The 70,095-nt window shown below is 45.8% G+C and overlaps 11 protein-coding genes across 11 annotated transcripts; 2 read left to right on the plus strand and 9 right to left on the minus strand.

Moving 5' to 3' along the window:
- Positions 1–9,412: 9,412 nt before the first annotated feature.
- PtA15_7A8 (uncharacterized protein) lies at positions 9,413–10,355 on the minus strand (the record flags this gene model as incomplete). Its single annotated transcript, XM_053171485.1, has 3 exons — positions 9,413–9,543; positions 9,694–9,809; positions 9,877–10,355. 3 exons carry the CDS (start codon positions 10,353–10,355, stop codon positions 9,413–9,415), a joined length of 726 nt encoding a protein of 241 aa, XP_053021837.1.
- A 1,327-nt stretch (positions 10,356–11,682) lies between these two features.
- Positions 11,683–14,115, minus strand: PtA15_7A9 (uncharacterized protein; the record flags this gene model as incomplete). The annotated part of the gene is made up of 6 exons (XM_053171496.1): positions 11,683–11,733; positions 11,811–12,148; positions 12,237–12,501; positions 12,585–12,686; positions 12,753–12,983; positions 13,051–14,115. 6 exons carry the CDS (start codon positions 14,113–14,115, stop codon positions 11,683–11,685), a joined length of 2,052 nt encoding a protein of 683 aa, XP_053021838.1.
- Positions 14,116–15,576: 1,461 nt separating this feature from the next.
- PtA15_7A10 (uncharacterized protein) lies at positions 15,577–16,859 on the minus strand (the record flags this gene model as incomplete). Its single annotated transcript, XM_053170682.1, has 3 exons — positions 15,577–16,110; positions 16,198–16,266; positions 16,344–16,859. The coding sequence occupies 3 exons, from the start codon at positions 16,857–16,859 to the stop codon at positions 15,577–15,579; spliced, it is 1,119 nt and encodes a 372-aa protein (XP_053021839.1).
- A 1,305-nt stretch (positions 16,860–18,164) lies between these two features.
- On the minus strand, positions 18,165–19,949 carry PtA15_7A11 (uncharacterized protein; the record flags this gene model as incomplete). Its single annotated transcript, XM_053170693.1, has 2 exons — positions 18,165–18,249; positions 18,331–19,949. 2 exons carry the CDS (start codon positions 19,947–19,949, stop codon positions 18,165–18,167), a joined length of 1,704 nt encoding a protein of 567 aa, XP_053021840.1.
- An 11,640-nt stretch (positions 19,950–31,589) lies between these two features.
- Positions 31,590–32,375, minus strand: PtA15_7A12 (uncharacterized protein; the record flags this gene model as incomplete). Its single annotated transcript, XM_053170704.1, has 3 exons — positions 31,590–32,162; positions 32,239–32,276; positions 32,354–32,375. 3 exons carry the CDS (start codon positions 32,373–32,375, stop codon positions 31,590–31,592), a joined length of 633 nt encoding a protein of 210 aa, XP_053021841.1.
- Positions 32,376–33,532: 1,157 nt separating this feature from the next.
- On the plus strand, positions 33,533–35,922 carry PtA15_7A13 (uncharacterized protein; the record flags this gene model as incomplete). Its single annotated transcript, XM_053170715.1, has 6 exons — positions 33,533–34,679; positions 34,840–35,059; positions 35,134–35,393; positions 35,460–35,598; positions 35,675–35,795; positions 35,890–35,922. The coding sequence occupies 6 exons, from the start codon at positions 33,533–33,535 to the stop codon at positions 35,920–35,922; spliced, it is 1,920 nt and encodes a 639-aa protein (XP_053021842.1).
- Positions 35,923–36,505: 583 nt separating this feature from the next.
- PtA15_7A14 (uncharacterized protein) lies at positions 36,506–37,662 on the minus strand (the record flags this gene model as incomplete). The annotated part of the gene is made up of 3 exons (XM_053170726.1): positions 36,506–36,955; positions 37,031–37,418; positions 37,490–37,662. 3 exons carry the CDS (start codon positions 37,660–37,662, stop codon positions 36,506–36,508), a joined length of 1,011 nt encoding a protein of 336 aa, XP_053021843.1.
- Positions 37,663–37,829: 167 nt separating this feature from the next.
- PtA15_7A15 (uncharacterized protein) lies at positions 37,830–40,308 on the plus strand (the record flags this gene model as incomplete). Its single annotated transcript, XM_053170737.1, has 10 exons — positions 37,830–37,969; positions 38,042–38,062; positions 38,147–38,164; positions 38,240–38,709; positions 38,781–38,953; positions 39,028–39,165; positions 39,261–39,579; positions 39,672–39,686; positions 39,801–40,056; positions 40,149–40,308. 10 exons carry the CDS (start codon positions 37,830–37,832, stop codon positions 40,306–40,308), a joined length of 1,710 nt encoding a protein of 569 aa, XP_053021844.1.
- Positions 40,309–51,138: 10,830 nt separating this feature from the next.
- Positions 51,139–52,510, minus strand: PtA15_7A16 (uncharacterized protein; the record flags this gene model as incomplete). Its single annotated transcript, XM_053170748.1, has 4 exons — positions 51,139–51,812; positions 51,883–52,141; positions 52,220–52,288; positions 52,373–52,510. The coding sequence occupies 4 exons, from the start codon at positions 52,508–52,510 to the stop codon at positions 51,139–51,141; spliced, it is 1,140 nt and encodes a 379-aa protein (XP_053021845.1).
- A 356-nt stretch (positions 52,511–52,866) lies between these two features.
- Positions 52,867–53,106, minus strand: PtA15_7A17 (uncharacterized protein; the record flags this gene model as incomplete). The annotated part of the gene is made up of 1 exon (XM_053170759.1): positions 52,867–53,106. The coding sequence occupies one exon, from the start codon at positions 53,104–53,106 to the stop codon at positions 52,867–52,869; it is 240 nt and encodes a 79-aa protein (XP_053021846.1).
- A 1,655-nt stretch (positions 53,107–54,761) lies between these two features.
- Positions 54,762–57,306, minus strand: PtA15_7A18 (uncharacterized protein; the record flags this gene model as incomplete). Its single annotated transcript, XM_053170770.1, has 3 exons — positions 54,762–55,274; positions 55,372–56,550; positions 56,647–57,306. The coding sequence occupies 3 exons, from the start codon at positions 57,304–57,306 to the stop codon at positions 54,762–54,764; spliced, it is 2,352 nt and encodes a 783-aa protein (XP_053021847.1).
- Between the last annotated feature and the right edge of the window lie 12,789 nt (positions 57,307–70,095).

The raw sequence follows: 70,095 nt of genomic DNA on the forward strand, positions 1-70,095 counted from the left end.
CATCAGTTCAGATCACCCAAGTTTAAATTGGTTGAGTGCATCCCAGTTTAACTGAGATAACCTCAACCCGGCCAATTGTGCTGGCAGTGGGTGTTCACACTGCCCTCAGCTATTCCAAACAACACAGATTTCAGTCCTTAAACACATAACACATAGAGACTTTGCTGAGTCCAACTAGCCACCCTACTTAAGGATTGTGTTGAGTGGATGTTGGGTATGGGTATTGATTTATATTTAGCTAATATGTGGATTTCAAAATAAAGTTTTCAGCAGAATTTTTCTGGTTGAGGGGCCGGTTGCTGGAGGCACTGCTTATGTAGTACTTTTTTAAGGTTTATGCAGGTAAGCTGTATATGCAGTCAAACCATCCATGCAAAATCCTCAAAATGAGGCTAAAGTGAACCCCCCTATTGTTTGCTTCACCCACTGCTCTCTCAACTCACCATCTCTAGGTATTTTCTCTCATTTGCCAATGTGCCTCATCCATTAAAGACTTTAGTACTAGATACCCGCCACAGGTACTCCCCAGCAGCCAAGCTTGGTTGGTCAATATAATTTTGTATCTCAATTGAAGGATCATGCTTCATGCACTACCAAAAATTAACATGTGCACTACCAAAAAGTAGTGCAAAAGCTTGGAGCTGTACACAGTTCTCCACTCCAAAACAATAGTTTTTTTGGAGTGCTCAGCTAGCCAATCCAATCTCTTTGGAAATAGCAACCCTCTTGACAACAGTGGGTCAGCTACGCTAACATAGCTGTTAGCGTAGCGTAGCGCAGCGCAAATGCGCTATTTTTTAGCGTAGCGTTAGCGCAATTGCGCGCATCTGCGCTAACGCTACGCGCAAAGGATGCAAAGCTATTTTAGCTTTTAGCGTAGCGTTAGCGCAGATGCGCGCAATTGCGCTAACGCTAAGCACGCAAGGCGCAAAAGAGCGCGCGCTATGCTGCGCTAAAGCGTTTTTTGCGGCAAAAAAGTGCCTTTTTTCCGCTAAAAGCGCCTTAGCGCAACGTAGCGTAGCGTAGCGGCTGTAGCGCAGCGCTAACGCTAAACAAAAATTGGTATGCTGTTAGCGCCGCTGAAAATTAGCAAAGCGTAGCGGCGCTAACAGCGCGCTAACGCTATTCAAAAAAGGTTGGCGCTTTTTGCCGCTACGCTAAACTTTAGGGCTAAAATTGCGTAGTTTAGCGTAGCAGCCCACTGTTGCTCTTGATAACCAGTCTGTACCGTTCATCAAGAGGACTCAACCCTCTCAATGGCTGGTGCAGACCTGTCATTGAGGGGACTCAACACTCTTGATGACCAGTAAAGACTGGTCATCAATAGGATACAAACCTCTCTATGACCGGTACAGATCAGTTGTTGAGATGACTCAACCCTCTAAATGGCCAGTGTGGGACTACTCAAAGGGGGGAATAAAGCTTGGAAGGGAGATGGATAGCAACACTAGTCTTAGTGTAAGCTATGCAAGGATGCTGGTGAGGCTGACTTCCTGACTAATGCCGAGGGGATGAGAGTAACACTAAGAAAAAAGAAGAAAATATAGGTGTGGCTGATTTCTACTTGATCTTAGGAACTAGTACTCACCATGGAAGTTTCCTCAGCACTTGCATGCAAGTGCCATCTCTTAACTCAGTCATAGATTTGGTTGGATCTCACTTAGATTCTGGTTTGAAGGCAAGGTTCATGTCTGCCACAAAATATCCTGAAATGACCTGGAACAATAATTGATGTATTGTGTAATGTATGTGTAAAATGGATGCTATACCTACGCCAAAACAAGGCCATTTTAATGATAAGTTTTACTTGACCCTCAAGCTTGACCAAAGTTCCTCATATTTCAATTATCATGATTTTCAACCTCTTAGGAAACCCATACCCAGTAGGTTTCTCTGAAACAGTTTATTTATTTATTTTCAGGGCACACACCAAAAAGCTGCCAGTTCTTTTTAATTTGTTTCTATTACACATGGTGAAAAATTTGGATGGAGTGTAGTGATACTGTGGGAGGTAGAGCTGGTCCCTAGTACCTGTTGGCGGGTACATGTGGAAGTGCGCAGGTATCCGCCGGGTGCGGGTGCGGTTGTCCAGTCTGGGTCCAAATTCAGGCAGGTACCTGTGCACAAATTTCCATTCTGCACAGCTCTGCTTGCCCCTAGTGCCCATTGGCGGGTACTAGGTACCTGTGGACAGGTACCCATGGAAGTACACAGGTAACTGCCAGCAGGTTCCAGGTACGGTTGCGGGTGTCCATTCTGGGAATTCTGGGTCAAAATTCAGGCAGGTACCCACACCCGCCGCGGGTAACCGGGTGCAAAGTGTCAGCTCTAGTGGGAGGTCTGATTTTGCTCTGGTACTATGGTTTGAATTTGGCGCTGTGGGGCCAGCTGTCACACCACCATGTAACCTGTGCGGGTTCCTATGACACATTGTGTCACACAAACGTACGCGCGCGCGTTTGTGTGACACGTAGACATCACCCAGCCATATCATGCCAAGATGAGTGCCCCGCAATCCCAGGGGCAAATTAGCTGAATCCTTTAAGAATTGTATCTGATTTTCATTCATCAGTACAGAAATCCTGTTGAGGAGCTTTTCTGAATCCATTCACAAACCCTGGGTAATCTGTGACTCCCCTGGGCTTGTCCCAGAATTCTAACTCCCTTGGGACAAAATTTAGCAGCTGAAGAATGTGTCACACAAATTTACACATGTGTGATGGTGTGTCACATTTTTCATCACTGAGCCAAGTGATGCCAGCCTGAGTGAGCCAGGGGCTTAGGTGGACACTTCAAAAACTGTTTATAACATTCAGCCATATGTACAAAAATGATTTTGGTGATATTTTCTGAAGTCATACACAGCAGAGCTGTGTAGAATGGCAATTTGTGCGCAGGTATTTGCCTGAATTTGGACCCAGACTGGACACCCACACCCGCCGGAGGATACCTGCGCACTGCCACAGGTACCTGCCCCTGGGTGCCAAGTACCCGTCAACGGATGATAGGGGCCAGCTTTAGAAATATATGATTCCCATGGTAAATACCTTGTTTCTGCCAAGTATTAGATATTGCTTTGCAAGGTAGTTGAGAATGTGTTCTAAAATAGTTCCAGTAATAACTAGATTCAAGTTTGAGATTGTTTTCAATTGAATTCAACTCCTTTCCAAAGTGGCTTCAGCTCAATTGAGCATAAGTTAAACATAAATTCATCATGAATTCAGCATACATTGAGGCTCAAGTTCCAGGTTATATCTAACAGGTTTCTTAAACAATATTGTGCAATTGCACTTGCACACAAGTGCCACGCAAACTCCCATGGTGACTATGAGCTTAACTACTGTTTGGCTACTGAGGATGAGAGGGTTAGGGCAATAATTGAAGAGGGGGAAGCAATGGAAATGATTCAATAGAAATGGTGATTTCAGAGGTACAATGGGCAATGTTCAATTGCAATGGTTTAGGGGAATAGCAATGATTTCAATAAACAAATGGGTGATAAGGAATTTCTACTGTAATTTCTGCATAGTCTTCACTGGGGAATCTACACAGTTTGTCTTATGTTGAGCGCAAGATGAGCAATCAAGAGGAATTCTGGCTATGGGAAGAAAGACTGCACAAATGGGGAAGATGATGTGAACATAGTAACAACTTGTAATGATGAGCACTACTGAAAGAGTTAAGCACATATCCAATGATGTAATGTGTACAATAGGCATAGTACATGATGAGCAATGTATTTAAAGGGTTTAACATGTCAAAATATATCTGTCAAAGGAATGTACTATAATGATTTAATTAAGTTACTAATGAAATGAGTGTTGTAAATAATGAAGGCTGTAGGTTTTCTGTAAATCTTATATTCTTTATAACTATTGAACCATTGAAGATAAAGGGGTACTATATGTGAGTGACTATAGGTGAAATGAGGCGTAAAATCTGAATATGCAATAATAATGAACTATTTGTGAAGGGTTATGGGGTAATGGGCAATGTAATGATGAAGATATGTAAAGAAAAGATACCAAAATACTACTTGTGGCTTGGGATGGAGCACCACACCAGTACAGAAAAGTCAATGAGAGGGTTGAAAAGACAGTTACATTGTCTCCATGACCGGTGTGTCCCAGTCATCAAGAGGTTTGAGCCCTCTTGATGACCAGCAGGTCTCAGTCATCAATTCTGAGAGGGCTGAGTCCCATCAAGGACTGGTCAGTCCCGGTCATCAAGAGGGGTGAGTCCTCTCATTGACTGGTTGGTGCCAGTCATTGAGGGGGTTGAGTGCTCTTAATTACCATCTGGTACACTTCCAGTCAGAAAGAGGGCAGTTGAGTTCTCTTGATTTCATATTCAGATGACCGGGGTGCCAAGGAACTTAAGGAGTGCAGGATGCTACACTCAAGCAAAGCTGGAGCAGGGTAGACTGCATTTGGAGTGCGCAAAATATCACTCCAGCTTTGTTGGAGTGTAGCATACTGAACTCCAAGATTCTTGGAGTGCATGGAGTGCACAGAATGCACTACTTTTTGTTTGTAGTGCATGTGGTAAATTTTGGTAGTGCATAAAAACTTCCCCAATAAATTATACCAGTCCAAGGGGATGAGAGGATCAAAATTTAATTCTGTCCTCCTTCCTGTTGGATATATTTAACTTTATAGTTCCAAGGGGAGAGACTGTTGAGATGTTGTGTTTCTTTTTCTGTTTTCTTTTCCATATGCTTCCATCCTGTCTTCTGTTTTCTTCTCATGTCACAATCTGTGACATCTCTTCTTGTAGGTAGACTAGGTCAGCCGGGCATACGTGGAAACTCTTCTCTTCATCCTTTCCGCGCACTGTCCGTCTGGCCTAGGTTAGTGCTCTTGTGTTTCTTTTCCATCTTTCTCTCTTCTTTTCCTTGCAATGAACTCATCCTTTCCGCGCACTGTCCGTCTGGCCTAGTTCACTACAACAGAGACCTCTCCTTCCTCTGGGCACATTTGATTTCTTGTTCCTCTAGGAAAGATTGAGTTCTCTTTTCTCTTGGAAAAATCAAGTTATATTGTTTGAAGAGAAATGAGAGAATTCCTGTCAGCCCAATGCTACCAGAGATGGCTGTTTTGAATCCGGATACCTGTTTGTGTTTGGGTATCCGAGACCTTTTTCCCCCATTTCCAAGCATCCGCATCCGCTGGCAGATACCTGATTGGGTGCGCGGATACCCGCAGGGGGTATTTGCCGAAACCTGCAGGGGGTATTTGCGGATACCCGCCCACTGCCAAGCACTAAGACATCATGAAAAATATTTATAACTATTTAAATACTAGCTGTGGTGACAGAAGATCACTCGACTGTCACCACAATATCTACAGTAGACCTCCTTTGCTTGGTCTTGGTCTTGGAACTATTTTGTTGTTCTTCAAGGTATTCATGGAGAGCAAGCGGTTTGATCTTGTTGTTCTTTGAATAGAACAACAAGGCCATACCACAACTTACTGATTTGGGATGAAGATTGTGTCTCCTTGTGGAGACATAGTCCTGGCCAAAGCTGAATGTACGCTTGACATCAACCGTGGTGGCTAAGTGTAAACAGGGGCAAGAAAGAAATAAAAGTTTAACTCATTCAGACTTCAGTAAATCTCACCTGGGCAGCTCATCACGTCGAGGGCCATCTGTAAGAGCCCATGGTGATTATTTTCATTCCTCTTCTGCTTGGTCCACCACACAAGACCGTTTACCGGTTCCTCTTCATCCAAAAACAGGCCACCAGAGAGCCATGCATCTAACGGGTCCAATGAGGTTGATCAATCTCTTGTTGCTGAAAAGAATACACTGGATGAATGTTTTACCAACTTACCAAGACGTTGCTCATTGGTCATATCAGATCCCCATGGTGTGGTGCTTGGGGTTGTTGAGTGTTCATTATCTTGGTTGTTGTTTGTTTCCTCAATTGGCTCATTGTTTTTGTCTTTGGAGCGCTGTTTTCAGGCCGCTTTTGTTTTTTCATGATTCTATTTGAGGATATTTGGTGGCTGTTGGGGATATGCTGTCTGGTGTCTGTTGCTGATATGCCGTTTGAGGATATAGGTGGCTGTCTGGGGATATGGGGTGGATACAGAGGAAATTACCTGTCAGGGGATATGGGGTGGCTCTTGGAGCCCGTTGGAGATTGCGTGCTGCGCAGCCGCGGGTCACAGGAACCTAGATGGGCGGATGTTGGTGGGGAATATCCGGATACCCGCTGGACTCTCCCGGAAATCCAGACATCCACATCCGAATCCGCTATCTGCCAGCGGATACCCGCAGGCATGGAGCGGATAGCAGATACAACAATGAGCCTTTACTATACAGATATTGGTATAGTATTGTTATCGTATTTTTTTTTGGTCCAATAACAATACTGTTATTTCCATTTTCAGTAATGGATTTTTAATACTATATCCAATTACATGAGTATTTTTTCTTTTTGGATAATACTATATCCAAATGAAGGAAGAAACCAAAAAAATCTCAATACTATACTGGCCAGATGTGGCCAGTACCACTACTTTGTATAGATGAAAATCTATCTATTTATTGGGCTTGGGGATTAGAGCACCAAAGCCTTTGCGGCCTCAGCAAAGTCCCCTGAGAAGGAAAAATCCTCACAAAGCCACATAAGGCTGCTGACCAATTGTGAAATAGTTGAAGGGAACAAACCACCAGATCTGGAGCCACACACATCTGCAGCCGCATAGAACAAGAGCTACCCAGTGTTCCTGATAAGCCTGTGCTATTACCACAAGGACCAGGTAAGTGTAATGGCTTGCCTGCACAATCATCAGGAGCCCACATTTCATTGCCTTATGTTTACACCTGGTTAAGTGCATTATCGCGGTAACCAGGGGCAAAAAAAGTTACTATACCTGTATTTTTTGTTTCAGAAAAAAAAACAGAATACTATACGGGCCATGTGGACCAATGGCCAATACTAGTACATTTATTAGTATAGGTTGGTACAACCAGACCTATACTATAACAGAAAGGCCTGGTTATTGTAGAGTATAGTATAGGCCCATTGTTGGCAGATACCCGCGGCGTGTGCAAAGTGGCCATCTCTAAATGCTACAGACGGGTCCAAGTGGGAAGAAGGTCAAGACTGATCCAAGGGAGAGGAGGAGAGATGAAGGACAGACCAGAAGGACACTCTTTTTTTTGCTTGGATCAATTCAGTTGTATCAAACTTTCTATTGAAGCTTTGACTAGATTTCTAAGGAAACAAAAACCAGAACTAACAGCAAGAGTGAATTGTGAGAATGGGAGCACAAAAAAGAGAATAATAAGAGAAACAAACCCTGGGATTATGAGCTGATATGAGAAAAGGCAACCAGGTAGAAGGAGACAGGACTAGAGATGGGAGTGATTTTGAGTTAGTTGAGTGTGAGAGTTGGATGAGATGAGGAAAGAAAAAACTAGGCAACACAGGAGACTGAGAAAAAGTGGACATAAAAGAAAAAAGAGAAACAACAGGAGTTGAACTAGGAAAAGAGGAATAGGTTCAGTGAGTTCAATCAAAGAGAAGATCTGGGTATGTTTTATTCACCATGAACTTGCGGAGAAGCACCTTCAGATTTTATTCTTGAGATGGTTGGCAAAGGAATTGGGGATTGTTGGAAGCAGCAGGATCTTGATCTTGATGCTAAGTTTGATATAACTATGATGAAGAGAATTTTTTGGTCTAGATCCCTGGAGATGTGGAGAAGTAACTTAGTTTTGAGTTGATGATATTGCTTGACAGCACAGCAAGGACATGTGATGAATGTGGCACATGCAGTGCATGACAGGAGTGCACAGCTTGAGTTTTGAAGAGTATTGGGCAAGTTTCAACACCCCCCTCAACTTGGTGAATAAAAGAACAAAAAACATCTTTTGCAAAGTCAATTCAAGGATTTGGTGTTGCTTGCTTTTGTCAGAGTATAAGCCACCATTTCGTTGGACGGTATCAGAGTTACATTAATTTCATTATTATTTTTCAATTCTGTGAGCCACTTCATCTTGATGTCTAGATGCTTTGTCTTCAAGTTTGATCCAAAGTTTTTTAATTTTTCAGCTATTCCTTCATTGTATATGTGAAATGTTGAGGGTTTCAGATTTTCATTCCATAGTTATTCTACTAAAAAATTTATCCATTGATTTTCTTGCACACCATTGGCAAGAGCATTCATCTCAACTTCTGTGGACAACAAGGTAATGTTGCATTGATGTTTGCTGTTCTAGGCAATAGTGTTGGAATTTCACGTCTCTCTCTCTCCCTTCCTTTCCTTTCCTCACCTGTCACTCATTCATTCCCTCCAGATGAATATAGTTCTGGATCAGGTCTGAGAGTTAGATGCAATTTCATTGTGCCTTTCACTTAATTCCAGCAGTGCAGTACCTCCTTCCAGTGTGTGATCCCGGGATCATTGTTGAATCTAGAAAGAATGGAGACTGCAGGAGCTAGATCAGGTCACGTTCTGAATTACAAGTAGTTGAGAATACCAGTGAACAACCGGTAGTTGATATTGAGTTTTTAAAATTCTTCTCTTTCTTAAGGAGTTGCAGCTTTAAGTTGAACTGCAACGGACAAGGGAATGTTCACCGGCTTGCAGTTGGTCAACCCAATCATTCTCAGTCCTTTTTTGGTGAGCTTTTGTTGAGAAAGAGTAATACAATTGTCAGAATTTTTGACATCCATTCCAAGTAGGGTGTCCAGATCATGAACATTTGAGTTGGGAAAGCGGTGCAAGAACAGGCCTTTGAAGATCATTTCTTGGTTTGCAATAATAGATTTTCCTGAGGGGAGGGAGGGCTTCCCTGAGATAACAAGATGATTGATTGCTGGCTTGCTCCAGTCTTTTAATAATGAGACAGAGGAATGAGGTGATGGAGGGTGATGGGGGAGGAAAAACAGTCTTGAAAATCAGGGTCAGACCTGTTTTTGAAAATCAGCCATTTCTGAGGAAAATTGTTTTCTGGATGTCCCAAAAAACAGGTGCTGTGATTTTTTTGCACAAAAAATTGATTTCTGTGGGAAAAACTGTTTTTCAACCAGGTATGGTACAGGCCCTAAGTCCTTCCTAATGAACAAAATTTTAAAATTTTGCCAAGCTGTCCAGTATGCAGGGGTTGCTCATAGATCAGTGCAGCTTACCAATTTTTTTTAGAAAAATCTTTATAAACAGGTTAAAATGTGTCCTAAAGTTTTGCAAATTTCAATCAATTTGTGAATCCCCCTAATAAATGCTTTATTTACTTCAAGTTTACAAAGAAGCATTGGATGTTTGGGTCAAGCAGAAAAATGATATACATATGTGTACAAAAAAGACAGCGGATGTTTATGAAAGCAGAAATCACGCCTATATGTCATAATCTGGGGCCTGTGCTATTAATTGACCTGAATCAAGCATCTACTGATTATCTAAACACATAAATGAAGACCTGGGCCGATTGGTTGCTTCAACTTGCCCGCGGTATCCAGCCGGATAAACTTCGAGAATAGACGGCTGCATAGGATCAGGATGGATTGGCGGAACGCGTTGGAAATAAAATCTTTCCGAAGAATACAACGCATCAATAATGGCATTGCAAATGTTATCGCGCTTGCCATGCATGGATTGCGACAATCAAAATTTGCAGCTTGAGCACTCACACATTGCGAGATTTGGCAGCATTTTCATACTGTTAAAATATTCTACTAACCCTTCTTGACGTGCGCTTCTGACCAATCCCTCGGACGCAGAGGAGAAAAATCCATCCCGGAGCCCGCGAACGTTTTGCTGGATTGGAGGGATGAGACAGTATCATTTGAAAGATGACTGTGATCGATGCATTTTAATAATTGTTAGTATTATTACAAAGCTCATGGTACAGCTCTGTACTCACCTGATGGCAAAGCTACTTGATCGATGTCCAAATGTTTCGTTATAAGCATGACTTGAAGACTTTTTGGGAGTTGAATCAGGCCACATCGTGTAGATAATTGAAATCTCAGGGGACTTCATGGAATCTTTCGAAGATATCGGATCGCCTGAAAGGGTTGATTGAGTGCGATCACTGAACTGTTCGGCGCTGATTGACATGCTTCGTTCAATGATTGACTCGAGTTGTTCTTGAGCCCTGTTCTTCTGGAATCGGACCCGATTCCTAGCAATGAATGATAAATAGGTGTTGCTGTTAGGATTGCCATAATTAATTCTGTATTCTGGCAATCCGTCAAAGGAAACTGGATAGTTTTGAGCGAGATCGGCTGAGAAGGAGTAGGTATTAATCCGCCAGCAAGCCAAGAAAGCAAACGATAACGCGACAACAAGAAAAAAGACATAGAAAGAGAGGAGAACCAGTTCTGCAGGTTTGGTAGTCATTTAAGACTTGGTTAACTGCGAGTTGCAGGCGATTCTTCTGGCTGAAAGGGGTAAGCAATTAGAGAAAGTGATGCCGACCGACTGATGGGACTCCAATACGAGTACATATGTTGTTCTTGTTTCCACACATTTCAGATATTTCTCACTCTCCCTGCGCTCCCTGGAAAGGCGTGGCACAGGGACATGTCCTGTGAGAGCACGAGGTATGTATGCCAGCATTGTTGCGAGGTGGAGATTATTCTTGTGTCCAGAAAATCTTTGCTGGCTATCGCTCGAACCCTTCAGTGTAAACACAGTCGATGTGGAAGGGACAGTGATAATCAAATTGCTAGACTTACATGCAGGGCTTCATAAACCTGACATATTCGTAAAGAATCGCCTTGAGTCGAGCGAAACGTGGTATTTTCCGGAGCGACGGAAAATCGCCTGGCCGTCTTTGCGCTCAAGTCAGAAAGATGTACGGAGCGAGGCAGAAGTTTTCGTGGATGGTGAATTCGGAATTAGATTTGGGACATCATCTGGCACAAACCCAAGTACCGAACTTGCCTCTATCATTGCAGGGCAGGACGGCGCGGCGGGGACCCTTCGAACCACTGTATCGAGAAAGCATGAGACTTGGGTTAAGATGCACAAATTTGCATTGTGACTTCAAAGTTGGAATTATAACTTGTTTATTCTCTCTGCAAAAGCCTCACTAGAACCTTTTTTCGAAGGATGACGTGGTTGAGCGAACAACGGAGTACATAGTTTTGACGAAGATGAGGAAACTAGAGCGCGCGCACAAATGTTCGACTGGTATTAAAGACTATACTATACATATGAAAACATTATAGAGACTACCATGCCTTTAAATATTGAGTCGACGAATCAAAAGCCATATGAAATAAAAGTATGAAACAACGCAAAAAAACACAAACTAAAACTAAAGCGGATTATATAAAAAGTCAAATCGTAACCCAAGATAAAAACTTCTGTACTGCCTGAGTACCATGTGCGAAAATAAGATATTTCCGAGTAGATAGGCGAATAGTAACCTAGTATTTGTGTACACGAGTCGGATGAAAAAGACGCTGCTCGAGTCGAAGAGGAATGCAAAATTGGAAAGTTTGATATCAGAAAAACGAAGGAGATGACTAGTCCGCAGAATATGGACAAAATTTGAACTTGATGATTGTACATATTTTCTACTCAGCGCCATGGCAGGCGTTTTTTACTTTTTTAACTTTTTCAGCTGTGATACATAGTTCGGTTTCCAGTGGAGAAGGATGTGGTTGGAGTATATGGGGTTATAGGTGGTTGTGATAGCCGATCCGTCTCCCTCAGCTTTTTAAAAGGATTCCGATTGGCAGAACCAGTCAAGACAGCTCTCCACGTCATCCTGGAAACAGATCACATGACGTCGGCACGCAATCATAGCAAAACTATCAGAAGATGTGTTGGAATTGAGAAACTTACGCCCGAAACCTGCGTGGTCCGACAAACTTGATCCATCGTATCGTTGATATCCACCCATCTCCAAATCCACGGTCCCTTGGTGTCGTTCAAGTCGGCCGACGGTACACTTGCTGGTTCTTGTCCCTTCGCCGCAAATTTGGCCTCGGGACACGATCCTTGGCCGGGAAATGGGGAAGCTTCACGGGTAAGAACGCCGGGGTCGGATGATACTCTCGCAGTGTCGTTTATCTCATGATACCCATTGTTTTTTTCATGATATCCAGCTTCTACGCCATCTAATGCTATGTACAGTGCAACAACGCATAGAACGGATGGCTCAAAAGCCAAAACCTCTTGCCCTGTTTTCAGTCAATAGTAAGCTCCAGTGTTCAAGAGTGATTGCAAGGTTTGTTGTTGTTGTTGTTGTTGTTGTAGATTTAAGCTTACACATCGTTGCTTTCGCAAGAGTTCTTTCGAACTGATTGACAACCTTCGGCCAGTCCCAACGTACGGCAGTCTTTGGGGGCTGGCCCATTTTGGAGTCGTTGGCGCCACTTACCTTTCCCCTTTGTAACAATAGATACGAAGGAACTTGGCTCAAGAGTCGTAGAGAAGGAATAACGTGGATCAGCTCCTCCAAGAAGGCATGGGGAGAATCGAGCCACAGTCCGCCTGCTACCGGATAGGAAAACAGTATTGCGCGTTCGGCGATCTGCGTTTCAACGAATGCAGTACCATAAGTAAGGTGCCCGGCTATGGTGATTCGGAAGAAGTGAATGGGGATGCACAACTTACGATCAGATCTTCCGGCGTGATTCGGAAAGTCCTGAAATCTGTGGTTTTGCAAAAGCTCATCAGTTGCAAGGTGAATAATGGCTTGCAAAAATCAAAGTACCACTGAAGAGAAGTGGAGATAGATTAATAAGTATTCTACGGACGATGAGTTCCAGAAGTCAATGTTACCTTGATTGTTAATGTGAGACAAGCCATAGCCGTAGCTGCAATCAACTTCAACTTCTTTTTTGCCTCCCTGTCTGCGGACAAGTCACGTGTTGTTTTTGGTTCCGAGGTCGATACCCCCTCGGCTTTTGGTACTTTGGGAGATCGGGAGCCCCAGTAGAGAGAAAATAGCAGACTCGCATGATATCGCACTTGGGGTGTAATATGAGGATTCGAAGTCAACGTGGTATCGACCTTTGATCAACCAACCAAGTCATGGTTCAGCACAGTTGTTCGCAGATTGAAAGGTTATATGACTTACGTTGTGAATCCATTTGATTCCTAACAGTCGCTCAGACTCCGTGAGCGCACATCTGACTTTGCCAACAGTCGGGATCTTTCTCGACGGAAGGGTTTCGTCTGATTGGCTACCGATGTTATGGGCTTCAAGATCATTCTCACCGAAATGCTCGCGGTTCTCGTTACTTTGGCTGAGCTTAGATCCAGTCTCGGTGGGCTCAAAATCGACTCTCCGTTGTTTGAGAATCATGGTCTCCAACCTCAGCAACGTCAGCCGCACCTGGGTAGATTCTGAGGAACGAGCCGAGTTTTCAACTTCAAGCTTTTCAGGGCTGCCGTCCTCACTTGAGCGCGCGGGCAGGATGATACCCACGTTGAAGAAAGTCGAGCGTAAAATCGTTGGTTCGCTGACCGGAGAGTCTTGCGGGGAGGTATGAGTTTCGCTTGGAGAGCAGTCGGATCTTCGAGAAGAGCCCAGGGTGGGTGCTAGACTAAACAACTTCTCACTGATTCCCTCCCCACTTGGTTTGAGGTGATCTCGCCCAGCGTTTTCGCGCATGGCAATTTTCACCGAAGGGGGCTGGCTGCTCTGGAGCATATCAGACAGCGTCTGCAAGTTTTGAGAGCTTAACTGGCTCGTTCCAACCAGTACAGAAGATGTTTCAACGGAGTGGGTTTGGCTGAAGACGGAGGTTTTACATGAGTCGCTCGGCGGCCGGCCAGAGGATTCAGAGGGATCGTCGACATCAGAAGGATCGTCGACAGGCTGAAGGGATTTGATCTTGCTTTCACTTCCTGATCTGAAACGTCGAACATTGGGTTTGATGGGTGGAGATAAATTGACGGGGGTCGAGATATTGACGCTGATAGGCCGCAGAACTCTCCCGGAGAGAGGTTTGCTGACTAGTGCGGAGGTAAGGTTGGATCGTTGCTTTGGAGCAGAAGCTGTTGCTAGCCCAGTAGCATTTTCGTTTTGGTAGAGCTCGTTGCGAGGGACCTTGGTGCGGGTACGCGCTGATTTCTGGAGGCCTTCTTGCTTTCTGTTTCCGCCGGTCGGGCCAATGGGATCATTGGTTCGGGGCAGCATGGTCGAATGTGGAGGCGATTATGTCTTAGCTCAAGAAAATCTCCAATCTCTTGGATGAGGCTATGAGATATCCGTTCGGCGTGATACAAGGGGAATTGGATCAGAGCATGTGGAGATATCAGGGTGTCATGAGTTTCGAGGGAGCATCAGGATTAAAAGGGTCCAAGTGGCAGCTGGTGAGCAAACAGCGAGCATGATTGACAGGATGGCCGTGGGGGATGAGCCCGCCGCTTGACCGACTGGAGCACTTGCAATTATGGGCAGTAGGGGTTATGCCAAGGCACGATGGGCTCAAGCAAAAGGCCCCTCGCCATGGCCGATAGTGCTCTGAATCGGCGGGTGCTAAGGGTTTTTCGATCTAGCAATGCCACAGAGCAATTACGGGGATACATCATGTGCGGATTGGCCAACTGTTAGCGGCCTGGGTTACCGTGCAGTTATCGGCAGGGCAGCTGTAGCTTTGAGAGGGAAGTGCCGACTTGTCCTTGCTGGGACTCGGGAGGCTGGCGATGGTCCGGGATGAGATTGGTTGGGAACGATGGTCGGCCCTCCGAGCCACCGTCCTGGCATTTTCGTATCAAAACAATTGGCGGGTGACCACGTCCCCCAGTGGGCGTCCGATGGGGGCATGCAGCGGATAGCGAAGCAGTGAGCTTGCGGAGAAGGACAGGCAGTGGCTGGGGATTAGCTGAATGGACTCGGCGGCTGCTCATGCCGTCGGCCTCATCGACTCACTGGCCATCGCTGTCGGCTGCCCTGGCGGAGGCCTTTGGTGTATTTTAATCATAATTTTCGAAACCCTTCCATCAAACAAAGCAAGAATCTTGACCCGAATAAATAAAGGAATTGTAAATATTGTTTTAGCTCACAGAGCTTGTAATTAGTCAACGATGTAGGAATTGAACACCTTGCTCTCTTCATTGTTGCGTTCTTTGAAAACACGATCACGTATTCCTGCGAATCCAGTCGACCAGGATCTTTGATGAAGATGTGTGTAAGATCGCAAACTCTACGTAACCTGACGCAGCTCTTCAAAGAACTCGTGTAATTTCTGGCTTTGTGCTTCATTTGGTTCCGCCGTGGATACTTTCGGATTTCTACATTGGGATGTTGGCTTTGAATGATTAATTGAGTGAATAGATATATTCATTTCAGCTTCGTTTCATCAATTCTTTCAGGAACTAATTCGTGAGCAAATGGTGGTGTTTTGAGGGACGTGTTCATGAGGCACAAGATAGCGCCAAGAGGAGAAATAAAGGGCATAGGATGGAGTAAAAAGTGGGGAGACACATGTGCTCGTTTTTTAGAAAAGTTGAAAAGGACGAACCAGAAAACAAGAAGGATGATACATCGAGAAAGTGAAGATAATCAAGAAAAGGAAGAAATGGCTTGGAGGGTATCGATCTGCCCTAGAGGCTTCTACAAGAGGTGTCAGGATATATGTAACCCTTGATGGGTTGATTAACTCGGATTGTTCAGAGCGTTACCAGCACTGACGGCGGCCAAGGATCCCAGGGAGATGACAAGCTGATTGATCGCATCAAGATTTCCGCCGGGAGCGTATGGATTAGTCTGGCTATTAGGTCGGGGTGAGGCCGGATTGGTGATCAGTCCGAGGGCAGTTGAGGATTGAGTGGCGGCAGGGGTGCTAGGTCGGGAGACGAGGGAGACGCCTGCTGTACCGGCAGGTAGGTTCGAGTTTGACTGGAAGGCAGTAAAGGGGTTTGATGTACTTGAAGATGTAGTGTACTGAGGGGGACTGTCGGTTTTGTAGGCTGGGGGTGGATCATTCTTCTTGGTAGGATCCTCTTTTGGAGGTGTAGATTGACTTTCCGTTTTGGGGGGTGGTTGGTTTTCATTCTTATGTGGTTCTTGATCCTTTGGTTGGGGGTTGTCTTGGGGCTTGGGGGGTGGTGGCGGCGGCGGCGACGGGGGTGATGGTTCTGGTTTGGGCGCTGGGTCTGAATCCGAGGAGCCGTCGAGAACGGACCAGTTCTGGGAGAAAGAGCCAAGCACAGGATGTGTTGATGTTTGAATATACATAGTGTTGCTGGAGGAGTGGACCGTGGGAAGGAGACTTACCATATAAAAGATGCCGACCTCCTTGGCGGCAAAAAACTCAAACAGGGATGGGGACATGTCAAGACCGTGCTGCAGATGATTAACGAGCAGAGGATTAGTGTTCGAGAGGGTGAGAGAGGTACATATGCTGAGTTGTCCGGTCTTACCATCGGACAGCCAGGACATTCATCGACGATAGTCGCAACAGTGCTCTTGCCACCGAAGGAGATTTTGATCTTCTTATTACACCATCCCTGGTTGAACTGGCCGGCGTCGAGGGCAACAATGAAGTCAGCGGGTCCGTTATGTTTGCCACAAGCACCCAGTTCAGGGTCAAACCAGGAAGCACGCCCGGCGAATGAGCCTCCGCCGTGTGTCCCTTCGCCGCGTTTCTGGAGATGGCTTCGCTTGGCGAGACGCTGTTGCGGGTTGAGCTGTGTTGACAGGCCGAGTTGGAGTTGGCTGGTGAGGGTGGCCAGGGAGAGCAGGAGGGCGGCGAGTCGGAGCGCCATTGAGGACGGGGTATCTGATGGGTGGTTGGAAGGAAGGACTGATGTGTTCAAAGGAGGGTGGGTGGCTGTGCTTATGAGCCTGGCTGTCTCAGGGAGAGACGAGGGTTGTTTGGGGAAGACGATACTGGTGTTGTTTGGCTCCGGCGGCAGCCAATCGAATTCCTCGATCATCGCATACAGCTGGCTCAGGTGGGGGTGCACCCCCGGGTGATACCCGGGTGCTGTCTGGCCTCCTGTATGGAGTTTGCCCACAAACAACTCCAATGATCACATTCTTCCTAGGGCTAAAGTTTAAACGATTTTTAATCCATTACCCAGAGTACACCGTTTGAAATCAGTTGCCGCGAGTAATCAAACCCCGGAGATATGAGCAAAAATGGCTATAGTGTTCAGATTGGGAAAATTTCACCCAGATTTTGAAAACTTTAGGACCTACGACGTATAGGGTTGTTGTCACTGATTTATGAGCCAGTCATTATTGAATGCAAATACATAAGGCACATTTGCAATACACCAAGAGAGAATGATCTATGAAAGAACTAGTGCAGTACATCTAACCTGGAGAAAAACAAGAAGAAATTTGATGTGAATATGCTGCACTGCAGCAAAATCCATAGGTGAATACATTCTTATATTTTGCCTCAGGCACTCTTACTCGAGGTCAAAAATGAGACTACACAACACGTATGTTCGCATTTGTTGCACTTATTCTATATCATGACATAGCATCTAGAGTATCTCCGCTACGACCAGATTGGACTTTTGAGTGATGAAAAAGACTGGAGGGCGACGGGGTACATAAACACCTAACTATTACAACACGGATGCCAGATGTGATGGAGATGATGGCGAGAATGATGATCAACCAATAAAACAATAAACAAAAGGAGACACAGCAGCCGCGCAACAGAATGCAAACCAAAAAGGTGAGTATGGAGACAGGATCCAGGAAAACATCGAGCCAGGGGAGAGGTGAGCAGAGCGGATCAAGTAAATATGTAGACAAGAGACTCATCAGTCAGACAAAACATCAGGGATAATTATTCATCAATTGGTACCCGTGGACTGGATGAAATCTCCCTAATGAATACATACATACATGTGTGTGCATATGTATGTCTAGCTTACGTGTGTTTGTAACCAGCTTCGCTTAATTGATTCAATCAGACAAGGGTTTCCAATCGGAAGAAGAAGCAGGAGCAAACAAAAAAACATAGCGAGCAGGATGAGAACACAGAACGTAAGAGAGATCGAGAGAAAAACAAGTACAGGAATGTTACGAAGCCACGAAAAGGTAGTCAATGAAAGATATGAAAAAAGAGCATGGGGGATTAGTAGAACACAAAAAGAAATGGATGGATGCAAACAATGGAGCAGATGATTAGGAGGCAAATGGAATGAGAGGGGATTGATATTGTGAATAGTACAGAGCACATGGGGTAAGACAGGACATTGAGCATCGCTGACAAGACTCGTTCAGGGTGAGGAGGGGAACAACGGATTAGGTTTTCTTTGCTTGGTGAGTTCCGAAGGTTTCTTCATCACTTGATGATGTTCACGACTGTTGGAAGGGAGAGGCCGGAGATCGAATGAATCAGTTACAAGGATCTCGGGGAGAAGTGGAGCAAAATAATCCACTGACTCTCTGTAAACCTCGGTAGCACCTCGGACAAAGGGCGACTGAGCAAGCACGAGGAGCTTGAGTCGTTCCTCCTCTCTGAGTTCTTCCTCGTTCAGGTCCTCATCGTCTGCGACCGAATGCTTGGAGCTGTCGGTTGCCGAGCTAGTTGATGTTCGGGTGCCAGCGGACCGCTGCGGTCCGTCTCGGGAGAGGATGGATGACTGGGAGATCGAGCTCGACGTGGAGGCCCGGTCATCCTCCGGCTTGTCTTCCTCTCTGATAGGGAAGATCGGATTGGGGCCAGTGCCGGCCACTGACTGATCGGCTGTTGTTGATGAGGACGGGATGAGTGTCGAAGAGTTCCGGAGCTCTCGTAGACGCTCTTCCTCCTCCCGTTGGGCCCGCTCCTCTCGTTCTCTCTTACGCTTGCGTAGCCAGGCCATCCCGCTTCCATCGTCATCAACCGAGCCGGTCACTTGGCGAGGGGCATCCACACCGCCGGGCGAGGGCGCAGCGGCTGCCGGTTTCCATTCGACAAAGTCGGGCTCCTCCGTCAGTGTCAGTTTGCCTGCTCCGCCCCGGCCGCCTCCCATGTGAGCCTTCCGTTGGGCAACGGGCGGGTAGTTCGATCTACGCCGGGTTGGCGGTTCGTCGAGAGGGATCTGACTCGGATGGACAAAGGTGGTTTCATCTTTGGAGCGTGTTCTGCGCAAGAGTTGAGCACTAGGATGTTTCTTCAAGCGCCCAAAGGTGAATCCTCTGAGGACACTGCCGCTTGACTCGTCTGAGCGACTCTTGCATAGGGGTACCCCATGATGGGAGTCTCCTCCGAGATCACCGCAGCTGATCGGGAGACTGTTTGTTGGGGTGAGTCGATGTGAGTGCCTGGCGAGTGGCTTCTTCATGGCCTCGATGAATTTTCGGGTGAGTGAGGATGATGAGCCTGCCTTGTAATTTGAACCGGTGGAGTGGTTCGAGTAGGTAGACTCCCGGGAGGTCGTTCGAGTTAGGGTTAGAGGAATCGATGGACCACCTGATCCGGCAGGTGTCAGTAGAGAGACGGCTGGAGTGGTGCTGGTGGGAATCGAGGACTGGGTGACGAGAGGGGGCAGGAGTTTGGCGAATCGGCTTTCGGATTGAGATGATGTGCTCTGATCGGGGGGGTTTGAGGGCTCTCCTGTCTGAGATCCATTGTGAGATGGGCGAATTGAGGGATCGTTGGAATCTGGGCAATTGTTAGTATTGTTATTGTTGGGTTGCTTGATGAGAGCTGGGGCTGTTATTCGGGTCTGCTGTTGGCGATAGGTTTCGAGTGCTTGGGTGCGTTCGTGGGAGCCGAGGGCGAGGTCGTCGATGGCGATGATTTCACCGTTTGGCCTCCGGACGACCAGTCGATAATCGCCCCACGTTCCATCCGCTTTCTCCTCCCTCGACCACCAGACGTCAGATCCGCCAAATCCCCCAGGAACGTTAGCCCGGCTGGCACGTGGATCGGGCAGGGGTGCGAAACGGATGGAGGGCGTTCGGGGGGTGGTGGCCTGCGCGCTGAGAGGGGATGTGAGACAGCTCGTTCTGTTGAAGGGGGTGGAAGACTGAAACTGGGAGTTGTGGATCAAGTTGGGCTGGAGGGTGGTGGTCATGTGTGGCAGCTGTTGGGGTTGAGGAGGTAGCTGAGAGGCGATCTAATCGACAGGGGCTTGAAGGATGGATGAGTAAAAATAAAAGCAAGGAGGGGGGAGGAGAACAAGGTTAGCTAGGTGGTGGTTTGAGCCTGAGCCAGGGGTTTTGGCTGGTTATGTATGTTCTAGAAGGATGGAGACAGAGAGACCGAGCTCAAGCCCAAGTATGAAGCCAGCAACGAGGGGGTTTCGAAGGAAAGAAGAAGAATAATAATAATAATAATTAATGATGATGATGATGAAAAATTAAATAAATAAAAAGAAAAAAAAGAATCGAGATAGTTATATTATGTCTGTCTAGATGAAAAGTCCAAGACAGACCAACGATGGATGGATGGACGGATGGATGGATAGATGGACGGATGGATTGGCGGAAGCGATGCTTGATAGTTGGCTCAGTTACTTACATAAAGGTGTGATCGAATTCCCGTTGGTTGTCAAGCCCAGGGCATGGACAGCTGCTGGGCGTGGGGGGTGTGTGTGCGAGTGGTGGTCCGAGCTGGGGAGGGAAAAAAGCAAATGTTTGTGTTGAACCCGTAAAACAAGAGGAAGCTGTGAGAAATCGTCTTTTTCTTGTTGCTGGTGAAGGGAGACGAGGAAGAAGTAAAGAATGAAGAAGATGATGAAAATGAAAATGCAATCAACCAGGGCCAGCAACAGCAACAGCAACAGCAACAGTGGGTGACGGTGTAAAGTACTGGCTGAAGAAGGAAGGAGGCCCGCTGGCGGTGTCAGTGTGCAGCAGGATGTATGCAGGGATTACGTAATCCGAGTTGACTTTTTAAGGTTCCAGTTCGATTTGCTTTGTTTCCTGGGCACTGCTGGCTGGACCACACGTTCCACTGGGCAGGAGCCGGGCTCTGAGGGGGTGGATGATACAACAAGAACTGGCGAGAATACATAAATACACTGTGAATGCCAAGCCAACCATCCCCATATCCGCGAGACGGTGAGAACAACAAATATCGTATTATGTACTGGTACTGCTCCTGGAAACAGGCATTACATGTAGCCAGCCAAGACTCGTCCAGAGCTTGCTATACACAGAGGCAGTTTCTTTTTGCCGGCCAGTGTCGTCCAAATCGACCCGAGCTAAGGGGGGTGTATGTATAGTGCCAAGCACGAGCCCAGAAACGTGTGGGGTCAAGCCTCACTCGACATCCGCGGCAGTCGAACTCGATGGAACGCAGTGGCTCGGCGGGATGATTACCATTTTATGTATGTATACTGTGTGTATCTAAATATGTACCACGAGGATGGAAAGGGAGGCGAGAGGAATGCGAGCTGTAGGATATTGGCAGCTTACAGTGTTTTTGGAGATCAGTTGGCCAGGTGGAGGAGCGCGGTTGATGATCGCTGGCCATCCATGTGGATCGTTTTAAAAAAAGAAGCGGGCGATCAAGGTATTCCGTAAACAATGTACAATGTCTACAAGGATTAAGTCGCGGTGGAGGTGGAGGAGAGGAGTTCGGGAGCTGGTGGCTGGCCGAGGTTTTTTATCAAAATGGGAGTCGTTTAATCAAGTTTCAACACCGGCCGCTCAGCCTGACAGGAGAGGTTGGAACTATCAAACTATGTAAATATATTGTATCAATCAGCTGGACAGGATGGATGGACCGGACGGCGGACACGGCTGCCCTCTGCGGCCGTGGCTGAACGGAACATGGAGTGAATACAAAGGTTTAGGTGTCCGATCATCCTGAGCTTGGCATTCCGCGCGCAAGTCATCGATCGGAATCAGCCCCCGGGTGGATGCAGCACAGTCGATCTGCTGATCAGCCTCGACGAGCTGCTCCAAGTTCAAATCACAACAATCAACGTGCGTGACTCGGAAATTGTGTGCACATACACAAAACTATCGCACAGGACTCAGCTCGACGCGGGAAGCCAGCACAAAATACATATCAAGTATCCACCGACCATCATCTGAGAGGGCAAACCTTGTGACGCCGATGATGGCCTGCAACTTCGTACCGGGCCTCGAACCAGTCGGAGGGCGGGTGCAACGATGATCATGATGGATCCTGATCCCCGTAACCATCCACAACAATCCAATAGCTCCGTATCGAGTGTAGTCGAGCCAGCTGAAAGAGTGATGGACTCGAGCCCACTGCCCACATAGCCTCGGAGCTCCAGGCCCGGCCTGCAGGTTTTCAGCAGCAGCTTCGAATCATCCAGAGCCTGTCCATGTTCCGATTCATGAACGTGCCTCGAAGAAATCCACGGCCTACAATTGGTCGACACACCGGACGAGAGACACACCTCCGGGAGGGAGTTCCGGGCATGCTCAAACGGACTTCTTCTGTCCAGGCTGGACAAAGCCTCATCTCCTCATTCCCGAGAAGAGGCTTTGGGCCCAGCCTCAAGCGAACAAGGAGCTGTGGTTTTATTCATCCAAGTTCGACTGCTTTCTAAATTCCATGTATGTATCTTTCTTGGGAATTCCGTGTCTTCTCCACTTTCGATACTCCTTGATTGAGACCATCCGCATCTTGGTACCACCTCGATGCTTTGTGTGTTGAAGAATAAAGATAGAGAGCTTGTTGGTGAACAGCTTGTGTCTGTGAGCTTTTCATCTGCACTCAGTCTCATGAACGCGCTCAAGATTCAGGATAGTACAGAGCTCTAGCCATGAGCCAAGGTAGCAAGTGTTGGTAATGTATTGCGGACTATTCAAGATAGTTTGATCAAATATCAGCTTGTTGCAGAGCACTGCCAGAATAATTTAAATTTATAATTGCTTGGTTGAGGGTATTCCATTTAGACTAAGATGCACTCTACCAATTTAAAATCTGTTACTTTTATCAATGGTGAGTAGTTACTTTACTTTACAATATCTGATGAATTTTAGTAGAGTAACAGCTACCCACTGTTACTTTTGTCACCATTATTTTTATCAGTAAAACACAAACAGCGGTGTCACACGTAAATTAAAGGGTTGCTTTTTTGAGGTTGTTACTGGTAAAGTACCGTGTTATACAGTGGATAACACATTATCAAGCAATAAAAGGCCAAATCAGCCCAAAAATGGCCTTTTTTGCTTGTTATCTTACTCAAGATCTGCTGCTCCACACACAGAGAATGAAACCTCCTTCAAAACATAGCTCTACTCTATTGCACCACAGTTACCAGTAAAGATAGCAATCAAGGCTAAAAATTGTTATGTTACACTTTATCGTAGGAATAAGTACCCACTGTGGATTTCATCTATGAAATATTGTTTCCAGTATTGGCAGGCCAAGCATGCTGGTCCCTCAAAGTGTTGAAATAGACCTATTTCCAACAAACTAACAACTATCCTGTTCCAAAGTTATTGACAAAGGAAATTGTGGCCTTTTTTTATGACCAATTTCAAATTCCCATCTCCATCATGTGTATCAGCTATGTTGTACATATTTCTGCTTTGGAAAATATGCAATTTTGAAAAGAAATGGGGGCTGGATACATATTCATGTCATATCTGAAGAGAGTTTCTATTCAAGTTGTAGAAGATAACCAGCTTACTCTTGCCCAGTCCCTCTTGCTTCTTAGATGCTTGTTTCAGGCTAATCCACTCCAAGCATTTATGCCATTTTCATTTTCATGTTTTCCTTCAACCAAAACCAGGGAATAGCTTAGCTTTTGATATTTCTGTTTCTGGTGAAACCTGATTGAAGCATTGTGTTTTGCTTATTGGTTGGACATCAAGAGTGAATGTGATGCTATAGCTATGGGGTTGCTGGGCACAACCCCAGTCTAATCTCCCTCACACAGTCTGGTGGGAACAGCCTTCCTGGATGCCTTTGCCAAAGTGAAAATGACTGTGATGATCTTTATTTGACAATGCAAGGCCAAAACCAAAAAATTGCAATCACAGAATGCCATGATTTGTGCACAGCAACAGGACCATCTGTCCAAGCAACACAATACTGGAGGACTCCCTGTTGAGATCTAAAGAACCTGCAGCCCCTGGGAAAGCATGTCCCTGCAAAAATTGTAGTTTTCTGGCTGCAGATCTGGTCCTACAGGGGGCTGCAGATTGACAGGAAGTCCTCCACTCAAATATTTTCTGTCTGAACTGGGGCAGAAGTCCTTACAATGTGATGGTGAATTATTCAATTACTGAGCAATAACTATAGACCAATCTAATTTGGAGTGATATGTAACCATTGGATGTGAACTATCATTCAACAGACTGAATTCATCTTGAAGTCAAGTTCATGTCAATCCTTACTTAAGTTATACATTTCAAAATCAGGTAGCTCTTGCATATCCATTTTTTTACATTGGGGTGAACTGCCTTCATCAAATAAATATCACGCCTGAAACACAACTGCCTAAATTTGGATAAAGAAATTATCAGAAGTGCAAAAAGCTTTAGGGCCCGTTTGGCTGCCATGTTATACGTCATAAGTGGGCAAATTTATGATGCACAACCCCCAGGGGTTTCAAAGTTTTGGTGGCAATGGCGGGTGAACTTTGGGTTGCGCATCATAAATTCTACCATTTATGACGTATAACGCGGCAGCCAAACAGGGCCTTAGTATTTTCACAAGAGCAGGAGAACTGTATTTTAGCTGGTTACATAAGTGTGACACAGTTCATAAATCTCTCAGCTGCAAATGCCCCTCTGTTCTGAAAAATGTGTGATTTGTATGTGATTTGTCACCCTATTGTACGCACGTTGTGATGAACGAAAGTGGTCACTGCGTAGAAATGTCAGGACCCCGCCGCTCCAAGATGATTCCCAGTCAAAGTCGGGTGATCTGGAGAAACTCCACTCCACAGTTCCGCCGTGTTGTAGGGCTCTGAGTGGGGTAAATAAAGTAAAGCATGTAAAATAATCTAGCTCTGCAAAAGTAAACAGTAAAATAAAGATCCGCCGCATAAAGTAGATAACTCCGCAACAATAGCAAGAAAAACAGCCGTAAAGCCAGCGCAACCGTAACACATAAAGCAAGCCCGCAACGTAAAAACTCTGCTCCGCAACGTACGCAAAGTAAAAGAAGCACAACAATCCGCAAAGTAAAGTAAAAACCGTAAAAAAAGAGTCTGTCGGGGAGTATGATCCTCTCGGATCCTTCCTCCCCCACCGTGGTTGTATAGAGAAAAGGAAGAGAACTAAAAGATATCCTCTGCCCGCCTCCCACGCACGCCATCCGCTAACTCCGTTCACATACGCACACTCGTCATCCGTCAGGCGCTATACACACACGTACGTCATCCGCCAAGCTCCTCTCTCACGCCAACACCTGTCGTCTCCGCCGCTTGCCTTTGACCGCCGTCAAACTCCTCTCTCTAGCTTCCACGCCCCTGTCTAGCCTATGATGTCAGGATCCCACACGCCGCCCTTCTGGCTGCCATGGCTTCCCCCAATCACCACCTCCGCTATCCAGTCCGCGCTGGCCTGCCTAGTCTGAGTCCAGTTCTGCCGTCGAGCTCCGCGCGCCGCCGCCTTCAGTTGTGCGCTCCGCTCCGTTCCGCACCGTTTCCGCACCGTTTCCGCACCGTTTCCGCACCGATTCCGCACCGCCTGTGCGCCGCACTAATTGCTCCGTGGACAATTTGACACGAGTTCCAGAACTGATCACCACAACGTACAATAGGGTGACAAATCATAGTCCATCAGGGCAGTTACAGCTAGTTTTTTCTTAAATTTTACCCTAATTTACTCGGCAGAAATCCCTCTGGTATGGAAATTTTGTGATTTGTACGCGCGTAAAATAGGGTGAAAAATTGGACACTTTTCAGACCAGAGGGGTATATCTGCCAAGTAAATGAGGGTAAAATTTAAGAAAAATTTAGCTGTAACTGCCCTGATGGACTATGATTTGTCACGCTATTGTACGCTTGTACAATAGGGTGACAAATCACACACCAATCACATTATTTTGAGGCCACAGCAACGGGTAAAGGAGGGTGAAATAGTTCCAACACCATGTTGAAGCTATGATCTGAGGTCGAGGTTGAGACAAAGGGAGGAAGGGCCCAAGGAACAACAAACTCAGAAGGACTCTGAGTGAAAACAACAAAAGGGGCCAACAGAGCCCTCAAAGAGGGAAAAAGGTACTGCTAGCTTGCGTGGCGGAAAAGCGCACACGCTACAGGAGGTTGTATACTGTCAAGACCTCAGGGAAATGGGCGCAGAAGAGCAGATGGGTGTTATTTCTGTCTAAGCCATGGATATATAAGCTATTACAAGTGGAGGGGCCAGAATGTGGGACAGAAGGTGAACTATGCATATGCAATCACGAGGGAGTGAGGGAGTGACAGGGAGTGGACAAGTGTGACAGGGAAGGGAAAGCAGAATAGGGAGAGACCGGTAACACTGGAATTTCAACACACCATTCAGATTGATGTCACCCTCTGGTACAAACAATGTGTGAGTGGTGCTTTGCACTTTAGTTAAACTTTGCTTACAGACATTTTGTGTTCTGTGGTCCAGTTTAGTTACTACTGAGTTACAGAAAATTTCCAGCTGAGTTATGGATACTTCATATATAGTTGGATATCATTTCATTTTTGATTATACATATGATGTAGTAGACATTGCACCAATTTATGAAAACAATTCAAGGTAAGGCACTCCCTGGTAAGTGCCCCCCAAGCTTCCCTGGTGAATACACTTAAACAATGAGAATTCAGTGATCAACAAAATGTGATGATGGCAATTGAAGCATGGACTTGGTGACATGCAATTGGAATGATATTTAAACCCAAAATCAAGTATTAAGGTTAAGAAACAAAAAAACTCCTGTACTCTGATTCTGCCAAGTCTGCTTCATACATGATTTTAAGGTCTGTTCTGGGGAGCAGAATATGAGATCTGGGGGTTCTAGATATATTTCAGGATGAGGATTCTTTCTGGATCTCCAGCCTCTTGAACTAGAGCTTAAGATGTATGCGAAAGACTAGATGCATAGAGAAATACTCACTGCAGCAGTCCGCATATTTGGTCTGCTTTGGTTGATGTCTAAGTATTCAACCTCTTCTTTCTGCCTTTGCGCGCTGATGAGCTCAGCCTGAAATTTGAATGTGAGAACCCACTGTGGTAGATAGAAAAGTGGGAAAATAAAAAGTTTTTTCTATGCCACATAATTACTCATACTAGGCCTCAAGATACCACAAAATGGACCCCATGAATGGATTCTACGACCAATCTCACCCCTATGTAGTCACCACTGAAAGCACCCCTGGGCCCCCTCTAGTGTGGAAGTTACACCTCATGGACACCTATCACACGGTCAGCCCCAGTAACCCAGCTGTCACCTGCCTCAACCCAAGTTTCACAGTGGTACACTTATACATATCACAGGATACAAACATACATCTCCCTGTCAGGCTAGACTCATTACATATTAGCTAAATACACTCCGTTATATACATAGTATGACATCATTTACACTGTTTCTGCAGCCTCAGACTTTGTGTATACACTAATTACCCCTGTATGACAGCTCATGCAGTCTACTGTCACCTTATGCATGTGTTAGAATGTTCTGTTGTGTATTCTGACATCATGTATGCACCCCTGGCATGTTTAGAATGTTTGGCTGTACATCCTGACACCATTCATGCGCCCCTGAGGGTTTATAACATCATTTGTATCTACTCCCACCAGCTAAAATCCCTTCACCCTGTTGTATAGATTATCTGAAACCCTAACCCACAAGCCCCTTTGGGGCTCCACTTTTTGTCTATAAAAGGAGCTCTCTCCACCCCCAGTGGTCTGCTCCCCAGTTCCTCACCCAGAACTCACAAGTCACCCAACACTCATTCACAATCAATTCCTAAAACGCTTATAACAATAACTCAACCCTTATAACAATAATTCAACCCTTATAACAAATTAATTAAAACACTTACACATTGCCAGTCAGACAGATTTCATCTGGAACAGACCAGACCTATCACTTAATAAAACTTGCCAAGCTGAGCTTGGTGGGTCTTGTTGACTGATAACAGAAGGGTAGAGCTTGAAACTCCATCATACCAACAAAGGGTAGTTACGCTACGGGTAACGCGTAGATAACGGTAACGTAACGGAATTTTTGTTGTTATCTATGCGTTACACATAACAGCGGTGCAATTACGTTAGCGCACCAAATTAAGCCCTTTTTGTCATGCTTGTTGCGTTATCCGGACGCGTGGAGCCCCTGAGAATGGGCAAAAAATGAGGCAAAAAAAGCCTTAAATGGTCCGTTATTGCGTTATCCGGGGGATAACGCGATAACGGGCCTCAAAAATGAGGCCCGTTGCGTTACACGCGGGGCCTGAAATGTCCCCGTTACTAGTAAAGTAACAGGGGGGGCCGGATAATGGGGGTAGTTATGTTACCAAAATTGTGCGGATAAAGCAACGTAACGTAACTACCCTTCGTTGATCATACCCTTCACCATTCAGCAAAAGGGTTTCATTACCACTTTTGAGTCTTACACCGGTGGCTTTGCATCCATTTCCTCCCCAAAACCCATTGAGAAGCATTATGAAATCCGATCCTGTAGATTCTACTGGATTTTAAATGAATTTGAAATTGACACACCTTGGGCAGAACCAGATCTGGACACCAATACCCTTGATATTCTGTTTGAAGCTGAAATTCACGGGCAAAACCCATATGTTGTACTCCACATGGTAAGTAATTGGAAATAATAAATCTATCCATTTCACTTGATTTATCTGATGGGATTTAAATTTTAAACCTTCAGAGGGAGTATTATTAATTTAAAATGCAATACAATGCCTTTCCAGTAGTAGATATCTTCATGAACCAACCTATCTTTATCAGAAGCAACATTTTCCTCTAGAATTGGCTATGAATGTGAGAATATCCATCAGGTTAAGATTTTCCCCAGTGATATTGAAAATTTTGACTAATCATTATCAAATTTCCATACATCTATTCACCCATTCAGCTGCCCATTCCACAACAGAACAGCAGGCAAATCAGGTCAATAAAGCCAATTACAACATTGGAAAACAACAAAAAGAGGATGAAAAATATCAATTTGAGAAACTGATGCATTCTGGGAGTGAACCAAGGCTCTGTGGTAGAGAGCAGAAAAAAGCAAAAAAAAAAAAGGTTTTGGAAAACACCATAGAAACAAAGATGAAGCAGCTTCACTACAAGCAACTGGAGATGGACAAATTAGCTTAAAGTCTTCAATAACAACCACTTCTGATTGTTTAGAAAATTTTCTACCTGAAGATTTTGAAGAAGTTATGAAGATCAAAGAAAGAATTGGAACTGGTATTGTGAAAATCATTTCTATAAAGGCTCCTGGGAAGAATTATTCTGAGAAAAATCCACAAGACTTCCACTCTTATGAAACATGAATCAGGATCAACTTAGACCACAAAAGTAGGGAGGTACCCTTGATGTTTCTTTCTGCAAGAGTTGGAAAATTGATTGATGCTCTATTTTGTTTCTACAAGATTGGGGCTTTGAATGAACTTGATAATGAGCTTCTTGGTCTGAAAAATAGTGCTCAGCAAGAGTTGTATGAGTGGGTGGAGGTTCTTGTATTGTAAATCATATCTTGACAGGGAAATGAAAGAAGGAATAACCAAGATCACCTTGGAAGCCACTAATAGGGGGATTCAAAGTTGGCCATGCACAACTTGCATGCACTTTTGCAAGTTGGTGTACAAGGCTTTTATTGAAAACCAAATTTCAAAAAAACATTCAAGAAGACTTGGGGGGTGTAGTACAGTGTGGCTTGCATGCACTTTTGCAACTTGGTGTTCAAGTTCATTCATCTGGCCAACTTTGAAACCCCCTACACCAGGAAAAAAAAGTAGCCACTTGATGGCAAGTGACATGACACTGCTCCAATGCTGCTCCTCTCCACCAGCACATCTAGGGCTCGCATGAGAGGTGTCAGGATCAAAGCACTCAATGTGGCAAAACCAGATGATGCTCAGCTTTGCCCTGGCCCAGCTGATGCTCAGCTTTTACCCTGGCTCAGCTGATGCTCAGTTCTTGCCCTGGCCCAGATGATGCTCAGCTGTGGCACTGGCCACCTGATGATCATCTTTGGCCCTGGCACAGCTGATGCTCAGCCTTGGCCGTGGCTCAGCTGATGCTCAGCTTTGGCCCTAGCCTAGCTGATTTTCAGCTCTGGTCCTGTCCAAGCTGATTCCCATCTTTTTCACTGGCCTGGCTCAGCTGAGCATCAGCTGGCCAGCTGGCCCAGGACTGGGTCAAAGCTTAGCATCAGCTGGGACAGGACTAGGAAAAGGCTGAGCAAGGACTGGTACAAAGCTGAGCATCAGCTGCGCCAGGACTAGTACAAAGCTGAGCATCACCTGAGCAAGTACTGGTCAAAAGGCTTTATTCCAGCTTTATTCCAATTCTGAGAGGGAGCTGCGTGAAAAAGCTGAGTATGAGCTGAGTATGAGCTGGGTACCAAAGCTGAGTATGAGCTGGACAGGACTGAGGATCAGTTGGGCTCATCAAAAACTGAACAGGACCTCCTTGGTAAATTTTGGAAGTTGAGGAGATGTTGGGAGATTGTGGTAGATAGTGGATAGATATTGGTTAGACAGTGGGTAGCTGGCTGGAGCTGGTGTGATGTCACTTGTCATCAACTGACCATTTTATTTTCCTGGTGAGCTAATAACAAATTGATTGCAAAGAAACTACACCATGATGTTCAAATCTTTAATACTGTTTAATCACTCTGCTAGTTTAAAATATTCACACTTTCACCAACACAACACATGTTTGTAAAGTAAGTCTTTTTCCTCTTTACATTTTTAATTCTAATCCCCAAAAGTTTTCATCTAGAAACTACTTTGCTTCTTTTTTGTTGAGATCAATGATTGAATATCTGACAGGCTACCCAAAAAGTTTTCTCATTTGCAACAGTTATCTGATTAATCAGAAGTGAAATTGACAAGCCTCAGTCATATGAACAGCACTGACAACAGGGTTCCAAAAGGATCCTAGCCCTTGCATTAGAGGGAGTACAACACATGTGAAGGCAAGAAAAAGACTTGATTATGATGCATGCTCCAGAAAATGTGACCTTCTCTTTCTGATCAAAACACAATGTCTCCTCACTTTGATACCAATCCATTGAAACTTAATACAACTGGCCATACGGTCAGCCCAAGCGTCCCATCTTCAAGTACCTTCTACTATAGCCTTCTGTTGATCTTCTCCAAACCAAGCACCAACACAACATTTTAAAGCTTTAAACCATCTTGTCTGAATGAGAGTGAGACAATTGGACAATATGTCACAGGAAAACAAAAGGAAGAGTTGATTACAGGGGTTTAATGATATGTCAGAAAGCGCTTCTGATAGAACCCCATCCTGTTTGAATTCGCGATTATAATATTTGTAATTTCGTTTCGGATCTTATTTGGAGTGGGTGATGAGAAGTGCTTGTGGATCACATCTAAAACTAAGCATAATATGGGAGGAGGCTGAATAGGAGCTAAGAAGATTGCGAAGCGTGATTGTCATCCAGATATTTGACCCTAGCAAATACCCGCGCAGCACCAACACCCCGCGTTCGCCCTGTTTGGTTGATCGTCCAGATCAGGTTAGTTAGCACGGACCTCTGGGTTTCCAGCAGATAAAAACACAGCTCACAAATAAATGAAAGCAGTCCTCTAGAGTAATCTGATAGGTCCCCATGTACTTCCAAGGCAGATCACTGCTCCCAGCAGATTCGAGAAAGTGAGGTTCAATCTTCGAGAACCAGAGTTTCTCGGGACTGCAGGTAGTGCGGTTTGAGTTGCCACGACCTGGCCGATTCCGCTGGTGGTGAGTGAAGGTGATGTGCCATTCGCCTTGGGGAGTGATGTGGTCGTTGGGCTGACTGGCGGGAGGGTGACTGGCGAGGCAGTGCCAAGAGAGATTGGATGAGGGGGCTGCAACTCGAGAGCTGAGGTGAATGTGAGACTCGGTAAAACCGAGGGCGGAGGGCTGGTGGCGTTGTTCGGCCCGTCGTCGATCAACATCCCTTCGAGGTCCATATCTGGATCGTCTTCAAGGCTGTTCGGGCCCAATGAGGGTTGGGTCGGTAAGCCGGCGGTGGTGAGTAGTAGGACTACTAGGAATGGGCTTTTGTTGGTGAATCTCATGTTGCGGGATAAGATTTTATGAGATGAAGGAAGTTTGACTTGGAGGGCTGGTTGATTTAGTTGGCGGGAAAAGGTTTGGTGGAACTCCATTACTTCTGCCTGGGGGTGGGGGGGATAATGAGGAACGATGACGGGTGGACCAACGGATCGAGCGGAGCGTTATACGCCGGCTTACTGATGTCAGCGGGTGGTTCTGCTCATTGACATACATGCCTAGGATGAAATCATCATAAGAATACTCGCACCCGGGCGATGCCACGCAGTTATCCTGTAAGAATCAACTGACTGACCAGCCGGTCGAGTGTTGAGCATTAAAGGTGTCTTCCACAGGTTTATTTTGTATCATCGCGGCATGGGCAATTTACCTCTGGATTATCTCTTGAGGAGCCCATTATAGATAGAGCCTCGTCAGCCGACCGATGGCCAGATTGTGCCAGCATGTGCCGGGCGGTTGGCAAACAAACTTCGCCAGTCGACAACAACAACAAAAAATGTTGAAGGTACACTAAATAAGTATTTAGGTACAAGATAAGAGTGCATGACTCCAGGATGTTCAGGGAGCGATGAAATGTCTCTTGGAGTAGTCCTACTTGAGTGTTCTATCTTCAACCTTTTGGGGAAGGTCAAGCTCACTCCACTTCCATCAATTACCGAGTGCCAATTTGTATGCAGGCGCACTAAAAACACGGAAGATCTGACGAAAGGTTATTAAGGATCCCCTAAAAACAACTCGACGCCCGATGTCTCGGCGTGAAGTATGTATAAGACTTCACCGTGATCATGTTGTCTAAGCCAGATTCATGGATGTGTCAAGGGATGGCAAGCAGTCTGTTATGTTACTCGTTATAAAGTTTAATTAAACTGGGGTCATCCAAACGGGATGAACTGGAGCTCGGAAGAGTCGGAATCAGAGCATTTGGTCTGACTTTGCAGACACCGCTGCATTGATGAATTGAAGCCATTGGATCCAGAGAATTGCACTATTTTAGATCAGATAGAAAGGTTCCGGCCTTCAGAGGGAGGAGATATGAGCTCCATGCTCCCGCAAGTGAAGTAGAAAGAGAAAGAAAAAAAAATCACATTTTTCAGTTGTGGTAAATACCTTTTTTCACTGCCACCATCTTCGCGTAGCATGATGGGCTAGAGCGATTTTATGATGGGGGTGGAATATATTTTCTTCAGCTCGAGAAGGGCTGATGGCGAAGATCCAGCTTCGTAATTTTTGAATATGTATTGCCCTTTGATGAGCTGTCCGATATTCCGGAGAGGGCGGGGAGGTTGTTGTGACTCTGCCGGATACATATCAGCAGGCTTTCGGGCTTATTCATCAACTGCGGCCGAGCCGACTACATCCAGTCTTGCAGGTTGTTTGAATAAATAAATAGGTTTATTCAACTTCAAGGCCGCCCTCGTCTCTTTTGGGTGAGTTTCTGGCTGGAGGTGCCCTGGCGACGCGAGGCTGAGCTGCGATGGTCCGCGCCATCTTTCTTGCAGAACCGCCGACGCCGACGCCGCTGCTGGCTGGAACCTGCCGATCCGGACTGGACCGAGCGCGATGTGAGTGGGTTCTCCGATTCCGAAGCTTCCGGTTCTGCCGGGCGGCGGCTGACTGGCCGAGCAGGGACACCGCCCTGCCCTCGGCCACCTCCCTCCAACCCGCACTGCCCTCGCCCAAGCAGGGCACCCCCGCCGGCCCCCCCACCCATCTCTACGCCAGGATCCCCGAGCGCCAGCGGCTCGCCGACGGCACGCCGGACTACATCCAGCTCATCCTCAGCTCGAAGGTCTACGAGGTCGTCAAGGAAACACCGCTCACCCATGCCGTCAACCTCAGCGACCGCTTCGGAGTGTGGATCGGGATGAAGAGAGAGGACCTCCAGCCTGTCTTCAGCTTCAAAGTCACTCCCCTCTCTCCTCCTCTCCCCCACCATGCCTCAAGCTCACCCCGACCGTCTCTCCCCTCCATTCCGCTCCAGATACGCGGCGCGTATAACTTGATGGCCCATCTCCGCCCCGAAGAAAAAGTCAGCGGGGTCATCGCATCCAGCGCAGGTGCGTGTCCAAGCGTGCTCCTGATCGCCGGGAGACTGACCATCCCCCGCCTGCTGCTCGCCCAATCAACAACAGGGAATCATGCCCAAGGCGTCGCAATGTCAGCCAAAGCCCTAGGGATCAAAGCCACCATCGTCATGCCTCTGGCCACGCCTTCGATCAAGTATCGAAACGTCGGTCGGCTGGGCTCGACGGTCGTCTTGCACGGGAACGATTTCGACGAGGCCAAGCGAGAATGTAGCCGACTAGCCTCGGAGAACAAGCTCACCAACATCCCCCCATTCGACGACCCACACGTGATCGCCGGCCAGGGCACCGTCGGGCTCGAGATCCTCAACCAGCTCGACATGCACACCTTGGATGCAATCTTCGTCTGTGTCGGCGGCGGTGGATTGCTGGCCGGGATCGCAGCGTACGTCAAGAAGATCGGCCCACCCGGGCTCAAGGTGATCGGCGTTGAGAGCGTCGATCAGCCCGCGATGAACCAAAGCTTGGCTAGCTCGGCTCGGCTCACGCTGAACGAAGTGGGCCTGTTCAGTGACGGGACGGCCGTCCGGGTCGTCGGTGAAGAGACCTTCCGACTCTGCAGCTCGTTGGTCGACGAAATGCTCTTGGTGACCAACGATGAGCTTTGTGCGGCCATCAAAGATGTCTTTGAAGGCCAGCCGTTTCGGACACATCAACACCTTTTATACACCAACTTACGCTCTCTATCTCCTAACAGATACCCGATCGATCCCTGAGCCGGCTGGTGCCCTCGCCGTAGCTGGAGTCAAACGATACATCCAGAAAAACAACCTCATCGGCTCCGGGAAGCGATTCGTCTCGATCGTCAGCGGTGCCAACATGGACTTCGATCGGCTCCGCTTCGTCGCCGAACGCGCCGATCTCGGCGAGCAGAGGGAAGCTTTGCTCAGCGTCATCGTCCCAGAACAGCCGGGCAGGTGGGTAGACCCGACTAGAAGAGCTTCTTGGGGAGGAGACTGACGATCCCTTTTCTCTCTCTCTCTATTCACAGCTTTGTCAAGCTCCACTCTTATCTCCATCCACGTCCAGTCACCGAGTTCTCCTACAGATTCTCGTCAACCTCGCAGGCTTTCATCTTCGTTTCCTTCCGCCTTTCCTCTCTCTCCTCGGCCACGCTTTCGCCTGGCGAGGCTAGACGACAAGAGATCGAGGGCATCTTGCAGGCCGTCTCCGACGATCCCCTAGGTATGAAGCCCCGCGACATCTCGAATAACGAGATGGCCAAAAGCCACGCCCGCTATTTGATCGGCGGTAAGTGCTCCTCATCTCCCGAGTTGAACCCCGAGTCGAGGTGCTGACCTTTCTGCCCACAAACAGGTCGGGTTGCCGTCGAAAATGAACGGCTGATATCGTTTGCCTTTCCTGAGCGCCCTGGGGCACTGAGAAAGTTTTTGGTGGTCTTAAGTGGGGCAGAATCCGAATCAACAAAGTTCAACATCACTCTATTCCACTACCGGTGCGCTCTCACGTCAACTTCATCGATGATCCTGTTGAAAGTTAGCTGATTCAGTCCTTATCGGACTGGGGTTTAGGAACCATGGCGGCGACTTGTCTAAAGTTCTCGCTGGCATCCAAGTCCCTCCCGCAGATCAAGACCATTTCGAAAGCTTCTTAGAAAAACTTGGATACCCGTTCACCGATGAAACTGAAAATGTGAACTATTCTCTCGACATTCCCTCAGTATTGTCTCTAAATCATACGTGTTCTGACAAGTTTTTCAATTATTCTTTCTCTCCCACACTCACAGGAAGTATACAAGGAATTCTTACTGGCCAAATAGAAACTTATGTACATCTTTTTTTCGCTCAGAAAAAAAAAAAAACGAAGTGGATGGATTGCAATTCAAAGAAATGAACTTGTCCAGTTTTTACTACAAGCCGCCAAAGCGGATTGAACGGGATCATCCTTTCCACTTCCTCATCATAAGATCATAAACTTTTGCAAACAGGCTGCTGCTAAGCGGATCAGCAGTGTGCTTTTGCAAGAGACCAGATGAGGCCCGCAGTCTGAAACTTTGCAGAACCAGGCACCTTTCATTGACTAGGCAATCTTATGCAATGTCTAATAGAGATATGTCAACCTCAATAGAAGTTTTCTTTGTAGATTTTGTTGTAAGATTTTGAATGTTTAATTATCGAGCATGAGAGTGGGGATGTCAGAGGATAGAAACAAAGCGAGAAATTAGCCTGTTAGGTAAATTATCACTGCCTTTCTGTTTGTTAATCTGAGTTGTTCCATGATAAAAAATTGATGATGATAAATCTAGTGATAGAGTGTAGATGAAGAGAGATGCGGAACTGTTTTGAATATGTATATAACAAATTGTGAATTGGCAGCTTTTTGAGTATGTATGCGTAGACTGCTTAATGACCGCCAAAGAGCCCAGCGACGAGCCAGGATCCGCCAAAGAAGGCCAGTAACTGATAGAGACCGTTTCGTTCGTGATCGTTCAAGGGACGGTCTTCGAACTTGAACTGCTCATGAGGATGGGGAGCATGATCTTGTTGGTCAGGATCTTTGGATGAGAAGAAGTCGAGCGAGGAGGGCAGGGAGATGGAGGCGAGGTAGTTTAGGATGAGCTGGTCGGGGTTCTGCTGGCTCGAGGCTGTCGATCCCTGGGCCGGATCTGAGGATGAAGAGGAGCGAGGGGTGGAGGAGGGTGAGAATCGGTCGGTGACGATCTGTGAGGGCCCTCCTTCGGGCAGGGTACTCGGATGGGAGGCTGTTGAGACTTCGGCTGAGCTGGGTTTGAGCTCGACCATCTTGGGAGCATGTGATTGTTTGTGAGAGGTCCAATTATCGGGGATGAATGGCTGTGAGAGATAGAGTGAGTATGTGTCAGCTGGAGATGGATGATGATGATTGTTATGATGGGGATTTGTTCATACGATCGTCGTCCGCGTGGGTTCCTCGACGGGTGTGCTGGGGAGCTCGATGGAAGCCGGCCAGACCTGGGCCTGGTGGCCTTCGCTCCTGAGGGTGATTCCGGGTGAGGCCAGGGAGGCTGATTTGGAGCCGGTCTGGATCTGGGCTGACTTGGGTGTCTCGCCGTCGGGCTCGCTCATCAGTCGGGCGGCCACCTTGATCGGCGAGCTGACGACCGGCTCTGGCAATGTGCTCGTCGATGACTGTCTCGAGCGGGCCAGTTCCTCGGTCCCACTCCTTCCTCCAGCCGGCTGTCCCCCCACTTTCTTGGCCCGGATGGCTGAGCTGCTCATCCGTCTCTGTTCATCCTCTAGAATCTTGTCGATCAAGATCGTTTTTTTCTTCGAGCCGCTTCAAAGCAATGGTGGAAATCAGAATCGGTGTGATATGTTTCGTGCGACATGTTTGTTCAGTTTGCTCACGTGACTATGCCCCGTTTCGAGAGTTCTTCCCTGAGTTCGCTCGTCGATTTGTTCTGGAAGTCGGTTCGAGAGAGCAAGGTTTGAGAGGCGAATGTCCGGCTGAGCTGCTGGTTGACTGCTGCTGGCTTGGCGAGTCGGAGGATGGTCTTGGTACTGGCAGCCCTGAGCATCATTCTGTCGGAGGTGGGTTGGGTTGGGTTGGGTGGGGGTCGGTTCCCAGTTGGCGGGTGATCTCAGTGGTGGTTGGGTGACTTCGGGGGCCTCGGGGTGGCCACAGTGCACCCCCCGGGCCACAGCGCACTCTCCGGGAAAACCACCCTCAAAGTCAACACCCACCACGATGAAAAGAAATCTCGAAGCCGAAGCCGCTGTTCACGACGCCCTGCGAGAGTTACCCGAGAAGGTCCGGAAGATACAAGAAGGAGAGGAACAGCCGGAGGATTCCCCGGAGCCTGCTTTCATCAGTCCTAGCACAGAGCGGTAAGAATGAACCCCACCTCTTGTTCTACCGAGTGCTACTTCTTGCTGACTGGCTGCATACCCTTGATGAAGCCCCAACCGGGAAGCCCAGTTGTACGTTCGAGGAAGCCGTCCTACAAAATTTGTCTACAGATGTGCAGTCCAACATTGATTTCACAACAAATTATGACCCTCCAGATATGATAGACAATTGAGGTAAGCCTATATCCTTCGACTGTCTCACCTGCATCTTAGGCTGATGATCAACCAATCGTTCCCTTGCAAGAACAGGCTATGGCAGAGCTCAGGCCAAAAACGGATCGGAAAGGCAGCAGTGAAGATATGTGATTGTTCGGCTACATCATCACAGATCGCCAAGAATTTGATTTTATCAGGAGTAAAATGTCTAGACATGTTTGACGATCAACAAGTCCGAAAAGCAGACATAGGCCATCACTTTTTCTTGGACCAAGAAAGCTTGGGTCGAAATCGATCGAAAGAATGCTGCCGGTTGCTTGGCGAACTACCCCCACCTTATAAAGGAGCTGACTACAACGAAGAACTGCTCGACGCGAATTACTTCGAGGGATTTGACGATTTACAAGGATTCGACGGCTGGCAAGCACACATCTGCGTCCGATTGATCAGCGATCATGAAGAGGTGACCAGTAGGTACTGCTGGGACTTCAACGTACCCACGATATTGGTCCAGACTTGCGGCTTGGTTGCAATGATCCGGACCCATATTCGAGAGAAAGCTGGTAAGCCCGCCATCCCTATCGTAGTCCTCCTTTGTAAGAAAACAACTTATCATTTCTCCCAAAACAAAAAGTGATCCCAACCGATTCAAACTCTTCTTCTATCGATCTGCGCCTCGATTGTCCCTTTCCATCATTATCCGAATTTGTAAACTCATTCGAGATGGACAAGATGGACAATCGTGACCATGCTCACATCCCAGCGGTTGTGATCGTCATCCACTTTTTAGACATCTTCAAATCAAAAGTCAGTGTGACATGAATATATTCCATGAAAATCTCCACACTTACCTCGATCAAATTTGCATGCTTTGATGCTAGCATCACGGGAATTTGCCTGCAACCCCCGCTGAACGGGATGAGCTGAAGGAAATGATCTTGGCCGAGAAGAGAAATGCCGATGAAGAAAACTTCGATGAAGCGGTTGAGATGATTTGGAAAGCCTGTCAACCAACCAAAGTCAGAGTTCTGTTTTTTTCCGGACAAGTCGTCTCAGCTTCAATAATAATCCAGGACGTGAGCTCAAACTTAACTCGATCTAATTGTTCTACCAGGTGCCCGAACACATTGAAGAATTATTCAAGAATCCTCATTGTGATAAAATACCCTGGTTTGACGGCAGATTTTGGCTACTAGTGAAAAGTTTACAAGCATTTGTAAAGCAGAATGCCAACCACCACTTGCCTTTGCCCGGAGTCCTTCCGGACATGAAGTCCGATACGAAAAACTATACCAAGTTGCAATCAATATATCGCCAACAAGCTTCGGAAGACTTAGAAACATTCAACAACATTATGCGAGACACCAGACAATCAATTCGGGAAGAATCTACAGAATTCGAGGAGAATATAACGCGTTACGGATATGCCGAAGGTCCCTTTTTGATGTGTCTCCTGAAATGGCCGAGACCTTTGTTAGAAACTCCGCCCATATACGTTGGATCGAGGGAAGCGCATATTCTAAAGAACCGAAGGATCTGAGTGAGTTTTATGATTGATGTGCAAAACAAATACCTCACATTCAACGTTAAACTTTTTTTTTTTTTTTTTGTTAACCTGACCCGAAAACGATCAAACTTGGCATGACCTGCTCAGTCCCCAAGTTTACGAAAGAGTGCGAGCCTGGGAATGTCGAATATGTCGTACATTGGTACTTGGCATTCGCAGCCCTGTCTGCCTACAGATCAGTGAACATGGGTGAATATCCTGGGATGCGGAAAGGACAAGAACAAGAAGATTTCGATAGACTTTCAAAGTTTGCACTCGGTTGGTTAAAACATCGCGGATGGGTTAACCTGGGTGATGATGAGAATAAAGTGCCGGGAAAACTGGAGAAAGTATTGAAGGAAATGTAGGCATCCATTTATGTTTTTTTTTTCTTAGGTGGGGCAGATAGATTTACCCTGCTTGACTTGTCTTCCCCCTTGTATTTTCCTTAAACAGGATCCGGTCCGCTGGAAGTGAATTACCTCATATTGCGAGCTTGGTGGGAGGATTGGTTGCTCAAGAAGTCATCAAACTGACTACGGGACAGTACATACCCATGAACGGGATTTGTATCTTCGATGGTTATAGATCTACCACCGGAATTCTAGAGTTCTAGCATGCAAGATTTTATTGTTGTTCATGCCTTGGGCTCCGAGTTCCCTTGCTCCATTATTAGCTTGAACGAATATACAACCGTTACATGGACAACAACAAAAAAAATCATCAATTTTGAAATAATCATTTACCCCTCCCTCACTGACCATGCGACCACGAAGCTGTTGCGTGTTCAACTGTGAGGTCAAGCACCCTTTCCAAGTAGACTCTCTGATAAGCATGATAGGTATGTTGGCTTCATGAAATTAGAACAACGTCCCAGCCTCCTGCGGCTCGTGTAGCATTTGGCTGGTTGCATGCATGCACTTTGTTTGACTGCCAAACTGGCAGATGGTTCTTAGTTGGCCGACTCCCAAAAATGATAAAAATTATATGTTATAAATAGGCTAGCTGTCAGGGTACGTCTCTAAGGTGGCGTTACCCTGAATGATCTTGATACTGAGTATCAATGAGGACAGCGCTGGCGAGGCGGAAAACAACTAAAACAAGTAGACCGTAGTCTATCTCTACTCAACCGTCTAGGCGGGAGGAGGAGCCACACCTCTTGTGCAAGAGGGGCCTAGCGGAAAAGGATTCTCGCTGGGATCTAGAGGATCCAGACGGCCGGAAAAGGAGAGAGTAGAAAGGAGGAGAGCCTCTCGAACTTACTTGGTCGGAGACTTACTAGTATCCGGGAGGTAAGTCGAAGGCCGAGGGGAGTTGCGCGTGAAGGTTGGTGGAGATGGAGGGAAGGTCGAAGGGTTGTGAATCAAGGAAGTTGAGTAAATGAAAAGATGGGAGTTCTAGAGGTAAAGGCCCCAATCGCTGATCTTTCAGCAATGTAGACGGGCTTGGTACCAAAAAACTCTGGGGGAAAACTCTTTCCGAGAGTCCCCTTACTATAGGGGAGAATTGAGGCTCGACTTCTCAACCTCCTCTTCTTCCTTCTTCCTGCCCGCTGTTAAGCGGGCATAACCGTACTCAACTACATCTGAATGATTCAGTACCTGTCGACGTAGTGGTAACTACGCCGCTTGCTGACTTTCTGGACATTCGCGGTCTCTTTGCCGCGCTTCATGCCGGAGGAGACGCGATAGCGGCTCCTTGTCGGCGGTCTGCGCTGTCTGAGCACGCAGAGTGCTGACACTAGCTTAGCACAATCCCTTCGTTTCAGGGGCCGGGGGAGGCGCCTCGCGAAGCAAGCCTCTCAAAGAGGGGCTTGTGAGTAAAGTCCCAGCTGTGGCCAGAGCTGTGACTTTTTTGCCTTTTTGTAACTCAGACACTTGTAACTCCCAATCCATCAAGCCAATTAATATGCTGTGAACTTTGGCACATAGTCTAGCATCTTGGCTTTATGGCCATAACTTTTATTTTGTCATACTTTGGGCTAAAAGTATCCATTCCCTGGCATTTGAGTGAGGGTCTCTCTTGGAGGCACCTTGTTCAATTGGCACAGGGGGCATATCAGCCACAGATCCATATAACAGTTACATACTCAGGTAGTACAAACACACAGCAAATTGAAAACTTCAATAATTTATTGATGGAGAAGTTGACAACCCTGGGTGATCTATCTAGTGCGGGAAGATATAGAAAAATCAGGCATTTCAGCCGGTTGTTTTGGCTGAAGGGTTTTCCTCCAGGAAGGTGGGGCAAATGTGAGGGTAACATTTTCCCTGGCAAACAGCCCCAAGCTCTCAGGCCAAAAAATTGACATTAGTCCCAAGTGCCTCCTTTGGAGGCTTGCGCTTTGCGCCAGCCCAGGCTACACCCAGGCCCTCCAAAGCAAGGGACTTGTGTTAAGTTAGATAAATAGGGGGGTTTGAGTGCCCTTTTTTGGTTTTTGGCCAAAAGAAATCTTACATTTTGGTTACCCATCTCTATAGGGGGTTTCCAGGGGTCCTGGAGGGACTTAACTAAAACTCTTTTTTTGTGTGAGCCAGACCCAAGGTTTTGCTGGGAGAATCCCTGTTTCCATCACCACACCTTCATCATAAAGCAGATTATTTCTATGTTTTACTACATGATACATCTGCATATTGAAGGACTTCCTGTTACCTAAATGGCTTGATTTAGACGGGGGTGTTAAACCTTATTTGCAGGTGAAAGTTTGATTTTGTTCAATTTTCACCAGCAGTAAGCTGATTTACCATTCCCCTCCAGATCAAGCATTTTAGCCAACAGAAAGTCCTATTTTTGTCTAGTTGACTGGTTTCTAACTGTGGATTTTTTATATTTGATACCCCCTATTGTTGATTTTTCAGTATTTTTCAACACAAAATTTTGATTGCTTCTATATCACAAGATTCTAAAATGGTAAAAAAGAATTTTGACTCAAAAGTGTTATGATTTCAACTTTGAACACCCTTCTTATTTTTGTAGTTTACAAAGGCAGCCCAAAAAGCAGTAGTGTAACGGGATTATTGCTGCTCTAACACTGAAAGTAGTGGTTCCCTGGTTTTTCCCCAAGCAAAAAATCAATAGTTCAGCAGACAGGCCACTACTTTCAGCATAGTTCAGTGACAGCAGCCACCAAGACCACTGCAATTTCTGCAGCAAAGCAGTTTCAAAATTGGGGAAAATATCTTGAAAGATCCCAATTGTGGTATTGTGATTTGTAAAACAACTCCCAAAAAGGCTGCCACCAAATATTTGATCCGGGTGATTGTGTCAAGACTGCCAGGAGCAGTCAGATGGACATCATTTAATTCTGGGAGTTGCTTTCCTAAGACTTGGGAGTTGTTTTTCCAAGCCCCTATAAAAATACTGAAAAATCCCAAGCATGTTAAACAGTAATAAAAACAAAACAAAAAGGTTGGGATGCCCGGAGAGGAACTATTGAAAAGGGCTGATATATCACCAGACTCACACATCATAATTACCAGGTTCTGTCTTCACACATTGCAGATATGATCATCTCTACATATTAAATTCCCAATCTGGTTATATTTTAAAGCTTAAATCTAGTCTAAGTAATTAGAGTGAAAGCCAGGAGTATTTTATTTCACAACACCTTCCTAATGTGGTATATTTTTCACTACTCACAGTACAGCTTTCCCAAAGTAGCTATTTCTTTTCACAATATATTAAATTCTTCTTTCATACCTTCTGATTATTATTTCACACTGCTTATTATTTCACACATCTAAAAATCACTCTCAGACGAGTTTTCCTCTATAAAAGGAGGCCTTCCTTGCCCCTTCTTGTTTCTTTTCCCCATGTCTGCATTAGTTTAAATATTTACATATAGAGCATTCATCACTTTGAAATATTAGCTTCATAAATTGCCCCCTTCAGAAATTGATCACTTCAAAATTAGCTCTATTCTAAATTTGCCCTCTTCTAAAATTGCCTCAAATCTCAAAACACCTACAAGGTTTAACATACGTGATACTTTACATATTCACCTCCAAGCTCTACTCACCCTTTGTGTGAGAGTTCCACACCGGTTTTCTGTTTATCAGGCACACCAAGGTGCATTATATCTAGGGGTTGATTTGAGGCAGTCCCCTAACGGTTTTTATATCTTAGGTATAGTAATATATTGATTAGCTGAAGATGGTACGGGCAAGGTAGATCTAGAGGCCATGCCTCTAGATTTTTTCCGACTCTCTCAAAGCCACACAGGCAATTACTTGACGAAGACAGTCAGTTTGGTTGTGGAGAAGTTTAACATTCAAGAAAAGGTCTGCCCTTTTTTTTGTTGACTGTTCAACTTCTACACTGACAAATTACAATTTAGATATGTGGAATCGTTAGTAATAATGCCACAAACAATCATGTTATGGTCCGAGAGCTGAAGGAGCGCAAGTGGCCACGTTCCCGAGGTGAGGCGCATTGGATCCAGTGCTTTGCACGCATCCTGAACTTGATAGTTCATGGGATCCTCCGACCTTTTGGAACTGCAAGTGCAAAGGGGAAGAATACTTCCAGCAATAATAGTGTTGGCTTGGACAAGTTGCTTTCTGAAGACGATGATGCTGAGGATCAAATAAGATTGTAAGGTTGATCTCATTTTCTCCAATTATAATTTCTGCAGCTTATACATTTGTGAAACATTACGCTAGGCTTTCTCCGGGTCAAACGGATGCGACACCATTAACAGATGAATATTCGAGTGATGATGAATCACAAGGAGGAAACGATCAAGGTGATATGGAATCCCTCAATGAAGAAGATATAAACAAAGCGAGTGACAAAGATGAAAGTGATTGCTATACAACCATTTCATGCAAAAAATCACTGGAAAAGGTAAAATAAGTCTTGGATCAATATGAGAGAGAAGCTGACATCAGTCCTTGCTGCAGTTTTGGGCGGTTGCGAAGAAGTTGAGGTACTCACCGAATTCAAGAGCGGAGGTTGTAGAGATCAGCCAAGAGAAAGGATGTCCCAAGCCGCATACCGTTGAGAGGGATGTCCGTACTCAATGGAACTCAACTCAAGAGCATTCTTAGATGTGAAGCTGCTGTGTAAGTTGCTTCGCATTCCGTCTCAAAACGTACAGTATCACTAAAATTTATCAATTCTTCATCATTAGCCTTGAGTGGCAGCGGCATAAAAGGCATGGCCTTGAGCGCAGGCATCACGTGGATCAGTTTGACCTTGACCTGGCGCGCGATTTGGTCAATGTCCTGGGCATCTTTGATGGGCTAACACTTCAAGTTTCCGTCGCAGGCTCGTCTCATTTATTGAATATTGTCTTATACATCAATCAAATCACCAAGCACCTATCCACTGTTATCAGCAATCACAAATATCCTGCGGCGTTGAGGAATGCAAGTTGATTTGGGTTAAAAATAACCAACAAATACTATAGTTTAATAGACACCTCCCCGCTTTATAGGATAGCTATACGTACGTATATTATACCTTATAATGGTTGATTTCTTATTCTGAATATGTGAATTTCAGTCCAGCACTCATCCTTCAAGGATGAGTACTTCCAATTAGCAAACTGGGCGCCCAAATGGATAGCCAAAGCAATACGCTTAGCCCGGGATATGTGGGTATTGTTTTACAAGCCGCAAGCGGCTGCGGCAGCTGTATCTGTACCAACTACATCCTCCAAAGTAAGTCGCAGGATTAATTTGATACAAATATACCATGTACGTTTTACTGATCTTTCACATATCTCAATAGCCCAGGACAAGTATGCTGGCTGGACTTGGAAACGCAGCGGCCACCCGAGGCGGAAACTCAGCATCCGACACATTTGATGTCTGGCTGGCCGGGGGACTTATCCTGGATGGTAACAATCCCGTCAATCCTCTCAAGTGGTGGCTTCAACAGAAATGTTCCGGAAACATGCATGGCGGCCTAGTACATATGGCGCTTGATGTTTTAAGTTGTCCAGGTCAGTCAACTATCAAAAAAATTTAATATATTTACTGCATCCATCTAATCTATTTCAAACTTGATTCATTAGCAACCTCTGTTGATGTGGAGAGGGCATTCAGCTTTGGTTGGGATTATGTTTTGGCACAAAGGCACCAACTTGGACCAAACTCAATAAGTGGTGGAATGACATTTGCCTTCTATTCAAAGACCAGCAGAATCAAAGATGGTACCTTGGCCACATGGAAAAAACAAATAGAGGATTCCAGGAAGACCGCAAAGAAGCATAAAAGAAAGGTAATCCTTGTAGATGAAGAGTAATCTAAGTATAAGTTACTCTACATGGCTTACATAGTAAGAATTAAGCTGTTTGGTGATGCTTGCAATATAAAACATAGTGATTTAGTATGTGAGGGCTGCTCATGGCAATGGAAACAGAAAAGGCTGCTGGCAGTACCTGTGGTACCCGCCAGGCAGTATCAGGTGTGGTACTAGGTACATATCACGTTTGGGCTAAAAATCAAGGGGGTACCCAGGCACTGGTTGGTACCAGGGTCTAGATCAACAATCCCTAATCACTTCTGACACACATCCCATTGACTTCTGAAGAATTTATAAATCATTTCCTAATCTATATCTGACTCACATCTGACACAGAGCAACATAAAATTAGACTCTGGCACTCTCTGGAGAGTGCGTCAAAGTCTCCCCTGGTCTTTTTATCTATTTCCAGTTGCATAGTTTTGAACAGTTTTTTTTTTTTTTTTTTGTTTTTTTTGTTTTTTTTATGTGCATCTTGTTGTCTTAGCAGCGGATGTGCATTGGACACAAGGGTCCTTGCAGGACATACATTGGACACAGGGGTCTGTGCATCATCCCACACCCAGAGTATAAGTTCCTTCTGATCTTGTATGATATCCCTCATGCAATTCCATCCTGATCCAAGGGGGATACTTTTCTGAGCATTATTGATCCTGATCCTGATTTCCTGAGTTCCACCAATTTTTTAGCCTGTTACCTGATCCTTTTATGATTCTCTGATCCCCCAATCCGGCCATCTTCATAGTTTGAACCTTGTGCTTTCCTTCTCCACCTCTCCAACACTGTTTGTTGGACCTTATTTACCTGATTATCATACCATCACCTCTGCCCAGGGTATCCATCCTCCTTGTTCCTCTCAACAAATCTCCATCCCCCCCCCCCCCTGCTATCCAGGTTTGATTCCCTTTTTCACTTGAGATATACGGACTGCCACAAGTGCAGCTACACAGCACTGTACCCTCCCCACGTTGCCTATTTTCTGACACTGAAGGAGTTCCATAACAACCATTTTTAGATGATCCAAGCCAGTGCGGGCTTGGCTCAAGGCTTCTCATGCTCTGACCAGCAAGGAAGGAAGTGTTCTCAAAGGAGGGAAAATAGATGATATCAAAACTGGTGTTCTTATGAATAGAAGCTACTCCAAGGCGCTAGAGCTCTACATAGGATGCCATATCAGACTACCCAGAAGTCACATTAGATACTCATAAAAATATTATTGCTCTGAAGGAGAAAAGATGGGGCTGGAGTAGTAGGAAAGGTGATAAACTTTCAATGGATTTCTTTGGCTCAAAATCTGATGTATGCAAGCAGAGTATCCCCATTAGTAGCTGTTGGTTTTTTTCTGAACTTTTGATTACATACTCATACATATTCTCATATCTTTCGAGTAAAATGTGACTTTTTCATATTAACAATTGATTTCTGAAGGGACTGGAACACTGCACCGAAAAATTGCAGCATTTACTTCCTCCATAGCCACAAACAAAGAACGGACTTGGCCAAACAAATGAGTAACAGAGATTTACAAAAACCGTTGTTGATTAGGATGAAATTGCTCCAGAAAGACGTTGCAGGGTAATACTGAAAGAGCTGAAACGGGAGCCATAATTGACAACTAACATGTTGGAGAAGGCATAGATCTTAGGAAGTGGTCCAATCAAGATAGCTGGGCTGTTGAAGCGTCCTGTCAGAGCAACCTAAGGCCAATATTTAACGCGAGCGGCGCAGCCGCCATTGAAGTCCAGCGTAGGAACTACGTAAAATCTAGCTGATGTTTTGCCGCACATATTTCCTTAGTTGCCTCTGCCCGGGTTTAGTGTTGGCTTTTTATTATTATCAACTGCCCCCATTGGGGAAGGACCACAATGGTTGGGTCCAAAATCCTTGCCAAGCTGACTAGGATCCTGTAGTTTCAAAAGATCACAGGGTTTATTTAGCATTTTATAATCTTTTGAAGGCTGAACATTCATCTTGAAACTTGATGGAGAATATATGAGAAATTCTCACATTAACACAACAGATTGGAGTATCAAAATCTTTATCTCGGCAAAAGAATTCATCTTTCTTAATGTCGTTGGGCAAAGGAGGTCGAGCTGCATATTCACCAATCCATCAGCTTTAGTGTAACATTCTTCCAGGAAAAATGCTCAAAGACAACCTCTATTGCCCAGGCCGGTGCAACTCACCATCTGTAATTATCCCGGTTTCCTTGTTCGTCACCCCACAAACGATGGTATTTCTCTTTTTAGCAGTAGGCGGGCACCACCCGCCCGCGGAAACATCTTGAGATAAGCTGGTCATCAATGCAAGGATGATAGCACTTGAAGATAGAGAAATGATGAAGCGCATGATGCAAGCTTGAGAGAATATTACGAAAAACTTGTTTCTATTGACGTAATTAAATGCACACTGTGCCAATAGAAAAGAGAATTGAGCTTATTTGTCTGATAATTTCTCGGGCTTTTGTGAGGCTGGAATACACAGAACGTCAAGGATATTTATAAGCAGTGCGAAAGAGCACGACCTTGTCCTGGGCCCCATAGAAGCTTATGACTTGACAATCCAGTAAACAGCTCTTCCGGGTGCGACGTTCCGGGTTTTAAACTTCTTTCAACCGTTGCCCCGCAGCAGTTCAACCACTTGTTTGACTCGGTACTTAGCTCTCCCGGCCACCGAGCCCCATATACGATTCACAGTGAGGCTGTCTCCATGTAGGATAAATGCTTGAATGAGAGCTGTGGCCCTGCGCCAATCATGAGCGATCGTGTTGACCAAGTACAGTGATTAATAGGAACAGGGCAACCAATGCCGTGGGTACGCCTGTACCAGTTTATAGAATACTGACCATCCCTCGGATGCAAGGACAAGTTGATAGGACCACGTCCCAACCTTTCGCAAATTCGCCTTAGTCGAGCTACCGGGGGTGTATGCCGTCCCTCGGTTCCAAGGATAATTAGCTGACTATGTATGTACTACCTACGGTTAAGGCAACCGCAGATAACTATGGTTTGTGCCAGTAACCAACCAACCACGGCCTCGCAATCAGACCAGCAGACATTCTAGCTGGCAGTGGGAGGATCAATCCGCCAGATTGATTCAGGACCGGCTCTTGGTGCATATCTTCGAACCAGATTCCATCTTTTTAGATGTACAGCAACTTACTGGATGACTTCCCGTCATCATTTAGAGAGCTCTAGATGCCTCTCTAAATCCTAAATTAAGACACCTATCAAAAACTCAACCAGTGCACATGAAAGTAATGAACTGTAGGGCTAGGAAAACATTTCCCTTTTTGTCAAAAATTAAGGATTTGGATGTGTAAAATGAGATCTGGGAGGCTCCCAGACTCGACGGGAAGTCCTCCACTGCAGCCCCTGCAGATGCTCAGTTAGAAATTCAAGGCCATTTCCCCAGTTTCTTCATGGCTTTTACACTTTTTAATACTCTAATTTCTTCGGGATTCAGACAAATCACAGCATAAATGTTCAAGAGGCCAAGGCGCTCAGCCAAAGCTCCATTTTTTTTTTGTAAATAAGATGTTTAAAACCATTGAGTTAAAATCAAAATGGCAGGCAATTAGGCAGAAAAAAATGATCTTGTGAATGGGGCTTGATAATCAAATGAGTTACTGGGGATGTAACCAGCAGAGGGCTTAGATAGCTGAAACTCTCACGGAATGATTTCTGCTAGGGAGGAGTTTCTAAGTTCTTCCAACAAAGGCTCATGCAAGGGGTTACAGGTGGAAATGTTATCTTTGATGCACTCACCCCAACTACCACATTTACTCACCACTTCAACCATGAAATAGCAGGGGACATCTCATATTAGGGGGCTTCAAAGTTGGCGAGGTAAAACTTGGATGCACTTTTGCAATTAAGTGTTCAATTTAATTTTTGAATACCAAGTTGCAAAAGGGCAAGCAATCCACATTGAACTAAACCCCTCACCTTTACTTAAATTTTCTTTTGCAAGTTTTGAAATTGCATGTCACATGAGCAACTTTGAATCCCCCAAATATCCTGTGGGTTTGTGTGGGAGATGTGGGAGCTAGTCAAATTGAGTATCTTTCCTTTTACTTCTTTTGTTGATCTATGTGACTTAAGTTATTTTTGATAAGACTAGATGAATTCACATCATGATCTAAAGAGCCTGCAGAAACAGATCTTGAGCCTATTGGAATAACGGCACCACAAAATCCTGGCTTTTGGTGACTCTCAATCATTATATGTAGGGGTTACAGATTTGACAAAAATTCCACCACTTCCCATCAAGACCACAATACCCCCCCCCCCCCCCCCAGAATTGATCAAAAGTCTCAAAAGCTAGATTTTCCTGCAAAAATCTAGACTTTCAGGACATCTTCAAGGGCTCCAGATTTGAAGACAAGTCCCCCGTTATGTCAACCCAGGGAGGGAAAATGATGGCCTCATTTGATGCCAGCATGAATTTTGATCATACAATGCAAGATTGAATGAATAAAAACCAACCATACAAAATTATGCAACCAACCTGGTACACAGGCAGGGTGAATTAGTAACCACTGTTCTCGTCAACATTGGCCACAGGATGAATGTGTCATCCCAGTTTCAGCATCAAAACACCTATTTTACACTCTTGACAAATATCAAGTGAATGTTGCTACATATGGTGCTGAATATGGCCAAATGAATCCATCTTGGGGTCAATATTGATGAGAACAACGTGGTTTACCTTGCCTGTGTACCAGTACCATTTTGGTTACATAATTTTGCATGGATTGTCTTTTTCATTTAATCATGCATTCTATCACCAAGATTTATGCCAGTGTCAGACCAGGCCCAAATGATTTTTGCCAAAAAAAATGGCCCAACTGTGTCACCTTCCATTTTTTTCATACAATTGCCATATGTATAGGTGATCCAGAAAATCAAACTGGATGCTTTATTTTTGTATTATACATGCATAATAAAGAAAAGAAAATAGTACGTAGACATGATGTTTAATATTTGATCGACTGATTCTTTAAAAAATGATGATGATGGTGATGGTGATAATAAGACATATTTTATGTATATAGACAAATCTCGAAGAGGATAAATCAGGAACAAGACAAAAAAGACAGAGACGGAACCAAGGAAATCGAATGGGCACTTTACAAATAAAAGGAGGAAAAGAAGTAAAAGATTATTGACGTTTGCAAGAAGACAGATTGAGAAGATTATGAGGAAGAAACAGGGGTGAGAAGGGAATCTTTCAGCCAGTTGAACCGACCCAACCAAGTCGGATCTCGGAAGCCAAAGAGGAGATCGCTAGATCGTTTGAGAGGGTCGCGGACCAGGAGTCGGTCGACAAGCTGAATTTGACCTTGGACGAGTTGATGATCATCTGAGCCCATTGGATTCTGGTTCAGATGATTTAAATGATGATTGGACTGAGTGGATTTCCAACGGTATTCAGATTTGATGATCTTCAGTAGCCCTTGTTTGCGTTTCTTGAGATAAGCCTGTTCGCTCTCTTCTTCAACGATCTCGTTTGAGTTAGTCAGACTAGCCCTTCTCGAGTCCCCCTCAGTCCCAGGCTCGATCCGCTGGGGTAATTTGAAGGGCAAGAAGCCCATGACGAGACTGTAGCCGATCACTCCCAAGGCCCATCCGTCAGTCTTCGTACCATCGTACTCTCGTCCAAGGATGATTTCTGGTGCCGCATACTCCTCCGAACCGCATCTGCTCTGTAAGAACTTCATCCCACTCTCGGTCGAATGCTTCGGATCGACACTCTTTGTCAGCTTGACTGATAATCCGAAGTCAGTCACTTTTAGATATACGTTCGGGTTCGTCAGGATGTCCTCTTCCTCTTCCGGGATGTTTTTGATTTCTCTGACTAGTAGGATATCTGAGACAAGAGATCAAATTGTTAGTTTTTCTTCTGCTTCCTCACCTGGCCAACTAATATCAGGACTTACTTTCAAGTTTGAGATCCCGGTGTACGATATCGTGCTGATGAAGCCAATGGATCGAGATGCATAGTTCGGCCATCAATCTACAGATGATCAATGGCCTCAGAGTCGATTTGAATTTTGAAACTAGCTCGAAGAGCTCCCCGCCTCTGAGTTCTTCCAAGACGATGATCTGTAATGAAGAGTTCTTCTTGATCAGGTTGGTTGATTCATTGGTGATTGTGAAGCTCTCGATTAATTTGATGATGGTCGGATGGTCGATTGACTGTGGTAATAATAATTGGAAAGAGGTCATCAGTTGTTGTGAAAAGATGAAATCATACTTGGAGCGTGTGAAGTTTACCTTCAAGATCTCGATTTCTCTGAGAGTGCTCATCCGGATATTGTCGGTTTCGTTTGAGGGCATTTGATCCTGAGTGATTAGATGTTGACGTTGAGCAGGTGTATTAGAAATGGTGGTGGTGGTGGTGGTGATTCGGATGAGTTTGAGGGCAACTGAGGGGACGGGCTGGTTGTTGGTTTGATTGAGTAGATGTGCCTGGATGACTTTGGAGAAGCTACCTTGACCTAGGATCCGATTGAGATAGTAGCGATTTCGGTTGGGAGATGGGGAGACGATGGTTGTTCCTATCATAGGATCTTGATGCGGATGGGCTGGGCTGGTTGAGCATTCTGCTTGAGGACTGCTACCAGTAGAAGGTTCTCTTGATATTGATAGTTGGGGTTGGCTGATTGAGTAGTTCTGATGGGGATTAATTGGCTCGTGGGATGGTGGTGGTGGCGGGGGTGGTGGCAGTTTGTGGGCTGCGGGTGAGGGGTCGGAGGGGAGTGAGAGCTGGGCGGCTGAGAAGGCGAGTGTCTTGAGCTGGGACTCGGAGGATGAGCTGGAGGAGGATGAGCTGGAGGATGAGGACAGCTGGAGCAGGTCGGTTGATGTTGATGAGCTTGAGGATGCGGATGAGGCTGAGGTCGTTCTCTCCTGGTGGGCCTTCATTGGAGATTGTTCGGAGTGGTTGGTCTTGCGGGTGCTGGCCCAGGCCTGGCTGGGCGCGGCCCTGGGTATTTAAGCGTGTCCGTGACAGCTCGGGCGCCTGTCACGCACCATTCTGTCCTGGACCAACCCAGCAGAGCACCGGAAACCAACCAGGCCGGAGTAGCCACGCTCTCACCAACCGACCGAGCCGCATTAACCCGTCGCCAGAGCGCTGTAGCAGCAACAACTGCCTCCATCTGTACTGTATTCATGGCCAGCCTTGGCAACCCTTCACGGTATGTACGCACTTGACAATTCATCCGAAAAGTGATAACCATCTGCAACAAGAAAAATTAATCCGGTCTGAGTCCTATATACATGGCATCACTTCATCAGTTGCTATTCTATGTTAGCTCGACAGAGAGACACAAGTGATTTTCTTATAACTTAGGTGTGGATACTGCAATTCAATCACCTTGGAGAAAGACTGCACTATAAACATAATGGAAGACCTCCCCTCAACACTGCAGGGGACTACAGAACCAAAGGGAAGTCTTCCAATACATTTATAAGGCCGTGTTTGGCAATGTCATATTGCGCAGCCTATTGTTTAAAACATGCCACCCTTACATATTAGGGGTTCACAATTGAAATTAACCAAACTTTGGAGTTACATTTAAGGCCTTTATGATTTTTTTTATTTTAAAAAAAATGGAAAAATGTACAGCAGAATGTAATACTGGCCAATCAGCCCAATTGATCAATTTTTTAATAAATTGTTCATAAGCACCTTAAAATGTGTCCTAAAGTTTTGCAAATTTCAATTGTGAACCCCCCTATTGTAAAACATATTTTTTAGGAGAATCTTTTATAAGTAAGCTGTCATGAAGCTTGACAGTTTACTTCCAAATGATCAGGCTGAAAAATGATGTTTTACATACTTTAAAGGGACATGTTGTGGTTATTTGTCATTATAGAGCCTTAAATATGTATATGAATATTTCTGTGGCCAACTTTGAATACCAATTTATATTAACTCTCTGGTAAGCTTTACATGCACAGCTTGGCTTGAGGGCTGTTCTCACCAATGAAAACATGGGAATGGGAAAAAGTAAAATCAAACCAAAACTGAGATTCTGTTGGTTAAAAATATCCATCTACAGACAGTCACAATAAACAGATCTGAGGGGTTGTGAAGGCCCTCATGAAAAATGTAGAAAACTTTGGAGAGATTCTCCATGATCTTGAGAAGCTTTTGTTCCCTCAAACCTTTGCTGCCCAAGGGGAAAGGGTGAAGCCAGAAAGGTTTGAAAAATGGCATGGTTCTGATTCTGTCAGCCTAAACTTGGACATAGGGTGAAGTCCCTCCCTCGGAGGGTCCTGTGGGACAGCGCCCCCCCTCCAATAGAGGGACTTAGTAAGTTAAGGTATGGGAGCATTCTTTGCAGCAGAAGCACACCTTGCCAATCAAGAAGTGTGGACATTTAGGGAAGCTTGGCAATTGCAACAGTAATTTTGCTAATTCTAATATAGCCAACTACATACTGTCACCTGTGACATGAGCAATGGTACCAAGAAAGATAATGAATAACCCAAGAAGTAGAGCCGAGATCAAGTTTTCGGTAGAATACAGAAACAAATGTCAAAGGCAAAAGATCAGATCATGCAGTCGTGATACAGATAAAACAGCAAAAACAAAAACCGCCCCACAGAAAATTAACATCAATCATCTTTTTTCTGCAGCATTTTTTTTTCTTCCTCTTATGTAGTCCTCTGAGGACTATCCAGCAACAGGACCAAGTGTAGAACAGGCGCAATCACCGGCCTATTTTGAACGGGTATGACAAGTCAAGAAAACACCGTTTCTTTTTTTGATGATGTGCAATTGAGAAGAGAAAGGGAACATAATATACTACTTAATAGCTGGTTTTGATTTCTTTGTGCGCTTAGGCTGGTGCCCAAGTGGATGGGCTGCACCTCGTCGTTTTTCCTGGGCAGACGCGGAGATCTGGGGCCGGGATGAAGGACGTGCTTGGTGGAGGGTGGAGGAGCAATCGACGTCGCCACCCTGGGAATCAAGACCGACATCGGGGTCGTCCTCGTCCTCCTCTTCCACATCATCATGATTGTGGTTGTGGTCGACGGAGGTGTTGTTCAAGTGCAGATGGATGGATTCGGATTTGAGATGTCGAGTGAGTTGGTCGGAGCGGGTAAACCGTCTCCCACAAATTGTACATTCAAATTTCTTGACCAGCGAGTGGGTCCTCATGTGTTTCGAGAGATTAGATGATTCCGAGAACTGGGCTGAACATCCCTTGACTGAACACTTGAACGGCTTCAAGCCCGTGTGTGTTCGTTTGTGGATTGTCAATGCAGATTGCAATGCGAAAGATTTCTGACATCCTTCAACGGAGCATTTGTACGGCTTTTTTGCATTCAACAAATCAGACATGACTCGTTAGCCTTTTTACTCTATCTCTCACCTAAGCGCCTAATCATGCAAGAAGGGATTATTTTTTTACCTTTTCGTTCGTGTGCGTTCGACGATGTTGAACCAAAGTCGTCATTTCACCGAACTTTTTTCCACAGTTTTCGCATTCGAATGGTTTATCACCAGTGTGAGTTTGAAGATGTCTCATCAATTTCTGTCTTTGATTGAATGTCTTTCTAGAATTGTCGGAGTCGTTTGCTGCGGTCCTCGCAGCGTCGTCTTCTTGTTTATGATTAGAGGCCTCAGAAAGTTTCAGCTTCGTGATACAGTAACAACCCTCCCAGAGACAAGTATAGTTTGATTTTCCCGACCCCACATGATCGGTCGATATATGCTCCGTCAACTCTGCCGTGTTCGCAAAAAGCCTGGCGGTACATGAGCCCCAGCGACACACGTGCTGGCAGGGAACGTCGCTTTGAAGGACTGGCGTTTTAGTCGTTGACAAATTCTGACCAGGTTGAGATCTGAGGAGTGGATCAACGGAGGAGGCCGTGGAGGGACTTATAGGGCTGATGAAAGAATCTTGAACAGATCGAGTGTGATTATCATTACGACTACCCCGGATAGCTGAGCAGTCGGGTTGGGCAAGTTGATCCTTCGAGTGGTTGGATAAATCAAAACAGGACTGATAATTGCCAAGGGGTGAGGTCTCGGTGGAGTCATGTGGGGCAGTGTTTGAACAGTCGGTCGAGCAGTGATTGAATGGTGGATTGCTGGCTGAGGATAGCCCACAATTCATAAACAAGCCATCGGGACGGCGTTTTAAAGAATCGGTTGACATCGGTGGTGGTTGTTCCGACTGTGATGCAATGATGTCGGATGGAGTGATGCGTTGATTATCGATCCGAGAAGAAGGATGAGTCTGCCGGGATTCTGGTTGAGAAGCTGGATCAGGTGCCGGTGAGGGCTGGAAAAGGTGGCAGACATTGACATGTTCGGTCAGCCTGAACCTATCGCTGAATTCGAGATTGCAATCTTTCCATTGACATTTAAAAGTGATGATCGTATGCTGGTTGCAAGGGACGTTGATTGAGGCTATGGATGGAATTACAGAGTCTGGTTCGGTACTTTCTCTGTTAGATTTGTATGGCAAGGTGATCGAAGGTCTGTCGAACATATCAAAGTTGACATGATGGCTGGGATGAGCATGAGCATGATGGCTGGGTAAAATTTGGCCCTGTGTGGGCTCATCACAGCAGCAACATCTAATCTAGATGGCAAAAGCAGAATTCCAAAACAGGTGGGGGTAAGCTTTTTTAGTGGTAATAATGTAAACTTTTATCGATCTGTAGAGGGTGAAACCTACGAGTTCTTCCAGATCTTTATTACTCCAGAGTATATCTTCTTCGAGTGCATCGCCGTTACCGACTTGAGAGGCAGGAAAATCATCAAGATCGTGACGGGAGACACTTGAGGCTAATGATGGTGAGAGTAACCTGGAGCCTGATTGGTTGGTGTTCGTAGAAGTGATACTGGGAGAAGGCCGGAGTAGCAAGCTTTGAGCAGGCTGATCGCACTCTATGCATGGTTGGAGAGAGATCGGGGAGGGAGGACAGCCAGCTCGACAGCAATCACAATCCAAGGGGTCTTGCTGGCAGACGGCTCCAGAATAGCAAGTATTCTGAGAGCAGCTGAGATTTGGAGTGCATGATGGATTCACTCGTTGCTGGACTGGTTGTAAGTGAGTTGGTGGTGGAGGATGGCTATCGAAACAGGTCGATGAGGTGGATGGACAGTTGGAGAGGTTGCATATTTTCCCGTTCTGATCGGCAAACGGTAGACAAAGCTCGTCCGAACAGCACCACAGTTCGAATAGATCGTCTTGAGCCGGCGGGTTGGGGTTGTAAGTCGCAGTAGGATTCGAGCCGAGATGGGAGGTTGTGGGTGGGAATGAGCTATCGAAAAAAGCTTGATTCCAAAAGGCTTGATCGCTATCGTCCTTGGACGAGGAGGGTGCGATGTTCATGTCAATTTATTCAATCAACCGAGTTCTGCTGTCCGTTGCGGTTGGACTTTCGATAACCAGCTAGGGGTGGTGTCACGATATCCTACGTATATGAATAAATGGTTACATAAATACGTGTTTGACGCGGACTCCAGCGAGGGCGGATCAGATCGGAGATATAAGCTGTGCAGAACGATAGGAGTTCAACTCGAGTCAGTTCCGTTATCGGTGTTGTGCATACACACTGCTAGACTTGTTCCAAGTGTGCTTACCATGCTTGGTTTCGCTTTGGTTTGGTTTGTTTTCCTCTTTCCTGCTGCCGCTGACTGGGAAAGCATCTTCCCCCCGGGTGGGTACGGGGAAACCATGGCTGCGCCGGAGTAACCGGTAGGGTTCGCATGAAGGCGCAATCATTTCGGATTCTAGAATCCGACTTCTGCTACCACTTGAGGACCAACAAATCACTGAAACATGTTGGAAGGGCACCCCGGTGAGGTCCTCGCTTTCCTTCATCCTGACAAACGGCCCGGTCATGGCATATCGTAGCTGGAAAAGTACAAGCAAAGCCAACCTAGTTTTGTAAAGCTTTTGATGGCACACAACCAATCATTTTCACCCTCAATGGAGGACTTCCCATAAAGTCAGATCTGATCCCCCAGATTTCATATTTTTGGTAGGTCCACTGGGGAACACAAGCTCTAGAAATATTTCAAGGTCTCCTAGATCTCCTGCTAGCCATTTCCGCATCAACTGTGAACGCGCATATTACCATGGCAAGAGCTCAAGCTCAAGGAACCCACCCAAAATCTAGCAAGGGCTTGGCCTCTGGTGATGCGCCATGGCTAGATATTTCAGAGTAACTTGTAAATCTGAGAGGTGCGAGCAACAGAACAAATAATCTGGCAAGATCTGGAACTCTGGAATCTGGAAATCCAGATCTGAATCTGGAAGGCCTTCCAGATTGATGGGAATTCCTCCATTTCCCTACAAAATCTGGGAAAATCTGAGTTCCCAGATTGACAGGAAGTCTTCCAATTGCATTGGAATGCCCGGATATTAGATAACTACATAGACATACCATCTTTTCCAAGAAGCTTGGACAGATTTTCAAAAATCATTTGCAAATCTCATATATTGTCTTTTCTAGAATGATTGGATTTTTTCCACAAATTCTGGCTTTGTTATGCACTTAACCTAAAATCACAGTTTGCACCAAACTTTGGGCAAACCTTGCATTCAAGGTTTTTCAAGCACATGCACACAAAAATCATCACCCAACTATGAAACTTTGAGATTTAAGTCTGACTGGGATGACAACCCAGCCCTCTGTTGGCCCCTTCCTGCCCCCCATAGTGGCAGAGGGCAGTGGCCAATCACTGCAAGAAAAACTCTAGAAACTGCTTGCAGTTGAGATGCAAGAGCTCAAGGCAAGCTGTGCCTCATGCAAGAATCAAGCACTGGTTGATTCTGTGCGCATTGCATAATTTTTGCAAGATTGAGTCTAAGGTACAAAAAACTGACACTGCCAGCATATTTGGCTGGGTTGAGATTATCCCAGTTAAACTGGGATGCACTCAACCAATTTAAACTTGGGTGATCTCAACTGATGAAATATAAATTCAAGGTACCCCCCTTGGGTTTATATTAAATTGGTTGAGATCAACCAAGTTTAAATTGGTTGAGTGCATCCCAGTTAAACTGGGATGACTTCAACCCAGCCAAATATGCTGGCAGTGTGAGTACAGGCTCCAAAATACTGATTTGATACCTGTGCAAATTCCCCTCATGTGCATGTATCCCTTCAACAATGGGAAGTTACTTACGTTACGTTATCCAGCGGGATTTTTGTAACGTAACTTCCCACCGTTACCAGATAACGCGTTATCGTTATCTGGTGAAATATTCCTGCGCTATTTTGGATAACGTAACAGAGGCAAATTTCCGCCTTGATGCCGCAAAAAATAACGCCGATAACGCGCTAACCGCGTTATCTGGCATAAAAGAACCGTAAAATAGGCAAAAAAACCCGCGTTATCCGCACGTTATCCTCCTCAGATTGCGGGGAATAACGTAACGGGTCTAATAAAACAGAAAAAAAATCAAAAAATAACGTAACTAAAACAATGCTGCCGTTAGCGCAAGGATAACGGCACCAATTTAGTTACGTTATCCGTTACTTTTTGTTACGGATAACATAACTTCCCATTGTTGATCCCTTTCACAATGTGTACATACCCCTTTCATCATGTGTTCATGACCCTTTCATGTTTACATGTCCCCTTTGAGTTGTTTAAATCCCTTTCAATACCTCTTTCATCATTCAGGTTTACATACCCCTTTGATGTTCACATATCCCTTTCATGTGCAAATACCCCTTACTGCACATCCCCCTTTCATGCATGATACCCCTTTCATGCATACATACCCCTTTCATCATGTGTACATATCCCTTTTATATGTTAATACACCTCATCACATTCCCCTTTCATGTGTACATATTTCTTTCATCTGTACATACCCCTTTCATGTGTACATACCCTTTTTATGTTATTCTGGCTGGATTCAATGGCGCATGGAGTGTTTAGTAAAAGAAAACAAAAGGGTGCTCAGGGGGATGCTCATTTGCCTCAGCCTACTGCATGAGCACTACAGCATGTTCAACATTGAAATGCTGAACAAGGTACACACTTGATCAAGGTGCACCAGCACGGAATTTGAGTGCTTGACTCCAGCTTGAGCTGAGCCTTGATTGAAGCTTGCTGCATCTCAACTGCAAGCAGTTTCTAGAGTTTTTCTTGCAGTGAAGATATGGTTCTGATTCACTGGGGGAAGAAACTCCTAGAACAACTCAGTATAGACTATATACAAGTTGTTAGTCTTATGGATTGAAGCATACTACATAATGGATATAAGCATATCTCAACATTTTTTTCATCATCATCCTAGACCTAGTTACTGCGGCGCTCACATAGTCTACTCCCGGCAGAGCTGGGTACCGGCTCCTTTTCTCTCTCTTTACCGAGTTTGGAGTTGATACCCGTGCCGTGCCTGTGCTGACGCAACATGTTCCTTATCATCAGGTTCATATCCTTATAGGTTAAAAGCCGGCTCTAAGCGGCCCAGGGTACTTGATCCTCCTTAGCGTTGAAAACGACTTGGGTGGATGTCTGGTGCTGGAAGTAGCAATCAATTTGAACATCAAGCAAATTTGGAGAAACATCAAAGAGAAGCAAAAGAAAAGCAAGATCAACAAGAAGAAGAAGATCAAAAAGAAAGAGAAAGACACCTTAAAGAAATAGAAGATAATCAAAAACTACACCAGCAAGAAGTGGACAAGATATTCAACCAAAGATCCAAACAATGCCAACAACTCTTCAACAGCATCCAGGACGTTGTGATGGCCAACCCGACCGCTGAAGACTTTGCAGCCCTCCGCCAGATCTCAATTGTCTCAAACTACGAATTACCCAGTCCGGATCAACCACCTCCTCCGCTATCTCGCGTGCAGAACTAGTCATCCGCGCCTTCTGCAAAGATCCCCTGGGCACACACACGGCCACCAATCCTCAGTTGTCCAAGCTATATTACGGCGGCATCTTCTTCCAGATCTGGGAAAAGGAGATAAACAGGACACTCCGCCATGTCTTCCGAGTTGACAAGTTCACCAAAAAAGAGAAGAACTTTGTTGATCAAATTGGCTACAAGCGGGACAATATCTCTCGGCTGTTCAGGGCCACCATCAAGTCCGACTTGTTGGCAATTGTGAACAGAACCAACACCAAAGAGCCTTGGGAGATTTTCAAGCTGCTCAAGACCAAATACAGCCCCTTGGACCAACAACATAAGCTGTCCCTTGCCGAGCAGATCCTGACCTTGGCGGCCGACAAATCACCATGTAGCAAGGTATCAGTGGCAAAATGGAGTAAAGTGATGGCTGAACTCCTTCAACACAAAGTGACTGCAGATGAGCTTGGGGGTCTACTGCTCCAGTCTACTTTTGTCGCCCCGGTTGGTGTTGATGTTCAAAAGTTTGAGTTCACCATTGACCAGAAGTTGGAAGCAATTGAGAAACTGTCTTTCAGCAATGTTACAACGGTGATTCAAGCAGCCTCCAGCAAGAACAAGAACAAAATCGCTACGCAGCCAATCAACAATGGCTAGATGCCAATGGATCTAGACGCGGTCCATGCAATGCGGCCCCCTCAACCTTGGTACGCTCCTCCCCACAAGCGTGGCCTGCAACCACAACACCAGCAATGTCCTCAACAGGATGCCTGACCTCCCAATCTGTCAACCAAGAAGGCGACCAGCTTTTGTGGACAAGTGCCAAGCAAACATCTCAAGGAATGATACGGCCATATCTGTCATCACTGCAACCAGTACGGTCACTGGTACAATAATTGCTTGGCATTCTGGTCTGATGTTGAAGCAAAGGAGATCGGAGCGCCACCGGTAGACCATGATCAGCCCCACTCCAACTACATTCCCCCAAACCGACCACCTTTTCCCCACAACCAATGTGGTGAACAAAAGAAGTCACTGCGTAAAAATGTCAGGACCTCCGCTGCTCCAAGATGTTTCCCGGGTAAAGTTGGGTGATCTGGGAAACTCCGCTCCGCTCTGCAAGTACTTGTAGGGGCGCCATGATTGAAAGAATGAGTCAAGTAACGTATAAATAACCACAAAGACACGTAGAAAAGCGGCAATAAACCGTAAAATCCACCATAAAGTACACAAAAGACAACTCTGCAAGTCAAAACAACTCCGCCACAAGTAGTAATATCTCCGCCGTAAATAATCCGTACCAGAGTAACCAGAATGAAGTAAAAAGTCCGTAAAAGAAAACAACATCTGATGATGGATTGATGGGAGTGAAAACTATCCCCCTCCGTACAAAAGGGAAAAACAATGTGAGAAAGAAAACCATCCTCCTCCGCCCGCCTCTCACGCACACCATTCGCCAAGCCCCGCTCCCACAACCACACATGTCATCCACCCATTCCGCTCTCACGCGGATCTTCTGTCAACGTTGCTGCACGTCATTGCCCACCTTTGAACTCCTCTCGCCTTAGCTTCCTCGCCCCTGTCTAGCCTTCAATGCCGGGATCCCACACGCCGCCTCCGCCCCAGCTACGCCCGCTTTGGCTGCCACCGCTTCCCCCAGTCACAGCCTATACTATCCAGTCCGCGCCGGCCTGCTTAAGTTGAGTCCAGCTCCGCCGCCGCCGCGCGGTTGACATAGCCCCGTGCACCGCCTTGTGATCATTTTCCGCACTGTGCCGCTCCACGCCAGCCTTGCGGAATCCACAGCCCGCAACCTCCGCAAACCCGTGCGGCCAATTTGGTTCCCCGACCCGGTTTTAGCATCACACCAAGTTTGACACCTTGATGTCCCTGAAGTGAACAACGGCAAGTTCTTACTTGATTCCGGCGCCTTGACACATGTGAGTGGCAACCTCCATATGTTCATCACAAAAGAAGAGCTAGCAATACCAAGGACAATCTCCCTTGCAGTTGCTAACTGTACTGCTGTGGTCAGGTTCAAGGGTTGAGTGAGGATCAGTACATCTGTCAGCCTTAGAGTCAACTCAGCTGACCTAAAGTCTGCCTTTTTCTACTTTTTACATATGAATTAATTCATATCTTTTTCATATTAAGAGATAACCTTGTTTTGAATTCACATTTGGTTTCTTGATGCAATTTTAACCCTAGTCACGACTTACCAATTCTTTGTAACTCTACTCCTTCCCTGAGTTATTGAGTTGTAGCGCGCATGCGCAGTTGTGATGTGTCAGCGCTACCAGGCGCGCCAAACCACATGTACATATGTAAATTACATAAGCAAACTGTGAAATTTTTTGTAGTCAGGATCCCCCTTGCCTGAGGAGGATCTACAGACTTCAGCACACCAGAACCACACCCCAGATAACCCCAGGATCACCACCAAAGAGATTACCACGCTCCCAGTATACCTACTGTCACAGGTGCCTAGGATATTGACAGTAAGTAACCTCTTTCACTGAACATTGTTTATCTCAGAGGTACAACTCTGTGTCTGCTTGATCTGCTCTTCTTTGCTGGCCTTTGCCTTATTCTTTGATAACAGGGCTGCCCCTGCTTAACATCATTCTTTTTCTGTGGTTTTTGCAAGAAACAAACCACATAGGTTTCTCTTTAAAGAACCTTGACTATCCAGAAGGAAGCTAAAAAATTGTGGCTGGATTAAACTTGTCTAATCCAGAAGCCCTCCACATTTCTTTGGTGAGAGGAGGCTGTAGCACTCTCTAGCACAGCTTGCCAGCACTCTTCTGAAGAGGTAGCATTGCCAGTGGACGTGTATTCCCACCAGAATAACCTTGAATATCTTCTTATCTTGAATCTGCTCAGTTTCTCTCTCTCTCTTATATTTGTATTTTCTTTATCCAAAGAAATCCAAATATTGCCCCCCATTTTCTTGTGTCCTGCTGTCACTATAGAGACTCAGGCTCACAACATCAAAGGGTCCGATTGAAATCAACAACGTCTACCATTGCCCCGGCGTTGATGGTCTCCCCGGGGAATTTTTTTCCAGAGCTTTTGATCTTGCACATTGATTGCAGAAGAATGATTTCCAGGTCTTCTTCTCAAGTTCCTCTGAGAAATGGACCTTCAAGTATTTCCTCACAACTTCCTCTGAGACGTGACCAAGGCGCCGTTGCAAGAGATAAGGATCAAAAGATAGAGTTGAAGTGATTTTATTCATTTCAAACACTTCACTACACATAGCTATATACCAACAAAAGTTTCCAAAATGAGTAATAAAAGAAACATTTGAGGGACTGAGAAGTGTAGCCGTGCGCCCTGAAAAGGTGAGTTGCCATCCCGAGTCTTTCAGATGGCCAACTGAGAGAATTAGACCATAAACACCGGGGCAATTGTAGACATTGTTGATTTCAATCAAACCATTCGATGTATTGATCCTCGCTCGACCCTTGAACCTGACCACAACAGTACAGTTAGCGACTGCAAGGGAGATTGTCCTTGGTATTTTTAGCTCTTCTTTTGTGATGAACACATGGAGGTTGCCACTCACATGTGTTGAGGCGCCGGAATCAAGTAAGACCTTATATCTGGACGGCAATCCTTACCAGCAGAGACCAAGTCGCGTCGCAGATCATGGAGTGGATTGAAAACATCAAGACGTCAATTGGTTGCGATCCAAAACACATTCGGACAGACAACGCGCCTGAATACACCGGCACCTTACAAAAACTCCTGAAACCAACTGGCATCAACTATGCTCCAGTGACTCCATACTCCCCCGAGCAAAACGGTGAAGCTGAACGTGTGAACCAAACGCTTGGGGAAATGGCCCGCACAATGCTGCACAAGAGTGGACTCCCAAAACACTTCTGGAGTTTTGTGTATCAGGCCGCGTTGTACATCCACAACAGAATTCCCAACAGCAAAGTACAAGACACAACTCTGACCCAATTACACGGCATCAAAGTGGATCCTAACAAGATGTATCCATTTGGAGTGGCGGCAATTGTCCTGGTGCCTAAAGAACATTGAGAAAAACTTGACCAGCGTGCTCAGGAGGCTCAGCTGATTGGTTTTCCGCCTGCAGGTGGTGGATGGTTGTTCTGGTCACCATCAAAAAACAGGATAATCCACTCAACGGCTGTCATTTTTCCAGAATTTGTCAACTTACCTGTAAAGAAAGCTACACCTGCGAAAATCTAAGTACCTGAAGAACTGGCGCAGCATAATCTGCATTCAGTCCTCAACCAGATCATCTTGAAGCTTGGCAAAGAACCTACTGATGTTATTCATGAGCAAGAGAATAAGGCAATATCAGAACGTTCTCACGCAAGATAGGCACATTCCGTCAACTATCAAAACTGCGTTAGTAAGCTCCAAGGCAATTGAATGGAGGACAGCTGCAGAATACGAGGCAGAAAAGTTTGACTCACTTCAAGTGTGGGAGCCAGTGGATCCGTTTCCTGGTGCAAAATCCCTTGGATGCCGCTGGGTGTTCACAATCAAGCCCCAGAATCAGAAGCAGACCCAAAGTCTTTCGCCCAAGATACGTGGCAAAAGGATTCAACCAGAAAATGGGTGTGGATTGCAATGAAACACATGCTCCAACAGCCTCTCTGAACATGCTCCGCGTACTGATCTCTCTGGCGAACAAGTTCAAATTTCCGATGGCAACGTTTGATGTAAGCTCCGTGTACCTCTACAGTCCAATCAAGGAGGAGGTCTATGTGCAACCACTGATAGAAATCAGGCCAGAGCTCAAAGGAAAAACTATGAGGCTCAAGAAAGCTATGTACGGGACGAAGCAGGCAGCGCGCTGCTGGTGGAAATTCTTCAAAGGCAAAATGGAAGGACTTGTATTCTCAGCATTGGAATTGGAACAATCACTGTACATGTACAAATGCGGTACGGATTTTGTGATCATTTTGTTACACGTGGACAATGGACTGGCGGTGGCAACAAATCGGGCTCTTTTGGACGTCTTGCAAATGGGGATGGAGAAGGGCATGAACATCAAGTGGACAAATGGGTTGAACATTGTGGACAAGGACGGTGAAGTGGTGATGGATCAAGCAGGACTATTGGAGCAGATCATCAGGGATTAAAAACGGCCGGCACACCCTTGCTGGAGCACCCTCCCGGATGATACGCTTGAAATCAACATTTTTGAACCGGTTTCCCCAACAGAATATAGGTCTATTGTGGGATCCCTGATGTATCTGGCGGGTGGAACACGACCAGATTTGTCATACAGGGTGAAATTGCTGGCCACATACAGCAATAACCCTTCTGAACAACATTGGACAGCCCTGGACTACCTTGTTGGCTACCTCAAAAGATCAGCTGATACAAAACTGGTTTTTAGCAGTCAAGGAAACTCCCTAGATCTATGGTCAGACGCTAATTGGGGCGGCAAGCACGAGCCGTCAACCTCTGGTTTCTTCATAAAATACCTTGGTAATCCAGTTGCGTGGGGTGCAAAACGCCAGACAGTTGTAAAAGAATTTGAACAACTGAAAGATTTATTGCTTATTAGAAATGAAACTACAAATGTTCAAGAGCTAAACATTAATAGCGCAGAACTAATTTTACCTGAAAGCAGATTAAGTTCTGCCTGAGCTGTGGGGCTGAGTGAGGTTGTTCTTGGATGGACAAGGGAGACAGGCTTTGGGAGGATGGTTTGCACGGTGGTCGGAGGGCGTGAGATGAGCCTGCATGACCAACACCAGTCCTCACTGATTCAGCTGCCGTTTCCTCTTTCTGTTTTCTATCTATCTGTTTCTACTCACGGGTATGTCCCGGCTATCTTAGTAGCTTGAGTTTGTCTTGGCGAAATGAGTTTGCTGGATCTAAAGCTGCTTAGCGGACATGGTTCGTCTAAGTCAGCTTGCTGTCTGTTTGGTGGAAGTAACCACTGGGCTTACACGTAGCTGTCGCTTCCGTGATCCTGTCGAGCAGGTCTGGGTTGGGCTTGGATCCGAGACGTTCCGCGAGTGATCTTTTAACGAAAGAAGGTTCAGTCAGTCTCAGAATGAGATCTGCTTTTGCCTGAGCTCGGGTACGTACAAGGTTTGGAGTCTTGTTTGTTCTGTTTGCTGGGCTTTGACCGTTAAGGTTCTTGCTGGTGCTGCTTGCGTAATCGACGGAGCAATATACTTTTAGCTGTCTGTGCCTGGGTTAGGTCTTGGTCTGGGTTGCGAAAGGGCTTACCTTTCTTTGCAACTGGGTCTGGGTCCTGGCTTAGCCGGGCTAGCTTTTTTGCTGGTTGCTGCGGGTCCTCCGCTGTATTCCTACAAGTTGTAGCTCTCTTGACATGTGTGGCCGAATACATAGCTCTGTCTGGAGGTGCCCAGCAACTGGCTGGTATTGCTATCCTCCTGCAAGACATCAACCACATCATTCCCCTGAACATCTATTTCAACAACCAAGCGGCTATCCTTATTGCTGGCGACAAAGCGTCAAAGAAGAAGACACACTACCTCAATCGCGCATCCTATTTCATCAATGACTTTGTGCGAGAAAACAAGATCCAAATCGCGTGGACAAACACACACAACCTGAAGTTTGCATTCTTGGGGGGGGGGGGGGGGGGGTGTTAGTGTTAGGGGTAGCCAAGAGTGCAAACTATGTTAGTACATGAGTTGAACTTGTATGTGCGCGTAAATTTGTTCATCGTCATCCTAGACCTAGTTACTGCGGCGCTCTACTTGTACATAGTCTACTCCCGGCAGAGCCGAGTACCACCTCCTTTTCTCTCTCTTTACTGAGTTTGGAGTCAATACCCGTGCCGCGCCTGTGCTGACGCAACGTATTCCTTATTGTCAGGTGAGTAGCAATCAAACCAAGTTTGGAGTCAATACCCGTGCCACGCCTGTGCTGACGTGACATGTTCCTTATTGTCAGGTTCATATCCTTATACGCCTCCTGCCCAATCAAGGCCCCCTGGGAACACCTGAAACCCCCGCTGTGCACAGGTGGCATGATTGGGTGGCTTCTGGGGCCAAATCTTGGCACATGGCCAATCCCCAGGTGAGCCTACACAACCACTGACTGTGCCAATCACATCCATCAACTTTGAGCTCCTCCGGTGTGATGAACAAAAGTGGTCACTGCGTAGAAATGTCAGGACCTTGCCAATCCAAGATGATTCCCAGATAAAGTCGAGTGATCTGGAGAAACTACGCTCCACAGTTCCGCTGCGTTGTAGGGCTCTGAGTGGGATAAATAAAGTAAAGTACGTAAAATAATCTAGCTCCGCAAAGTAAACAGTAAAATAAAGCTCCGCCGCATAAAGGAGATAAATCCACCACAAAACTCCGCAAAAACTGCAAGAAAACAGCCGTAAAAACTACGCAAAGCACAACCGTAACAAATAAAAAGCAAGTCCGTAACGTAAAACTCTGCTCCGCAATGTACGCAAAGTAAAAGAAGCACAACAATCCGCAAAGTAAAGTAAAAACCATAAAAAGAGAGTCTGTGGGGAGTATGATGATCCCAAATCCTCCCTCCACCACTGTGGTTTTATAGAGAAAAGGAAGAGAACTAAAAGATATCCTCCGCCCGCCTCCCAAGCACGCCATCCGCTAACTCCATTCACACACGCACACTTGTCATCCGCCAAGCGCTATACACACACGCATGTCATACGCCAAGCTCCGCTCTCACGCCAACTCCTGTTGTCTCCGCTGCTTGCCTTTGACCACCGTCAAACTCCTCTCTCTAGCTTCCACGCCCCTGTCTAGCCTATGATGTCAGGATCCCACACGCCGCCCTTCTGGCTGCCACGGCTTCCCCCAATCACCACCTCCGCTATCCAGTCCGCGCTGGCCTGCTTAGTCTGAGTCCAGTTCCGCTGTCGAGCTCTGTGCGCCGTTGCCTTTGGTTGTGCGCTCCGCTCCGCTCCGTTCCGCACCGTTTCCGCACCGCCTGTGCGCCGCACTGATTGCTCTGTGGACAATTTGACACATGTTCCAGAATTAATCACCACACCGTGAGATTAGGTTTCATTGTGTGAGATTTGAGTGAGCAAGTGCTGAGCCAATTAAGAGCTGTGTGAGCACTCTGTTGTGGTGTTCAGACTGGTACATGCGGTGGAACATTGGATTTGGTGCAGGACTAGCCAACCCGCACTCAAGATGTTTTAGGATTTGGATCTCAAGCTTTGCTTCCGCTTCCGCCGGAATATTCAAGGTTTGTACTCCAGCTACGCCAACTTAGGTTCAGTTTCATTACACTCTTTTTGGCTATGCTCCTTTTGGTTCTCTCTTTTTGTTTATGTTTCCCTGGCTCTCTCTATTACTCTGTTAATTGTTTCTCATACTTCCTTCCTGCGGACTATCTCCGCTTTGGGAGCTCTGTTCTCTGGTTGTTGTTTGATTTTGGACTGTTGCGCACTTGTTGTTTTGGTTGCTCTGGCAGGTTTCCAATGGTTGTTCTTGTTTTAGTGGCAGACATGCTTTGGACACAAGGGTCAGGTGCATGCTGCTTATCCTAGACTATAGTTCAAGCTCCACCTGAGCTTGGACAAGTTGGGATGAAATTTCAATCCTAATCCAAGTCCTCTGGTACCCGCCTGGCGGTACCGGGTGTCCATCTTTTGCAAAAAATCCATGGGTAACAGCAGTGCAACTGGTACCCAGTGTGGTGTTCAAACCAGTACACACAGTGAAATTTGATTTATGGAGCAGAGCTAGCTGACCAATCTTCAAGACGCTTTCTGTTCAAGATCTCACAACCACACCCCAAGGCAGCAGACCAGGATAGTTAAGGTTCCGCCTCTTCCTCCACTATTTTAAGGTTTAGTATCCGCTGGTGCAGGCTTCTCATCCCCTTACATTCTTTCCACTACTTCTTTCCCCAACATTTCTTTCTCTTTGTCCTGCCCCTCCTTTCCCTCTTTGGCTGTCTCCGCATCAGGGTGTCCTTTCTCATTGTTAGTCCGGTTGCAGAGTGTCACAAGGTTGTTGTGTTGGTTTTTCTGGTTTTTTTCCAATGCTTGTTGTAGTCATAGTAGCGGACATGCGTTGGACACAAGGGTCAGGCACACACCACTCATCTTAGACTATAAGTTCAAGCTCTGCCTGAGCTTGGACAAGTCTCCCATGCAATTTCCATTCTGATCCAAGGAGGATACCATCAATTTCTGATCATTATTGATCCTGATCCTGATTCTTTCCTGAGTTCCGTGAGTTTTTGAGCCCATTCCCTGATTCTTTTCTGCATCATTGACCTCCAACTCCACAATCTTCATAGTTTTGAGCCTTGTGCATCCCTTCTCCGCCTCTCCAA

The sequence above is a fragment of the Puccinia triticina genome, chromosome 7A (assembly GCF_026914185.1).
Source record: "Puccinia triticina chromosome 7A, complete sequence".
NCBI lineage: Eukaryota > Fungi > Basidiomycota > Pucciniomycetes > Pucciniales > Pucciniaceae > Puccinia > Puccinia triticina.